General features: G+C 32.8%; 1 protein-coding gene across 1 annotated transcript; it reads left to right on the top strand.

The window, feature by feature from the left end:
- Positions 1 to 32461: 32461 nt before the first annotated feature.
- Positions 32462 to 71432, top strand: LOC129234892 (transcription initiation factor TFIID subunit 3-like). The gene is made up of 9 exons (XM_054868751.1): positions 32462 to 32742; positions 42201 to 42443; positions 50494 to 50650; positions 52759 to 54484; positions 55738 to 55944; positions 63065 to 63132; positions 65520 to 65847; positions 67718 to 67818; positions 70945 to 71432. Exons 1-9 carry the CDS (start codon positions 32577 to 32579, stop codon positions 71066 to 71068), a joined length of 3120 nt encoding a protein of 1039 aa, XP_054724726.1. The 5' UTR covers positions 32462 to 32576; the 3' UTR covers positions 71069 to 71432.
- Positions 71433 to 72089: the final 657 nt, after the last annotated feature.

Genomic DNA, 72089 nt, shown 5'->3' with positions numbered 1-72089 from the left:
AAAGATTCTACGGGGCGACAAATGTTTTATATTATCAACATTCATGATGTTTATATATTCAATAGAACATCAAAGGAGCGGTTCAGGCTACCTTTTTTATAGACGGTTTTCAAGAGAATATTGCAAAGCAACGCTTGCCGGCTGAACTGTCTTTGCTAATATTGAGTATAAAGGGAAAATTTTCATATTGCTGGAAGAAATAACAAATATCGAGATGATTGTTCAGTGCAATTTTGAACAGAGATACTAATATGTACATCGAGCTTGGTACACGAAACTAGACAAGAGAAGGATAGAAACAAAGATTTCCATGGAGAATGTATTTGATGAATATGAATATGAATATAGTTTCATACACACATGAAACTTTTGCTTTTTATCTCAGTTTGTTTGTTTTTGTATTATTTTTTTTTACACCAGACTTTATTAGTATTTCACTAAAACAAGACGAGAGAAAGAGGAAAATACAGGATGTACTTTCTTAAGATAATGAATTTATGAATACGGACTTCACTCATTAGTTTTGTCACTTTGTTACATTATTTTTTTATAGTCATAAACCAGTTCCCAACCCAAATTTGTTTCATTTGATTTACATTTTCATCACTCTAAACTAGTCTTTCAGGATATTTACTGCAGAAAGGGCATAAGTCACAAATTTAAAAAAAAAATTAATTTCAGTGACGAAATAAACGTAATTTAAGGTGAGGTAATGATCCTACTTGTGGCTAGATTAGGCATAAAAATTTTAGTGGAATTAAGTTCATTTTTGAATGAAATAATCACTTTTTATCGATTCCTGAAAAGTTGCATTAGTTGAACTTATGCTCTTTATGAAATAATCGATTCACTTTTAAATTTTGTTTTCATAAAGTTTAATAACTGCCAGCACTTAATCATACGTTTTTATACATTGATTCTACATTTAACTGTGTATAATCAAGTATCAGTTATTTGTAAATAAGTGATTGATAGAAATTATTGAAATCTATATAAATAAAACCGAGAATTTGTATCGCACACCTAATACAACACCGCCAGCAGTCAAAAATTTTGTCGATTTTGAGTTATGTACATGTCCTGATGCATTTTTAATTGTTCTATTAAAATGCAAGACAGCCACAAACGAAAAAAAAATGCAACCTTATTTTTAAGATGTGTCAGTGTGTTACTGTAAGAATTTAAGCTATATTTAAATTGATTTTTCTCGAAAAGTAGTTTTTTCAGATGAGGCAGTCATTGTACTAGGTGTGTGATATATATGTGTGTTCATATATGTATGTATGTTCTCTATAGAAATCCACAGCTTAGGTCGGATCTCGACCAAATTTGGCAGGGCGGTACTTGGGCACCCGGTGAAGGAACGTAGGGGCGGGAAGGGGTTCAAATGTCAAAAAAGAATCGAACCGTTCGAAATTTAATTTTAGCCCCCAAAAATGCTTGCAAAAATTAGAGTAAAATATCCACGGAAACTCTGATTTTTCTGCTTCAGATAAAATTTGTTCCAAGGTAATTAGAACATGAATTATAACTATTTTTAGTAATGTCACGCAAAAATGAAGGTAAGCCATCAATTAGAAATTAGATATGATTTTGACACTGTACATTTTGTGAAAGCTTTGTTTCATCTGCCCCCCCCCCTCCACAGATTTTAAATTAACATTTTGCTCCTGAAGATGTGATATAATGTGTCTATTGAGTAAGCATCGATTTAAGAAATTTTTAAGAGTCTCTTTTTCTTATTTCTTTTGACGAACTCTTGTTACATGAAATTACCAACTCTTATTTTAATTCAAGAGCTGAATTTTTAAAAATCCTATTTTGTATCGCTTTTAACGATGTATATTTGACAAAATCTTAAATTTATGATATTAAAAAGAAAAAAAGCAGTATATTTGTAAAACGTTTTAATGATCAATAAAAAAATGTTTTGGAGTCACATAACAGTTTTTTTCTCTAATTCCAGTATATATATAAAAATATTTTTCATTTCATAAATGCAAGATACAATGCTCATAACATTTACATAAAATTTTTCTAAAACATTATTAAAAAAAAAAGATTTTACACTTCATTAAAAACGATAAATTCTCCTTATGAAAAGTACATGGTTCATTTCAAACATCTTTGATCTTTGAGACAGATGAGCTGTAATCTGTGCTGCCATCTATTGCAAGTGGTGAACTGTATTCGTTTATTTATTTTGTTCAGCTTTGGGACTGAATTTTAATAATGCACTCAAAAGGGCAAAACAACTTTTCTGGGTCAGAAAGGACAATTAAGGAATTCCTATAGTTTTCGAAAATTCAAGAAAATGACACCACAAACGAAAAAAATTGCGGCTCTAGTCATGATGAGAATTTTTATCATTATATCTAGCTTTCAATCATAACTTTGAGTGTTGAAACATGCATACTTTTCTTGTCGGGAAAGTTTGGTTTGAAATGACTAGAACCCCACTTTTCTTCGTTTGTGATGTCATTTTCTTGGAATTTTCGAAAACTGCAAGAATTCTTAAATTGTTCTTTCTGACCCAAAAAAGTTATTTTGTCCTTTTGAGTGCATTATGAAAAGTGCTTGGTATTTTTTTAAAAAGTCTGTTATTTTATTCTTTATAGTATAAATGTATTTCGGTAATAGAAAAATTTTACCCTCACGAAACTTTACCTTATTTTTAACCCCCGACACACAAAAAGGAAGTGGGTTATAATTTTTGCGTGTCTGTGTATCTTTGTGTCTTGTCTGTGGCACTCTAGCGCCTAAACATACGGACCGATTTTGAAAAAAAAATTGTTCGAAAGAAGAGTTTATCGAGAGTGTTCTTAGCTAGGTTGCATCTTTGGATGAAATTAATTAACGAAGATATTAATTTAAAACCTGTAAAAGGTTTTTCGCGATTTTTGCAGTAAAAACATAGTCAAAAATTTCAAAATTTAATACCAAAATAAAGAGATGTTCTTTCCGTGTCTGATAGAATGTGTTTGGAACTTCCATGCTTCATGGAATTCAAAATATAACGTTTTTTTAAAGCAGATTTTAATAGCGGCAAAGCCTTTATTCACGCGATTGATTACCGAATTCATTGTTAGCCGACAAGGAAATAAAATGCAATGCTTAAAGTTTTTTTATCTCATGTCTTGCCAGTTTCTATTTAATAGTAAATACAAGCAACGATAAAATTAAAAATTTTAAAAACCTCCAACTGTGTCGCAACTGTACAATCAAGAGAGAAAATTGAAAATAATTTTAAAAGCTTTATATTATTCAAAATCAATCAAGTATTTTATTCCTATTAAATAGAAACTGGCAACAAATAAAAATTTTAAATCGTTTGGTTTTATTTTCTTGTCGCTAACAATGAATTCGGAACTCCAGCGCTCGAATACGCTACCTTGCGGTGATTTATAAAACTGCGAATGCAACTAAAACATTGCCACGTTGCGCTCTACGTGTATCTGATGACGTAAACGCGGTCAGTTTGTTCTGAGTAACGCATTCACGCATGTCTAAGAACGCCTTCAACAACAGAAATTAATTCGTCCCTTAGTAGTATTCTCGAGCTTCTCAAAATAATGTTAGTTTTCCTTATTTCTTTCAAAAAAGTATTAAATGGTGGAAGCGTAAACAAGAAAACTCTGGATTAACAAAATTGGATAACGTTATACCAGGTAAAATTTTTTATTGTTTTGTATGAATTTGTAAGAATATGAGTTTTTTTTAATCTTAAATTAATTTAACTAATCATATTTTACAGCAGCACTTAGTTGGAATGGACAGTATGCAAAATACTTTCTTGAATTTATTATCGTAGAACAAAATGAAAAATGTTTAACCGAGAAAGAATTTACTTTATTCCTTTTATTCTCAGCTGAAAGGTTTCGCCAAATTTGTTTAGGGTTATAGTTTTGGAATTGTGCGAGCAAAGTAGCCTTGGCGAGATTTCGCGTTTTTAGTTAAACCATTTTTAATTTTTATCATGAGTGGAATAAAATGATAGTAAGATTACAGAATTCGATAAGTAAAAAGAAATAATGGTCAATCAACTGAAAAGAAAACTACCACCATATATAAACTGTGAGTACACATTTTATTTATTTTGTTCTGAGTGAATTTGAATAAATATCAGTTTTTCAGTTCGATGAAGAAAAAAAAACGAACTTAACAACATTGACTGGACACTTTTCCTTAACCTAATTCCACATAAATGATTTAAATAACCTTTGTTACTACAGTATCCTACTGAAATAGACAGTATGCAAATAAATTTTCTTGAAAATATTTATCGCAGAACAGATTGAAAAATCCAGAAAGAACGTTAAGAATTTGAACAATAAAAAATAAAAGTTCGCCAAAAATCTGTTTATAAGGTTATGGTTTTAAAATTGTGTGAAAGAATAATGTATCTTGACAAGATTTCGCATATCAGGTAAATCATTTCCATGACGAATGAATTAAATGCATGATTTCTTTAGATATCCAATCATATAGTCATAGAAATAAATTATCTAGTGTTAAACGTTACTCTTGACAGTCTGCCACGTATGTGCACAATGTGACAAAAATGTCAACAAATGCCGGAAATGTCACGAAACAACTTAATATGTACTAATGTATAGAAAAAATGGTACAAAATGAAAATGCCGTTCGAAGCGAACCAAAAATTTATGAATTCCGAATTCAACATCGTGAAAATGGCTGCTTCAGAACAACTTACTGTGTGTTCTGCATTAATTGTTTACTTTCGTAATACTTTTTGGTTTCTAATCTCTTTCTATATGGGTCAGAATAACCAAAAGAGTTTGAAAAATCTTTTTAAATGAATAAAGCGAAAAAATCATACATAACAACAAAAATCAAAACACTTTTAGCATTTTCTTCGTTACCACATGCGTTTGTTTTAGTTTTTAATTCCGCCATTAGACAGTGACTGCAGTGCCCCCTATAGTTCGTTGGAGTTGCGAATTCGGAACTCCAGAGCTCGAATACGCTATCTTGCGGATATTTACAAAACTGTCGAAAAAACTAAAACATTGCATTCCACGTGTTCATTTTGGGCAAAACAAACAGTTTGCTATGTGGTTTTTTTTTTTTTTTTTTTTTTTTTTTTTGCGTAATTCATCATTTGGAATCGTCAGCCACAACGTCGTAACATCAAAAATATCTGATATAAACTGTGAGTACACATTTAATTTATCTTGTTCTGAGTGAATTTGAATAAATATCAGTTTTTCAATTCGATGAAAAAAAAGCGGACTTAACAACATTGACTGGACACTAGGGCCATGCTGAAAAATTACTCTTTTCCTTAACCTAATTCCACATAAATGATTTAAATAACTTTTTTTACTACAGCATCCAACTGAAATGGACAGTATGCAAATAAATTTTCTTGAAAATATTTATCGCAGAACAAATTGAAAAATCCAGAAAGAACGTTAAGAATTTGAACAATAAAAAATAAAAGTTCGCCAAAAATCTGTTTATAAGGTTATGGTTTTAAAATTGTGTGAAAGAATAATATACCTTGACAAGATTTCGCATATCAGTTAAATCATTTCCAATGCAAATGAATTAAATGCATGATGATTTCTTTTGATATTCTATCATATAGTCATAGAAATAAATTATCTAGTGTTAAATGTTACTCTTGACAGTCTGTCACGTATTTGCACTATGTGACAAAAATGTCAACAAATGCCGGAAATGTCACGAAACTGAACATAAGATGTACTAATGTATAGAAAAAACGGTACAAAATGAAAATGCTTTCGAAGCGAACCAAAAATTTATGAATTCCGAATTCAACAACGTGAAAATGGCTGCTTCAGAACAACTTACTGTGTGTTTTGCATTAATTTTTTACTTTCGTAATACTTTTTGATTTCTAATCTCTTTCTACATGGGTCAGAATAACCAAAAGACTTTTAAAAATCTTTTCAAATGGATGAAGAACAAAAAATCATGCATGCGAACAAAAATTTCTCTCATTTACTAAGTTTAGAAGAAATTTATACGTTACAGCGTGCGTTTGTTTTAGTTTTTTCATCCGCCATTAGACAGTGACTGCAGCGCCCCCTATAGTTTGTTGGAGTTGCGAATTCAGTTATCAATCGCGTGAACAAAGGCTTAGTCGTTATTAAAATTTGCTTTAAAAAATCGTTATAATTCGAATTCTATGAAACATGGATGTTCCAAACACATTCTATCAGACGCGGAAAAAAAATCTCTTCATTTTGGTATTAAATTTAAAAATTGTTAACTATGTTTACAATGCCGAAATCGCAAAAAAAACGTTTTAGAGGTTTTTATTTAAGATCTTCGTTAATTAATGTCATCCAAAAATGCAACCTAGCTAAGAACACTCTTGATCAACTCTCCTTTCGAACATTTTTTTTTTTTCATAATCGGTCCATCTGTTTAGGCGCTAGAGTGCCACAGACAGACACACAGATACACAGACATGTCAAACTTATAACCCCCTTCCTTTGTGTGTCGGGGGTTAAAAATACTTGGCATTGATTTTTAATAATATAAGGTTTTTAAAAGGATCTTTAATTTTCTTCTCTTGATTCTACATTAAGTCGAGGGTTTTTAAACTTTTAAATTTTATTAACCCCCGACACACAAAGGAAGGTGGTTATAAGTTTGACGTGTCTGTATATTTGTGTATCTGTGTGTCTGTGGCACTCTAGCGCCTAAGCGGTGGACCGATTTTGAAAAAAAAAAAAAAAGTTCGAAAGAAGAGTTGATCAAGAGTTTTCTTAGCTAGGTTGCATCTTTGGATGACATTAATTAACGAAGATATTAATTAAAAACCTCTAAAAGGTTTTTCGCGATTTTTGCAGTGAAAACGTAGTCAAAAATCTTAAAATTTAATATCAAAATAAAGAGATGTTTTTTCCGCGTCTGATAGAATGTGTTTGGAACTTCCATGTTTCATAGAATTCGAATTATAATGTTTTTTTAAAGCAGGATTTCAAAAACGACTAAGCCTTTATTCACGCGATTGATAACTGAATTCATTGTTGGCCAACAAGGAAATTAAAAACAATGATTTAAAATATTTATGTTTCCAATTTCTATTTGTTAACAAATAAAATACTTGTAATTGATTTTTAATAGTATGAGACTTTTAAAAGGATTTTCAATTTTCCCTCTTGATTCTACAGTTGCGACTCAGTCGGGGTTTTTTAAAAGTTTTGATTTTATCGTTGTTTGTTCCATATAAATGCTCAGTACTAAAAGGGAGAAAAACCTATATACGTGTCTAAAACTTTAAGCAGTTGGCACTAAAATTTAGTCCTTGTTTCTCTCTAGGATTTATGTATGCTTGCTAATTTCATGCGTGCTTCATAGAAGCCTTGATTCAAAATTTTCATTATGATTGCTTTTAACATTACTGTTGCAAGGCAACAAAATTCGTAACAATGGGTTTTATATTGAAACATTTAATAAGAAAATTACGGAGCAACCAACATCACCTCTTCCATAAATGCCCTACTCGAAGACTTGCACGGCAATGGAAAATCCTGCATGCTGCAATGGATACCGGCACACATGAATATTGAAGGGAATGAGTGTGCGGATTCCCTAGCAAAAGAAGGCAGAAACATTGGCAAACCTTGTACCACCATCACGCTAGCAGACTCAAATGCTGTCGCAAAACATAGACTTCTGCCACATACCTTTAAGAAGCCCCTCATCACCGACTTTGATTGCCCCAGAATCCTAACATCTACATTTGCAAGATTAAGAACAAACCACTATAAAGGGATGAAAATTCTTTTCGACAAAACGAGAACTTATATTCCCTGCAAGAACTGCACCGATGCCCAACTGACTCCGGATCACATTCTTGAGTGCCCGGCCCTTATCCCACATGTTCTGCAATTGGGTATGGTGCCACTGGCTTCAGAACTTCGAGAGGTTCTCTACAGCACAGATGCGTTGCAGCTAGTGGACGCAGTCTTGAAGACACACGGAGCCATTTAATTGTCCATGGACACGACGAAAAAAAATAAATAAAAAATAAGAGAATTACATGAAATTTGCTGTTTTCCATCCTAACTGAAATAATAATTTTATTTTAGAGTTTTTCAGCGCTAAGTTGTACCTTAAAATTAAGCAAATCATTTAGTAAAATCCCGAAGTCTCTAAGTACTCCAGTTGCAGCGATATAAGATAAACCAGGCCTCAGATTTCTCCGTGACAATCAGGTCAAGTATAAAAGTGCTTAATAAAAAAGTAAATCATTAGCTATGTCAAGACGACACAAAACTACAAGTAAAAATTCTGATGTCTTAGTACAGTGTATATACACACCGTATTATAATGTAATACACACCTCGATTGGAAGTCACGAGAGGTCATAGTGACCCTGTAAAAATTTCCTTATTCGGCTAATGTTACTGACAATTCAGGAGAATTCGGAGATAGATTGCAACATTGCCACTGTCATTTCTGTTTTTTATTTTATTTTCTTACAATTTTTAATGATGACTATTATCCCTTCTCATTAAAGGTGGGTAAAGTATGTCTTCATGCTCGTATTTTATCATTCGAAAAAAATCGGAATTTCATTCGGCAAATTGAGTACTCCCCCCTCCTAAAGTGTAGGTTCAGGGCATCCCTGGTTCAACCTTTAATTATACAAGGGCCAATCAGATTTAATACAGAAATCTAAGAGCCAGTGTCATTCTAGAAGAAGAAAAAATTACAAATTTGATTCGAAATCTTTTATTAAAGGTTTTATTAAAAGAAGTTTGATCTATAAGTTTAAAATGCAACTTATTTTTTCAGTTGAGAAATCAAGGACATGATAAGCACTGTTTTCGTAATGCAAGTTTATCAGTATCCTCTATAAATTCATGAATTTGCATTATAAGTTCAAGTAAAGATTTTTAGGTGTTACTTCCGTAAAATTTAAAGGAGAATTTAAATACATAAAGCAGTAGAACACTAAAAGATTTTTTTCCAAGCGTTATTTTTTTCAGGAAGAAGAGCAATGAATAATGACGCTGAATAAATGTACAGCTCGGGACGTGGGATGGGTCGCAGTGCCTTGGTACAAAATGGTATCATTCATGTTTGTGTTGCCTTCACGCATCGCATTTCGGTGGGTTAGTGAGTAGCATTCTGCCGTGGACAGGTAAACGGCAGTATCTGCAGAAATGAGTTTTTGAGATTTTTGAAGAAACGAAGATTTTGGATTCCATACTAACAATAGGGAATGGGGTCGTTTCCGAAATTTTAAAAGTATGTTTTTCTGAAAGAACATGCTGAAAAACATAGAATCGGACCATTTTTTAAATAATTTCTGTAAGTTTAATATTTTTAAAAAAATTACTTAAATCATTGCTTTTTCATCGTTTAACGTTTCTGCCGATGATATCACAAATGATGAAATGCGATTCAGTGTTGCCATTCACGGTCCAAAATATTTAATTCGCATCTTTACTCACGTGTATTGGCAACGATGTGGTTGATAGCAATCGTAGAGCGCAATTTTAATTCGCTGCTCTTGATTATCATAACGTGGAAACGTGGTATAAAGATGCGCTATAGTGCATTATTTGTGACGTCATAAATATCACGCCTTGTTTAAAGAATCGGACATTTTAAAAAATTAATTAAAAAATAACTGTTGGGAAAAATTAAAGTTTTTTTTTTTGGCTTATTCTATTAATTTCAGTGACAAAAAGTACTACTTTTGACTGAAGGAAACAACCCCATTGTTGGAATTTGACGTTTTTTATTTATTTATTTTTAATTTCATTTTATTTTTTTCGCACATTTTTTTTTCAGTGGAAACCAAATGAACAAGTTTGCACAAAAAGCTGAAGCACAACATATTTAAAAAATGCATAAACAAATGAAAAATGAAAATTTTGGAGTTTCTATCCTTTATCTGCACACGTCTGCATTTCCCTCCGAGAGTTGAATCCGCACGCATCTCCCTCTCTATGTACATCGAGTTTCTTTGCAAGGACGCTCTTCTTGTGGTAAAAACAGCTTTACAGCGTTCCAAACAGGATTGTCCTAGGCGAGAGTTTCTCGACATTTTTCACTTGTGGCGACTTATGAACACCAAACTGTTTCGTGGCCTCCCTTGTTGTATGATATAAATATGTACATCGATTTCTTTCTTTACATGCATGAATGTTGTTAAGGGGATCCGAGACGAAAAAAAAAGTCAAATTTTGCATTTTTTTTTTTTTTTTTTTTTTGTTATTTAAAAAAACTTTTCCGTTTTTTTCTGCTTAAAATGACGTTTGAATTGTGTTTCTATCTTAAATAGAACGATAGGTATAATTGTTTTTGTTGCATGCATTTAATTAATATTATTTTAACTTTAAAACTTTAAACGCATTTTAACCTATGATGCAAATTTTCCCGATTGATTGCGTTCAAACTCTTATAAGACAAGAACTGATAAAGATAAAGTAAAGAAACTTGGAGCATATCTTTTTCAAACAGTTTACTTTAATTTTTATTTGGCAAATTTAAAAACAAAAACGTTTTCTGCTTCTTCTTCTTCTTCTTTTTTTTTTCTTTTCTTTCTTTTCTTTTTACTTTCTTCTATATCTAATATATAGAAAAAAGTATTGGATTCGTGCGAATTTTCGAATTTCGAATTTTGACGGATTCGAACGTTTTGAGGTGTGCTGAGTCCATTTCGACTATTTTTACTTTCTTCTATATCTAATATATAGAAGAAAGTATTGGATTCGTGCAAATTTTCGAATTTCGAATTTTGACGGATTCGAACGTTTTGAGGTGTGCTGAGTCCATTTCGACTATTTTTGGAAAATGTCTGTCTGTCTGTGCGTATGTGTGTGTATGTGTGTGTGTGTGTGTGTGTGTGTATGTGTGTGTGTATGTGTGTCACGTCTGTGTGTGACCAGTTTTTTGTGGCCGCTCTACAGCAAAAACTACCGCATGAAATCGAACGAAACTTGGTACACATATGTGCCCCTATGTGAACTTGTGCCCATTGGTTTTTGGCGCGAATTCCTTGAAGGGGGGTGAAGCAATGGGACGTTTTTCGAGTTACGCGTGATTGCTATTCCTCAGGAAGTAACTGGCGGAATCAAACAAAATTTGGTCCATATGTTGCCAGTAACAGGAACAGGTGGTGATTCAATTATGGTGTCAATAACTCAAACGGGGGTTGAGCTATAGAACGTTTTTTGTCGTCAATTGTGACTGCTGTATCTCAAGAAATAATGAACGGAATGAAAGAAAAATTTATCGGCAAGTAGCCCTTAGTGGGTATAAAAGCTGATTTTATTTTGGTGTCAACAGCTAAAAAGGGGGTAGCGCAATCGCCCGTTCTTTTTTTCCATTGTGAGTGCCCTATCTCAAAAAGTAATGCTACGTTCTGGTTGAAATTTGGAATATATGTGAATCCATATGTAAACAGGCTTTGGTTCAATTTTGGCGCCAATCGCGCCAAGAGGTGCTGATTTATTTTTATTATCATTATTTTTTAGCGAATAAAAATACTGCCGTGCTAAGCACAGATGTGGTATCTGCAGTAGAGCTCAAAATGAGAAATTGATGATTAAAGTTTTACAACTCGTTTCTTTGATTTATGACTTAATTAAATGCTCACCTTGCGGTAGTTGTTTCGTAAATATTTTATCTAAAACCCGTAAGAGAGTATTTTTTGTAAAAATCTTAACTTAAAATTAATAAATGTAGTTACGACAAATTTTCTTTTCAAAACCTTTCCATATATTAAGCTATTTGCACAGTAAGTGACAATTACTAGGCATTTTTTGGGGTATCTGCACAGATAAGACAAAAGTAGCTCAGAAAAACGTGCTCAATGTATCATTAAATAATACTGAAAACATCTGCTTTCTTTGGACTTGGCTGTTTCGCTTTATTTGGTAATACAAATCTAGCAGTATCTATCTTCTGAAAGATCCATTTTCAAAACTCCGGACAGTTAAAACTGTAATATATAACAATTTTCTGTTTTTTATATTCAAAGAATGTGTTTTTTTAATAATGTTTTATTTTCTAGATTCATTTTTACCGAACATGAAGATAATTTTGACAGCAGACGATACTTTTAAAAAAATATTATTGGGCGTAGAATGAAATGCGGTTTTTTTTTTTTTTTTTTTTTTTTTTTTTTTTTTTTTTTTTTTGCATGAAGGAATTAATGAATATTTTACATGCATTTCATCTTTAAAATTTGCATTTTAAATAACCATTTAAATAGAAAAAGGTGAATATTTACTTTAACAATTATGCAAAGTTGTATTAGTTTTTATTATCAACCTGTATCAATTATTCAACGGTAAACTAATTTTAATATTCTATGTTACAATAAACTGCTACATTATTAAATTTGCTGCTTTACTAAGGTGTAAAAGTCGTATCTACAAATTACTAAGGAAAAAAGTGGTAACTGCGCAGATACCACATTAAAGGCTTAGTATTTGTCACTTACGTTCAAATTGCCTTAGCAAACTGAACAAATTTGCAGTTACGACTTTTTTCTTAAAGCTTTTTTTAATATTTCGCGTTTACAAATTGCCAAAAAACTTGAGATTTGGGTAAATTAAATTACTAACGACCACCTGGTGACAATAACTCAATTTTGATAATATGTGCAGATACCACATCTGTGCTTAGCACGGCAGAATAGCTTTATTAATGCAACAATAAGAGAGATAAATCGTAATAGATTATCGTCTGCTTATTTCTCGTGATTTTAATTGTATGGAAATGATCGGAAATATTATTTCAATGATTTAAAATTTTTAACTGTTGCCATTTTATGTTTGTTAACAAATAAAATATTTGTAATTAATTCAAGCAAGGCTTTTAAAATAACTTTCAATTTTCGCTCTTTGCTTTGCTTTTGCAATAATGCAGACATTGGGATGGTCGTCAAGTTTTTTCATGTGTAATTTTGTTTTTGTTGGGAATATTGCTTCCTCGTCAAGCATGGGGAGGGATCAGAAAAAAAAAGAAAAATATAGAAGAAAGTTTCGTGATGGCCACAACATACTAGTTGGAAAATGTCTGTGTGTGTGTGTGTGTGTGTGTGTGTGTCACGTCTGTGTGTGACCAGTTTTTTGTGGCCGCTCTACAAGAAAAACTACAGCATGAAATCGAACGAAATTTGGTACACATATGTGCCCTTATGTGAACTTGTGCTCATTGGTTTTTGGCGCGGATTCCTCCAAGGGGGGTGGAGCAATGGGACGTTTTGTGAGTTACGCGTGCTTGCTATTCCTCAGGAAGTAACTGGCGGAATCAAACAAAATTCGGTCCATATGTTGTCATTAACAGGAACAGGTGGTGATTCAGTTTTGGTGTCAATAACTCAAACGGGGGTTGAGCTATAGAACGTTTTTTGTCTTCAATTGTGACTGCTGTATCTCAAGAAATAATGAACGGAATGAAAGAAAAATTTATCGGCAAGTAGACCTTAGTGGGTATAAGAGCTGATTTTATTTTGGTGTCAACAGCTAAAAAGGGGGTAGCGCAATCTCCCGTTCTTTTTTTTCATTGTGAGTGCCTTATCTCAAGAAGTAATGCTACGTTCTGGTTGAAATTTGGAATATATGTGAATCCATATGTAAACAGGCTTTAGTTCAATTTTGACACCAATCGCTCCAAGAGGTGTTGATTTTTTTTGAGCAATCACGATTGCTTATTGCTTTCATTTGACTGTTTTTGGCGTGCTATCATTTTTCCCACCGGCGCGCCGCCACCCTCTGCCAGCACCACCCGTCGCGTCTGCCGGCCTCACGATGCTGCTCCTCTAGCGAAAACCGTCTCCAGGTTGCGTCCATATCCTACACACACGCGCATACATACACGCATCAACACACACGCACACACAAACACATACATACACATACACAAACACCACCATACACACACATACACAAACACCACCATACACACACATACACAAATACATACACGCATGTATACAGACACCTACACATACACACAAATACACACAACTGCCCACACATTCATGCCTGCACACAGACATAAACACATATGCTTACACAACACACACACATACACATACCCCGCCCCCACGCACACAAACACTCATACACACAACTACACACACACCCATGACTGCACACAGACACAAACACACATGCCTACACACATACACATACCCCCCCCCCACACACACACACATACAAACACACACTCGTGATTGCGAAAAACATAATTTGAATTCAAGATGACAAAATTCAATTTTTTTTTTTTTTTTTTTTCTTGCGAATAAAAATAGCTTTATTAATGCAACAATAAGAAAGATAAATCGTAATAGATTGTCGTCTGCGTATTTCTCGGGATTTTAATTGTATGGAAATGATCGGAAATATTATCTCAATGATTTAAAATTTTTAACAGTTGACAATCTTATGTTTGTTACAAATAAAATATTTGTAATTAATTCTAGCAAGGCTTTTAAAATAACTTTCAATTTTCGCTCTTTGCTTTGCTTTTGCAATAATTCAGACATTGGGATGGTCGTCTAATTTTTGCATGTGTAATTTTGTTTTTGTTGGGAATATTGCTTCCTCGTCAAGCATGGGGAGGGATCAGAAAAAAAAAGAAATATATAGAAGAAAGTTCCGTGATGGCCACAACATACTAGTTTTAAGTATCTTAGAAATTTTCAACATTTTCCTTCTAATATTCTCTAATTTTTATTGAGGTAATATTTTTTGAATTACCGTGTAAAAATTAAAAGTTAGATATTTGTTAATAATTTTTTGAAAAAATTTTGAAAATTCGCTAAGAATATTTTGAATTTTAGCGACTTAAAGCAACCCTATTTTCGAAATAAATTTAAATAAATTTTTTTTTTAATATTTATGTTAGGATTTTGCATATTAAGTATATGGTGAATTAGTGCAAAACATATCAAAACTCTAAACTGTTGATTTTTTTTTCAAAACGTGTCCCAGACCTCCTTAATTCAAGATAATTTTAAGTGCTTGTTTCATTAACTATGCATCCACACTGGCAATTAATCTTGTAAATGTTGAGGCAGATGAACTGTAATATATCAGAACTATGCATAGTCGGCTAGTACGGCGGACAAAAGTGGCAATTGCCCCCTCAATTTCAAAAGTAAAGAGCGCGTTGCCCCGCCACTTTTTTAAATTCAGCTTTTTATTTAACTTTAAGCACGAGCAGCGTGTGTACAACTAGTAACTTCATAAAAATAAAAATAGAGCTTTGAATTGGAAGGAAAGGATATTATTGCTGCCAGCTGTAAGTTTTGAAGTCTCTCTTTTGACTTTTCTCAAATTGCCGATTTGGTTAATGTATAATCTTTCTGTTTCGTATGTTTCTAATTTCTGAATTATGATTTAATCCTGTCATGCTAAGCGAATCATCAACAAAATTCTCACGTATATATGGAGGTAGTTTTCTTTTTAATTGATCTATGTACCATTATTTCTTTTAACTTATCGAATTCTGTGATCCTTCCACCATTTTTTTCTACTCATGATAAAAAAAAATAATAATAATGGTTTAACTGACATGCAAAATCTCGCCAAGGGTTCTTTGCTTACACAATACTAAAACTGTAGCTCTAAACAAATTTTGGTGTAACTCTTCAACTGAGAATGAAAGCTATAAAGTAAAGTTGGTACATTATTTTGGCGATGAAAATTCTCGGTTACTGTTTTTGCTTCAATTTTTTTTCCCGGTTAAACATTTTTTCATTTCGTTCTACGGTAATTCATTCAAGGAAATATTTTGCATACTGTCAATTTTAACTAAATGCTGCAGTAAAATAAGGTTAGTTAAATTAATTATTTTTAAACTGGGCGGAAATGAAAGCCCGAATTCTTCTGTTAATATTATTAAATTCTTATTTCTAGTTTAAGAAAAAGAAAATAAAACATATTCTTACAAATTCGCACAAAACATTAAAAAAGTTTTAACTGGTATAACGTCATCCTCTTTCAAAAAAAAAAGCTTCGAACAAACAAGCATATTATTTGTTCTTATTCATGCTAAGGTCCCTATAGGGGGCCCTTATAGGGGTTTTAGTTCATGCAAATGCGAAATTTGTTAATCCAGAGTTTTCTTGTGTTGACAATTTCGCCATTTCCGGCAGTCAGCTCACTTTTTAGAGGAAAATAATGAAAACTAACATTATTTTGAGAAGCTCGAGAATACCATTACAAGAGGAAACAATTTCCGTTGCTGAAAGCAATCTAAGATACATCGAGTGCGTTAATAAATACTCAAAACAAACTGCCTATGTTTACCAACAGACACACGTGGAAAGCAATGTTTTACCTTATTCTATAATTTCATAAATCACTGCAAGGTAGCATATTCGAGCGCTGGAGTTGCGAATACAGCACCTACAGCCTTGAAATTTTGTACAAAAGTACTTTGAGCCCCGGGGTTGTGCACCTGGGTTTTTATTTTTTAAAATTCGAATTAGGTTTTTTTTTTTTTTTGTAATTAATTTTTTAAGCTCAAATTTTGCTTAAATTACCTATTATTGCCTATTAAAGGGGTGAATTACTTGCATATATTAATATTATATATCGTTGGAAAGGGTAGAATTTTCTGCGTTTTACACAATTTGTTTCAATGCTATAACTTAATTGCGGCGGGATTTATTCGTGTTTTTAGCTCGAATATTTTTAGGTTTAGCTGAAATTTAGGTACTACTTTCTTCATTAAATATATCAATAAAAAGTGAAGGAATTGTTCCTCAGTTTTCTTTAAACACCATTGTAGAAAGCGACGTTTTTTACTCCAGATCTATCTCGATCTTGGTAGAAAAACTAACCTTCTATCTCCAAAGGAAAGAGTTACAAGCCTTTTTAAACCAAGTTCGAATAATCTCATCTGCATTAAAATTATTGATGTTTAATTTGGCGTTGCCATAGTTACGTCTTTTCGATTCGCATGTTTCTTCTTTCTTATTCTCAACTCCAACAAACAATAGGGGGCACTGCAGCCACCGTCTAACGGCGGACGAAAAAGGTAAAACAAACGCACGCCGTAGGGTAGAAAATGATAATGAGCCTAGTAATTTTTCTTTGTATGCATGACTTTTTTTGTTTTATTCTTTTTAAATTAATTTTTAAAGTCTTGTGGACATTCTAGTCCACGTAGAAAGAAATGAAAATTCAAAAATCATTCCTAAATGTTAGAAATTAATGCAAATTTCGGAGTTCGTAGTTGTAAGCAGCCATTTCTCCGATGTTGAATTCGATATTTATCAATTCTTGATGGAACTACATTTTTATTGTGGCCATAAGAACACTATAAATATTTCATGTAACAAAACCTTTGTTTACCAGTGTTATCAAAAGAGGAAAATGATACTTTTTTGTCTTGTTTGGCTAGCGCTAATTGTTTTACGTTTGTTGTTGAGTTATTTCTCAAATTTGCCGAATCGGTTAATTTTCATTTTTTCTGTTTCGAATGTTTCTAATTTCTGAATTATGATTTTATTCTGTCATGCATCATCAATAAAGTTATCATGGATACATGGTGGTAGTTTTATTTTTAATTGATCTTCCATTATTTCTTTAAACTTATCGAGTTTTGTAATCTTTCTACCATTTTAATCCTCACATGATAAAAAAATAAAAACCTTTTACAACTGACATGCGAAATCTAGCCAAGGGTTCTTTGCTATCACAATACTAAAACTATAACCCTAAACTATAATCGTACTATTTTGGCGATGAAAATTCTTAGCGTTAAACATTTTTCATTTCGTTCTACGATAATAGATTCAAGAAAATATTTTACATACTGTCCATTCCAACTAAATGCTGCAGTAAAATAAGGTTAGTTAAATTAATTATTTTTAAACTAGGCGGAGATGAAAGCCCTATTTCTTCTGTTAATGTCATTAAATCCTTCTTTCGAGCTTAAGATGATTAAAAAAAAAAAAAAAACACCATATTCTTACAAATACACACAAAACAATAAAAAAAATTTACCTGGTATAATGTTATCCTCTTTAAAAAAAAATGCATCGAATACATAGCATATTCGTTGCTAATTGCATGCAATGCGTTAATAAATACTCATAACAAACTGCCTATGTTTACCAACAGACAGACGTGGAACGCAATGTTTTACTTTTTTCTTTAATTTTGTAAATCACCGCAAGGTAGCATATTCGAGCGCTGGAGTTGCGAATTCAAACTTTAAGGGTTTCGATTTTAACGGAAAATCTTAGGCTCAACTCAATTCAAGCCCCGAGCTAAAAAAGAAAAATATATTACTAGGGACTACGAATATGAAAGCGACTTTTCAAACGTACAAAATCATAGACTAATAACTTAGACATAAGCTTACGGCAGTCAACTTCCGTAGACAGCAAATTTTTGAAATTCTAAATTCCTTCGGCATTCATTAGAAACGTAGTATCCCCAAATTTCTTTAATTTTTACAAGAAATATAGCATAGGTAGTAATTGTTTCAGCATAATCTAGACGGCAATTTGTTTCAAATAGTTTGTGGCGAATACTTTTAGTCAACACATAACATCACACTTAAAATGATTAATTCCAAATGAAATAAAATTTACTGAAAACTGTGATCAAGCACTAATTACTGATGTCAAAATAAGGAAAACAGTTCAATCTCTGCATCTGGGAAGAATATTATAATGAAAATACAATACATCTTAAAATACATGTCGAGTGCCAAACTATAGATAATGTTGCCATCTAGCAACCATGCTGCCAAAGTTTTCGCCAAGCCTCACACCAGTCACATGATGTATCTCTGAACCCATTTCTTCATCAGCAAGTCTGGGAAAGCTCGGTCTGCTCTTATTATTAGTCTAATAGCTTTTACCCGCGGCTTCGCTCACGTTAATATAGATTATTTTAATCGATTCAGGTTAATAGTCAACACAGGCAGATGTCAAATCGTTACGAAAAAAATGGTTTGTCCCCAGTTTCACCGACATTTAAAACTCCCTCCCCCCTTTAATATATCAAAGGATGATTAAAACTGAAAAACGGAGGGGGGGGGGAATGAAATGTCGGCGAAACTGGAGAGACACCCAAAAAATCACGTAAATCAGGAAAACATTTAAGAGTATAGTGAGGAAGTTTGTACGAGTAATTCTTAAAAATTCCAATTCGAGTGAGGTTGAATAGTTAAGGCACGAAAGAATTACAAACAAACAAAGTCACTTTTCGCATTTATAATATATTTAAGAATTATTTTTTTCTTTTCTTTAAACATAGTCTAAAACCTTCTCTATATGGCTATTGAAGTACAAATTGATTTTTAAAAAATATAGCCGCCAGTAATCCTTCTATAATTGCTTTAGTTATTTTGGGAAATTATTGTGGGTTCTTCCTGTGATTTAAAACATTATCAAATTTCACCAAATTAACCCAAAAATAATTTTAAGATACCTTGTATACGGCTCCCTCTCTCTACTTTTAAACTGTGTTACTAATTTTCGTTGAAGAAATATTGTCGCCAAATATTGAGATACTTCTACTGACTATAAAACAATGCTACATATTTTCAGCCGAAATCTTTCCAAAATAAGTAGTAAAATTTAGCAATTGTTTGAAATGACGCAAAAAGACAAATTAATGGAAGTTTTTGTGCTGTTTATGGATTTGCTTAATTTAATTGACGGATTATTGTACATGTTAATAAAGTATTTAAAGATTCTTTTAACGGTGATATTTTGGTTACATGGTGAAAACCGAGAAAGTATTGCGTTGTTTTTAGCTTCAAAAACAGTGACGGTTGAAAAAATTGTCAGATGCCTTAGCTATTGAAGTCTTTCCCAAAAAATGTTTAGCGAGATTCCTGCTGGTCAATTGGATAATGAGTAAATGTCCAGAAAACCACAAATTAATTTTTTTAAAAAAGCATTTATTGCATCAAAGTTGCATTAAAATGAAAAATTATCAGCCAAATCATTTTATTTTTTGCCAATCTTGTGCAAAAATTCTAGTTGAGATTTGCCTTGAACAGTCAGATGAAAAGTAAAAATAGTCAACAATACAACAATTGTAGCTATAGCCACGGAGTTGAGATGATGAAATAAATATTGTATTGGGTTGAGGACAGGGGCGGATCTAGAGGGGGGCCATGGGGGCCATGGCCCCTCCCAAAAGCCTTGTGATTGTAGGAATTTTTTTAAGGGGAAAAAAAGAAAAAAATATTATGAGAAGATAACAAAATTTAACACATGTATTTTACTGAAAAAGAAGTATAGGTCTTAATTTCAAGATGAATTATATCCCTGTCCTCAAAACAAAACTTTTATTTCCAAAATTTTTCTCCCTCTTTTACATCATTTCTTGATTCCAACTACAGACACTTGAACGATCTCTAAATGCTGCGGTTCTCAGAGTATACCTATTGTTCACAAGACCAAAGAGAGCCTGCATTTTATTTTTTATGGCTTTAATTTCGAAACTAGGAGGGGAACCCCCTTTTCCCACGCCTTTTCACAAATGATTTGATATGTAGCAAAAAATTGCATTTTAAGTCTTTTTTTTGGAAAAAATGTCAACGGAAACTAGTTTATCCAGTCCTTATCACTTAACTTGCTTAAAAGAAACTTAAATGAATTTTTTTGGGACTTCAATTACAAACGAGTTTTGATAGGAGCCCCTCCCTCCCTAGTTTATATCGTGATGAGGAAGGAGGTTTTTTGGATTAGCTCACGAATCTTACATCCCTTTCTAAAATATGTATAAATGTAGTTAAAAATCGAATTTTTAGAGCCTCAAAGGCAAAATATTTCCAGGAAAGAAGGATTCTAAGCACCTGCACACTTAATTGAATGTATGCAAACATTCCCTAAATGTGCATTTTTAGGCTGGGCAGCTGAAGAGCTAGAAGAGCACCCCTCCTCTTCTAACTTCTCAATGTATAATGACAGAATATTTTGGTTTCTAAGCTTTATTTTCAAAAAGTATTTTGGGGCCAGCGCCCGAAACCTGACCTTTCTCCGTACATCATCAAAAATGGACAAAATGCGTTTTTAGTTTCCTAATTTTCAAAAAATTCTTTGAAATTCAAATCTTGAAATATTTTTGAGGGATATTCCTAAATCCACCCCCTCACCTAATGTCTCGATACCCCGAAAATTGAGTTTTTAAAACTTCATTTTAATAAAATTTCTGGTAAATATCAGGGCCCAATTTCCCAATAGGCAGAGTAGGCAGCTGCCAAGGGCGGCAAACTTTTCAGGGGCTGTAAATTTGCTATTATAAAACACATTTTTTGAATTAAATTGTTATTCTTGAAAGTAAAATATTAGCATTCTTTCATTTCTACAGAGACAATTTTTCTTGTAATTTAATAATGATTACTTTCACACATCTTATGCACGTCAAATGTTTTTCAGTCATTGTATTTGCCGAATCGTCAGCAAAATTGGCCGAATAAATTTTTTTTCCCTGATGATTTCATCAGGGCGCATCAGAATGTGAAACACCATCATTTCTTCATAAGTTTGACAGTTTGAATCTGGGGAACATTTTATTAAATTTTTTTGAGTCAAGGATATTTTGCTTCTTTTAGGGGGGGGAGGGGTGGCAGATTTCAAATTTGCCTAGGGGTGGCATGGAGCTAAATTCGGCCCTGGGAAGTTTGTTCAAAAATTTCGGATGGCCCCTCCCAAAACAATCGGCTGGATCCGCCACTGGTTGAGGATAGCCTTCGAACATGGAACTAAAAAGCTTATAACTCGTTTTTTATTCTGCAAAGAAATTTCGAACCGGTGCCATCTTCAGCAGAAAAATCAAAGTTTTCGATGGACATATAATGTTAACATGTGCAAGGATTTTTTCACCCCTATATTAGAGAATTTGTATGAAAATTGTGCATTATTGCCCCTATGGGAGGTTTTGCCCCCCATAGCAGGACGAAACATACCCTATGTGTTATTCTGATGCATAAGCTATATTATTGTAAAGTTTCATCAAAATTCATTAAGTAGTTTTTGCGTGAAAGAGTAACAAACATCCATACAGACAAACTTTCGCATATATAATAGTAGTAAGATGTACAAAACTGCAATTTTGCAATGCTCAGGAGCCCCTTAGCCCTTATGGCATTGCAAGTTGGTACAAGTTATTTTGAAACTCGGGGAACGGGTGCTTTTTGATCCATAATGCGTTCTTAATGTTTCTTTCTGACGATTTAAATCTTTCCGAATCAAATAAGATTGCGAAGCAATTTTCTGGGGTTGGTGAGCGTTAACGAGCAGGGGGCAGAGCCCCCTAGTAGTTGAAAAGATAATTATATCCTCTACAGCAGTGGTGCACAAACATTTTTTACCCAAAAGCCGAGTTTTAAGATGCATCTAGCTGAATCGCACACGTAAAATTTTTTTAACACGTTAAATATTTTTCTACATGCATAGCATGGGAAACACGAAAAAAGAGATTTAACTACAAACCAAGAATCGTTGCTGACATCACTACATGCTTATTTTAAAAATGCAAAGTTTCCATCTGTATTTTAGGAACTAATTCATGAATCTTTGACTTTAAATTTGCAGTAGTTTCACGGAGAAATCGCGATTATAAAGCGCTGCATTCGAACGAATCAGCTTTCGGCATTTTAAAGCTTTGGATGAGGCATCTTATTGTTGTGCAATTCTAAAAGACGCCAGAGGTGCCGGGGGGTCGTGGGTCGTGGCACAGACTACGCCATATAAATTTTTAGAGGTGGGGGTTGAGGGGAATTTTTCCCTTTTTTTTTTTTTTTTTTTTTTTGAGGCGTGTTCGTTCTATTTAGGGGGGGGGGGGGTGCGCCCTTGCTCACAGGGATGGGAACCCCTGAAGACGCCCTCCTTCTCAAAGACAGTTATGATTGATCTTAAAACATCTTCAAAATAATTTCTTAGAAAACAAATTGCCAACAGCTACTTATGAAATAGTGGAAATTGCTGTGGTTTACTCAATTTGTATAGAACCATAACTTGGTCGCACAATCGGATGCGGATTAAATTTCGATTAAAACAAAACCTTTACCTGCTTTTTTTTTTCTCTCTTTCAAAAAAAGGAGACGATAGGAATTACTATGGTTATTAGGTCTTAGTTTATCTGTCATTAATTAGGCAGTTACTAGTTATCTATTTTCTGATATTCAAGTTTATTTCATTGACTTAAAAAATTCCTAAGAAAAGAGATCTACTCTAGTATGACAGTCAAGTTAGAAATTTTATTACTTTTTATTCTCTATACATTTAATGAAGAAACATATATAAGAACTGTGTGTTATGTGCTTATCAATTCTTTATTATTAAAGTAAGACATACAATATTTTCGCTAGTGAGTTATTGCTATAAGATCAAATAATATGATAGGAGAAAAAAGATTGTGAGACAAATGTAAGCTAAACTTTTCAACTGAGCATTAATGTAACAAGTGACTAAGTGAGGACGATCACAGAAGTCTCTTTAGTCCAAGAATCCATAATAATGCCATGATCTAACACGTCCCATCCGTCTTCTCGCAGTGAAATGAGACTGTTAGTGTTAGATCGTAATACAGCCCCACTTTAGAATGTAAAAGTTGTCATTACAATAAATCAGTTTTCCTTCAATGTCAAACGTTTCTGAACAAAAACATCATTCCTCACCAAAAATCCCATTAATATATCCAAAAAATTGTTTTTCAAAATTCGATGACAAAAAAGAAAAAAAAAATGCTAAGAGCAGCTACCAATCTCCGATCTTCCGAGATTGTTAGGATTTCCCCAAATGGGGTTGTTTCCTCCAGTAAAAAGTACTACTTTTAGTCACTGAAGTTGATAAAATGAGCAAGAAAAATAACATATGGACCCAGAAATTACTTTCATTTTCCCAACACTTAATTTTTAATAAATTTCTTTAAATGCCCCATTTTTCAAACAAGGCGTGGTCTTTATGACGTCACAAGTGATGTATTTTGGCACGCAATCGACTGGCGTGCTGAATGTTTACGCTTGCTGTCTACCGCGTTTCCAGGTTATGATAACTCAGAAGCGAATTATATATTGCGCTCTGCGCTAATGGTATCAGTGAATGGCATTTCATCACTTCTGATGTCATATGCAAAAGCGTAAAAAATGAAATTGAATCGATTAAAACAATTGTTACAAAAACACTACTTGTTTACACACTTGTCAAATTATTTTAAAAATTCAAATTTTATGTTTTTAAGCATGTTCTTTCAGAAAAAAATACTTTAAAAATTTCGAAAAGGACCCCATTGCCCGAAGTTTTCAATTTCAAAAATTTTCCGAGAGAATTCCTCTTTAAAAGGTAGCCATGATTGCGATTTTAAAATTCTCATTTCGCTAGTTTTCAGTGGGGAGACAACGAACCTTTCACCTCTTTGCCTAACTTCAGCTTGAAATTTAGCTTTTATAAAATTTCGCGGGACAGCTCCCTCTTCCTTCCTAAAGATAGACTAAAATTGACGTCAGTTTCGAAAATTTTTCAAGAGGGAATTATTTCTTCTTTCCTCTGTCGTTAACAAAAATAGCCAAAATTCAGGTTTTTAACTCCAATGTCAAAAAATTTCAGGAGGGTCATCGCGGATCTCCTGACGTCATTAAAGTTAGCTTGATTGAATTTGACTTCAATTTTGAAAACATTTCAGTGGAGAACTCCTACCCCTTTCCCGGAAATTTGCATTTTGTTTGGAAATTTCTTCCGCAAGAAGCCTTTGTACCCTCCTCCCAAGAACAGGTGTATTACTGCCGAATAGTAGGATTTTTTTTTTTTTTTAACAATCACGATTGCTTATTGTTTTTACTTGACAAGTAGTTGATATTCTTTTGGTTTTATCTCTCTATGATTACAATGCAAACTCCTCTGGTGCACGAGCCTCTCCGAGCATGTCCTTCCTCCTCAGTGTAGGTGTCCATGTCTTCTGATCTACGGGTCTCCGCGAGCATGCTCCTTCCCCTAGCCGATGGTGTCCATGTGCCTCGGAATCGAATTACCAACCTCGACTTTATACTATCCCTTTTACGGGGATATTTCGATAATTGGGAATCTGGCACGTTCGTCTCATTTTTGGCGTAAATAATTTTATTTTGGTAACCCTGCTGATTTATTGTAACCCTATGAGAATTATGTTTCCGATCCCTTTGTTTAGATTTGCAAAGAAAAATACCTCTCGTGCAGGGGCTGGAGCTAAAAATTGACGCCAATGAAGAAAGATCGCCAGATTCCCAATTATCGAAATATCCCCCCTTTTACTCGAAAACAGTATCCAGCTCACAATATCTGGCATACAGCACATATAACATCTTGCATCTAGCCCCTGGGATTCATTTGAATTTTGAAGTCATGAATTCAAATTAAGATTGCGATAAAAGCCTTTTATTGAAACACTAGTGGTACCCGCACGGCTTTGCCCGTAGTAGAAAATGAAAAGGTTTTTGGTTCGCCTGTATATTTACAAATAATGTATGGTGAATTTCTCGCCAAATGGCTGTGTTCATTCGCTCTTCCATGTTACGGTTCCACGTTGTGATAATTTCGTAATTTACTCGTTCATCTTATGATAATTTGCTCCGGAAAATGATCTAAAATTGAAAGGAAAAGAAAAGAATCAAATTTTCGAAAAATAGCTTCGAGGTGCACATCTCTATGCTACAAACTAACTTTGTGCCAAATTTTATGAAAATCGGCCGAACGGTCTTAGGCGCTATGAGCGTCACAGACATCCGGACAGATATCCGGACAGAGAAACTTTCAACTTTATTAGTAACTAGTGATACCCGCACGGCTTTGCCCGTAATAGAAAAATCAAAAGGTCTTTCGGTTCGCCTGTATATTTACAAATAATGTATGGTGAATTTTCTCGCCAGTTGGCTTGTACCCATCTTACGGTTCCACGTTATGATAATTTCGTAATTTACTCGTCCATCTTATGATATTTTTTTTTCTTAAAATTGGAATAGAAAAAGAATCACATCGAATTTTCGAAAAATCGCTTCGAGGTGCACACCCCCATGCTACATACTAACTTTGTGCGAAATTTCATGAAAATCGGCCGAACGGTTTAGGCGCTATGCGCGTCACAGACATCCAGACATCCTCCGGACAGAGAGACTTTCAGCTTTATTATTAGTAACTAGTGGCACCCGCACGGCTTCGCCCGTAATAGAAAAATTAAAGGTCTTTTGGTTCGCTTGTATATATTTACAAATAATGTATGGTGAATTTTCTCGACAATTGGTTTGTACCGACGTTACGGTTCCACGTTATGATAATTTCGTATCTCACCCATTGGCTTGCGCCCATGGTACGATTCCACGTTATGATAATTTCGTAATTTATGATAGTTTTTTTTTCTTAAAATTTGAATATAAAAAAAACCACATCGAATTTTTGAAAAATCGCTTCGAGGTGCACATCCCCATGCTACATACTAACTTTGTGCCAAATTTCATGAAAATCGGCCGAACGGTTTAGGCGCTATGCGCGTCACAGACATCCTACAGATATCCTACAGACATCCTACAGACATCCTCCGGACAGAGAGACTTTCTGCTTTATTATTAGTAAAGAAGATAAAGATAAAGAAGAAGAATGATACTACTATATAGTGAGATTATTACGAATTATCAATGCCTTGCTCTCGTCTTCATTGATGAGTCAGGGGTGCCCACAAGGGGAGATTATGGCGCAAGTTGCGCCATCAAAATTTGGGGGGGGGGGTTCCAGAAGGTTTTTTTTTTCTTTAGAACATGAAATTTTTGAATTTTGGAAAGAAAAAATACTTAAACTCATTCAACAAGAAATAGATGCATTAATAATACTTTTCCCACGTACTCTTCAGGGCCATCGCCATAGCAATCCCCCCCCCCCCCGTTTTTCAGATGTGCGGCCGACAATTTCATTTTAGCGATGCAACTAACGAAGAAAAAGGAAAACTCTTCGTTGTTTTAAAAGAAATAAAATTGTAATTATAAATGAACAAGTGAAATAATAGTGACAAAAGGTATTTTTTCTGTAAAATTTGAACAGAAAATGTAATTTTAAAATACAATTTAGGAACATCCATCATTCTCTTTAATCAAGAGTATCTAAGTAAGAGCCACGGAAAAGTACACTTCAAACATTTCTATTAACGCAAGAAAAAGTATTTAGTACAGTGCACTCTTCACTTGGGCCGCAGAGTGCGTATGTCTGCTTAGTCGGAAACTATGGGTTCCGGTTCGAATTAAAGTATTGTGCATAGAATAAAATTTGAATAATGGGAGGGAGGAAAGGCGACCAAACATGTTGCACGCCTTGTTTCTCGGCAGCCCTGGATATACAAAATCATGCTTCATGGTTCTGCAGTAAAAAAAAAAAAAAAAAATACATAAATAAATAGGATAGGGGTCGCCCATAGGATAGGGATCTCCGAAATATTCCCATATGTTTTTTTTTTTTTTTTTTGATGAAAAATGTTGTCCTGAAAATCATTGCTAAGTGGAGAACAATGTATGGGTCGTCGAAATAAATTTGAAATAGCGAGATAAAGGGCGAAAATACAGTTAAATACGAAGAGAGATTCAAAGTATTATATAATGAATACTCACACCAAAAGGTCTAAATGTTTGAATGTAAAAATCATAAGTAAATCAAAGCTTGATCAAGAGATGCAGGTGGCATATTTAAAATAAAATGAAGTGGTGTAGAGACCTAAGGTATCGCAGAAAATTACCACATCCGTTCAAAATGTCAAAAGTCCTTTTTCTAAGGCCGCAAACGCTTGTATTGCAAGAAAACAAAAATATTATGCTGGAAATTGAAAACTTGATTATGGAAAATCCAAGCAAATAATCTTGTTTGGCAAAGGAAAATTGGAAAAAAATATTGTCACAATATGTTTATCAATTATTGAAATTTACAATGAATATAGGAGGGACGTAACCAAACTGAAAAGAAGAGTGTTGAACTCCAAACCCTTCTTTTTACGTTCCCAAAGCTGGCCTGGAAGTGAGTTTTTAAAACTTAGATTTTGAAAAATCCCGGGAAAACATTCTCAAATCCCTTCCTTACCCTAACGTCATTAAAGATGGCCTACACCTAATTATTTAGGACTGCAATTTCGAAAAGCCGTGAGAGTGCTCCCAACGTAACCTCCGAGAAACGCTCTCTCAATTAATCATTCATCATCATTCAAGGTCGAATAAATTTCGTCTTTTGGACTTTAATTTAACAAAAAACTCCCTCCCTCCGAAACTGTCGTTCTCCAAATATTACCGAAGATCCTGAAAATTTCATTGTTAAGGCTTCAATTCAGAAAATTTTTCGGGGGAGATCTCCAATACCTTCTACTCCTCTAATAGTATTTAAAATCGTCTACGATTGCATTAATTGAATTTCAATTTTTGGAAAATTTTCCAGGGGAGGACTCTGAATCTCTCCACCCATTAACATTACCAAAAATCTTCTAAAACTGCGGTTTCAACAGATCGGAATTTTTTCGAGAAAATGCCTTTGTCTCGCCGACATCAACGAAAAATGTCTTAAATCTTGCTTTTAGTGCTTCAGTTACGAAACATTTCTGGTCTCGAACCCCTACAAAACTCCCCCTTCCCCCTTTCATCGAAGGTTGGCTTAGATTACGTTTTCGGAGCTTTAATTTCAAGAAACTGGCAGTGCACTAAATTTTAAGAAAAAAAGTCTACAATCGCATTTTTAAGGCTTCAAAATTTCAAAAAACTTCGGGGGGGGGGCATCTCTCTTCCCTTTAATATCACCATCAGTGGCGTAGCTAGGGTGGGGCGGTTTTAAAAAAAAAAACTATTTTTTGAGGAAAGTTACAACAAGAGCAAGAAAAGTAAGAAGAGAGAAGTCTGAAATGGTGGGCAATTAGTTGCTCATCGGGGGGTAGCATAGCATATTCGGGGTGGCATTATATGTTGCAAAAATTGCTTTAAATTGGTTACTTATTACAAAACTTTTATTCAGATCAGAATGATTTTTATGTTTATTTTATAAATTACTTACTCATAACTAAATAATAACTGCGACTAATCTTACTGCTTTATATCAGCAAAATTCCTATAAACAGTGAGTTTCAAACTGAGACATTCATTTAAGCGGAAGGTCTTTAATTAGTGAATTGATGTCTAAGTAAACCTTTCACATTCACATGGAAAGTAATGATTTTTGATGCACAACTTTTCCTTCTCATGAATCAGTATGGTTAATCGAACGTATGAGGCTTATTAATCTTATCACCCTGTATCAGTGAAAAAGAAACACTTCCAAATTCTGTAATATAGCAGTATCGGATCTAGGAAAGCGGCAACTTCCGAGTTTTTCAACATTAAGGGAGGCACCCAAGCACGGATCCAAAAGGAATTCGTTACCCCTTTTGACAAGACCAAAGAAACCATAAAATTGCTAAAATTGCATTTCTAGATCTTTAAATTAGGAAAATTTTCTGTGCAGAGCGCCGGCCTCTAAGCTCCTGCCTGGTGTCACCAAAGTTTAAAATGCATTTTTAGGACTAATTTTGAAAAATTTTCTGAATAGAGCATATTCTTTATTTTTCTTCGTAATTAAGTTCTTATTTTTCCATTAAATACTTTTGACTGTTTCTCAACCAAAGGGCGGAAAATTAAGGAATCGCCCCGGGGGCAGAAAGTGTAGCTACGCCGATCACCATAGATCATCTAAAACTGCATTTTTCGAACTACAATTTTCGGATTTTTCCCGGGAGAGAGCCCACAGACCCCCTTTTACGTGTCACAATCACAAATAATTCACAAATGGGAATGCGTACTTGAAGTTTGCATTTTTAAACATTATAGAACGATAAGCCTAAGTCTCTTCTTCCCTTATCACCATAGGTCGTCTAAAACTGTGTTTTTCAACTAAAAATCTTTAAAATTCCCGGGGGGTGAGCCCCGGACCCCCTCTTTTGAACATAATTAAATATAACGTACGATTGCGTTGAGAACTTGAATTTGGAAGAATTATCGGGAGAGGCTTTTCTGGACCTCCCCCGACCCTTCCTCCCAAACTTAAAATATAATCTAAAACTGCGTTTTTATGTCTTCAATTTCAAAGTAATGCAAGAAAGTAACCCTCCGACACCCCCTAATTCTGATTGAATATTATCCTTACGATTAAATTTATATTGCCAGTACTAAGGTCTAGTAATATGAATATCCCTTCTAAAACAGAAGCCAAATCTTCTCTCTCTCTCTGCATATTGTAACATGCGTTTGAAACAATTAATAGGCCGCCAAAAGCGTTCCCCTCCCTCCCCAGTTTTTTGACCTAGCGACGGCCCTGGTGCTCCTTTCCAAAATTTAATGACTGACTCTTTTTCAATGAAGGGACTCTTTTTCAATGAAGGGAACATCACAGACGGCATGGAGTTGGTGTCCGTTTTAAAGCTGGATCAGACGATTTTTCTTATCAATTTTTTTATATATTTTCTGGAAGTAGCACAACTTTACATGATGAATGCGTGTGTCAAAAATGATGGGAGGGAGAGAGGTCAAAAATGTTTTATTCTTTGTAATAATTCTGACCAGCATGCTGTAGTCTTCCATTGATTCATTTGCATTCGACAATCGTTAAGAACTAGTTTTGAAGTTTGCGAATAACATATTTTTATCCCTCCAATTGACAATTAATATATTTTCTTCATTAACGAGCTTAAGCTTGTGAAGAATTTTTCATTTCACTTTACTCCCATCTTCTCTACCATTTTTAAACTGATTCTTTTAATTTGTCATTAGATGATTTTTATTAAAACTTTCAGTATATTGGTTTTCGCTGATGGAGGTAGAACAGTCTGTTGTTAAGGTATTTAAATTATTTTTCGTAAATCATATTTACTTTCTTCTATAGCTAATATGTATAGAAGGATATTTGATTCATGAAAATTCTCAAGTTCTGATTTTCGATGTGTGCTGAATAGCTGAATCAATTTTTGAGAATTTCCGAAACATATCTGCCACGATGCGTCTGATCCATCTTTTTTAGATATGCAACTTCAATTTTGGAAAACTTCCAGAGAGCGCTTCCCACTGTAGCGCCAGAACAACATCCTCTTTATCATCAAGAGTCATCTAAAACTGCGTTTGTAGTACTGCAATTTTGAAAATTTTATAGGAGAGAGCCCCTGATGATTTCCCCCTCTTTCCTTAACACGATCAAAGACAAGCCTATAATTGAGTTCTTGGAGTATCAGTTTCAAACAATTGCCGGGGGAATGGTCCCGAAATTCAATTTCCACTAACATTATCAAGATCTTACAAAACTGCGTTTTTAAAGCTACAAGTTCGAAAATTTAAGTGAAGTGCCCCTCTCCCTCCCCCATTCTCGTCAACATCATTAAAAAAATCGTGTTAAATTTGGTTTTCAGGGCTTCAATTTCGAGAAAATTCCGGGAGAGCTTCCGAAAACTCTTTTTCTTAACGTCACAAAGGTCGGCTACAATTGCGATTTTAGAGCTTCAATTTCAGAAAGGTGCTTTTCTCCCAACCATAGATAGCGTTTTTAATACTTAAATTTTGAAAAATTTCCTAGGGTGAGCCCTAGGATCTATTCTTTCCCTAACATTATCACAGATAGTCTAAAACTGCGTTGTTAGAACTACAATTTTGAAAACAAAGGAAAGCCCTTTTTCACCCAACGTTAGACTTATCTACAATTGCGCTTTTAAAGTTTCAATATTGAAAAATTACCGGGAAGGGCACACCAAACCTTTTATTCCCCTTACATCACCAGAGATCGTCTAAAACTGGTTTTAAAACTACAATTTCGAAAATTTTCCGAGGGAGAAACACCCGGACCCCCTATCTAAGGGATATTAAAATAAGATTCGTATTGCATAGATTCATATTGTGTACATTTAGAAATGACTCCATCCCAAGCCAGAAAGATGAATCCACTCTTCCTGTAAATGTTCATGCGTTTGAAAAAAAAAAAAAAAAGTTGGTGTAGCAAAATTCAGGGGTACCAAAAACTTGTTTACTCAAGGTGCGCGTTGTAAAATTTTGGAAGGCAAGGCGAGTCAACAATCCAACAATATTTCAGTTCAAAATACTATTTGATAGCGCTATCCCCTCCCCAATGAATTTGACTGGAAATTAGACACTCTATAAAATGTTATATTTAACCCGATTCGAAAGCGAGCATATAGGGACTCTAGGTTAAGCCACATCCAGTATGGCGGGAAAGTTTCTGACATTTTCGAGCTTCCATGGAGCTTGTCAAGCCGGTGCGCTTATTTAAAAAAAAGTTATAGTTCTGCTTCAGCTTCGGGGGAAGTTTAAACAAGTTGATCTTGGTTAAAACCTTGGTCTTGCCACTTTAGCTTCATTTTCCATTGTTTAAATGGCTTTCTTTTGTAGTCCTTTAATGGGAAACGAGGAAAAAACACTCCAATCATTTCAAGCATATTTAAACTTAAGAATTTTGTAATGTTTGTTTGGCAACACATGAAGTAACGCAGGATATGTACAATGCTATTTTCACTTGATTATTTACAAACTAAATGTTTTTTCGTATTTTCTGTGTACATTCAAGTGAATATAATGTAAACATCTCTCACACAGGAGTAATGTGAATAATGGCAAGTTCGTTCGCGAAAGAAGCCTTGAAAATATGTGTAGGTCAAATATGTCAAAACATTGGCTGGCATGCCGTTCAATCTTCTCCTATGGATATACTTGTTGATGTTCTACAAAGATATGTTTTTGAGATCTCCAAATCGGTTCATCAATATAGTATTCAGTGTAAGTATGTTTAAAAATGTCAAGCTTTCATTCTACATTCGTATTGTATTTAAACAGATAGTTTAAACTTGTCTTTTGATTGCATCTAGTACCTTTAAATGTTGGGAGTGTTTGGTGATCAAGGAGATGCATGCTGTACTTTTTATGTGTTTTAAAGGGTTTTCAGTTATAACAAACAAGTTTCATTTTCTGTGTTAATCGATCTTCATTGTAATAGTTCAAAAAATCGTTTAAAAGTTTGTATTTTACTGTGATTATAGGTAAAAGATTCATCGAATGTATAGTGCAATGTGAAAAAGGAGAAAGTTTGTTTTCAATTGATTTGATTTGATTTTTTTTTTTTTATTAGTAAATCTTATTTATAATTGTTTACATCATTCGACAATGCCAATTGAAGTTCTTGTGCCGTTGAGTGGCAAAAATACCTTGTCTATCAAGATATACGCTAGGAATGATTGCTCTTTGGTGGATTTGTCACAACAATCTGGGTGTGAAAGGGTCAGGTCCGGTTCGTTGTACCTGCACTGTCCTTGTACAGGGAGCCCACTGTACCAAAGCGGCCCATAACTCTCAGTAGCGTATAAATCCAGTAGACAGCAAGGCTTGAAAAATGTTTGAAAATTTTCATGCCCTGCCAGGCATGTTTGTCTAACAGATACATGCCCAGTTTTCCTTATTGTATATCAATAAAAGCATTTGAATTTGTCATACAGCATTAATCAGACGAATTATTTTTATAAAAATTGTAAAAAAAAAAAAATAGTTTGAATAAATAGTCCATAATAAGCCGTCGTTAAATTCAACAAAATTTAAATTACATAATGGGAAGGATCGCTTCCACGCAAACCGGAAACAGCAAAATATCTTAGCAATAGAGCTTGCAATAAATTTTGAGCTCCAAATAAGGCAGGGTTGACCAGATTGGACCCAATCGGGTTTTGCAGCCAATGGTTTTTTTTTTTTTTTTTTTGAAAAAACCCATTATTTAGCCCACTATTGGTTTTTTTTTAAATTTTCTGAGAAGTTTTTTAAAAAATTAATTAATTTAAATACTTTCACAATTTAAACTTCTTTTTTATTTGTTCTTCACCACAGACAATGGACATAAAAAATGAATTTTGAACTTTAATAGTATTTCTTAACTCATAATGGCATTAAAAAAGTACTTCAAAGATTTTAAATAAATTAACTTTTTTCTTTAACTGGTCAATAAATAACTCAAATTATCTTGACTAAGTCCTGTCACGTCTGAATTTCTCAATATTTGTTGATTGTACAGAGGAAACTACTCTAGCTAAAAGGCTTTCATGTGAATTATTTTCTGCAAACCAACATGTCACAAATCTCGAATAAACAAGGTATACATGAAATACGCCGCCAGCTCAGTCATTTCCAGCTGAGGACTGCAGTTTCGTTTAGCACTCTTCAGCCCGGCATAGGAAAGTGACTGAGCTGGAGATGGAAAACCTCTTATGGAAGCTAAGAGGGCCAAACAAAATGGTAGCTAATGTAAAATTAGCACAGACCAGCCGAGTGACCGAAGCAATGGTTCGGTTCAACTCGAAAATTGATGGTAGGCATGGTATATTCAGTAAATTACCGCCAATTAGCCAGGGCTAAAGCAGAAATACATGAAATACACCGCCAGCTCAGTCATTTCCAGCCGAGGACTGCAGTTTCATGCTTATTAGCACTCTTCAGCCCTGCATAGGAAAGTGACTGAACTGGAGATGGAAAACCTCTTATGGAAGCCAAGAGGGCCAAACAAAATGGTAGCTAATGTAAAATTAGCACAGACCAGCCGAGTGACCGAAGCAATGGTTCGGTTCAACTCGAAAATTGATGGTAGGCATGGTATATTCAGTAAATTACCGCCAATTAGCCAGGGCTAAAGCAGAAATACATGAAATACACCGCCAACTCAGTCATTTCCAGCCGAGGACTGCAGTTTCATGCTTATTAGCACTCATCAGCCCGGCATAGGAAAGTGACTGAGCTGTTGATGGAAAACCTCTCATGGAAGCCAAAAGGGCCAAACAAACTGGTAGCCAATGTAAAATTAGCACAGACCAGCCGAGTGACCGAAGCAATAGTTCGCTGGTTCAAATTTCTGAACCCCCCCTTACAATTTTGTATATTGGTGCCCATGGCTCGTCCGCAAAAAGAATTTTTTGGGAAGGAAGTATCGGTTTCGTTATTGGAACCTAAATATTGATTTTGTGAATATATTTTATTCCCATAGCGTCACTGATAGCGGAAGTTCCCTTCATCATACTAGTCGACGCATCGCTTTGTTAGTGCACATCAAGTAACCACTCTTTGTCTTTCTTTCTTTTTTTTCTTTCTAAATATTAAAGTTGATGAAATAAAATGGCACCTTAGTGCACTGTTTCATCTGAAGTTTGTAAAGATGGGAAGAAACAAAAAATTTCTGGCATAAAAAAAGTTTAAGATATTTGATATGCTTGAACAACTAAAAAGTACGTCGATGATAGCACTGCAATAAGTATATAAGTGATGTGCATACCATGTAGTTTTATTTTATGTCTTTCCCTATAATTGATCATTTATTTTGTGCATCTTAACAGTTTTTTATGTTGAAAGAAGCAGCTTTTTTATTTTTAAGTACAGTAAAAGTACAGTTCTTAATTATAAGAAACTTTAATGTATGGTTGATGAATGCTTTAAAGCAGTTTGAGGGGTGTTAATAAGTGAATTTGGTACTTTTCAATAAAAATTGTGTACATATTCTTTTCTACAACGCAAAATTTCGACTTACGCAAGGAGTCTTGGAATGCATCCCTCCCGTAAGTCGGGGCTCGACTGCAGGTATAAGCAGAATTTTATGCCTACTCTTAGTGTTCTTGGACTTCTTTAGCTATTTTTTTCCGCTTGTCATTTAAATATTCTATCGTTAAAATTTATATATACAATGGATCGTTTCAATGGTACGTAATCTATCTTAGTAAACAGGGGTCTGTTCAGGATTTTTCACAGGGTCCGTTTCTTGTGAAAAATAAAATAATTTTGTGAAAAATCAATTTTTTTTTTGTGAAAAATCAAATAATTAAAAAAAAAAATTTCTTTTCTTGTAAAAACGAAAGTTTAGACTCTTAAGATGGTGGAAACTGCATTATTGACACTTAAAGTTGAGTGTTTTCTCTCTTTTCTGTTGAGAATATCATTCTTGAGTGTTTTTCTAATATTTGGGGAGAGGGGGAGGCATCGCTCCCTGGGAGATGGGCACCCCTCAAGTATCAATATTTATCTACCATTCTACATCATGTTAAATTATAATAGAAATGTTTTTTGTATAGTAATTAAAATAACTGTAAGAAAAAAAAATTAGGCAGGGGTTCAGCATTTAACTTTTTAACCCAAGACACTCTTTAAGAGCACAGAGTTTCGTTCAAACCTTATAAACTCTGTGATTTTCACAAAAATAAAAAAATATTTTATTTGTTTACCTCTTAACTAAGAGTACTAAACATGGAAAATTCGAAAAATCAGATTTCCACAGCGGATGCAAAGAGATTGCAATCCTCAAAGTGAAGGAATCAAAAGTATAAAAACGGCTTGTAAAATAAATATTTTTGATAAAATTACTTTTGAATTGCATTTTAGAGTCCTATGATAAACATATCATTAATATCTGGACACAGTTGAAGCAAAAATAAATAAATAAAATAAAAAATAAACCATCGATTCATCATTTTAATTATTGACTCATAACAGAAAATGGAATTCCCGTTTAAAAACTTGAAATAAGCTTTGTTACAGAAATAAAGAGACTTTTCATTTATTTGCATACTAATAAAGCGAAGTTAGCTTGAAAAAAAGAATAAAATATGATTCTCATATCGGATGTAAAAAGATTGCGTTTTTCAAAATGTAGGCATCTATAGAAAAAAAATAACGGTAAATAAAAGTTTATTTAAAGTTAATTATCCTTTTTAGTATCGAAAAACCAAACCCATATAACTTTCTCCCAAAATAACAGTTTAACATTGCACCACCAGACACTAAGTGGCGATAAGTTTACATTTTGTAACCCTATCTGAAACGATCACATCCGCCCCACCCATACTATCCTTTGCAGTTCTAAATTCATTTCCCTGTATATTATTGATGATTAAATCATGAGTTGGGAGAAAAGTGCTTACTATGCCTATTGAGACTTTTCCAAAGAAGTTTACAACAACACCGCTGCATGAAACAAACAAGCAAAATTATAAACCAAACTGACTTTCAGCTGTTAATTTCTTTCAAAGAAACCAACAACAGGCATTATATTTATTTGGCGGTAGTAACTATTTATGGCTTGCAGGAGCATCACAAGTGTGCCAATTTTTTTTTTCCTTTTGCAAAATTAGCTGATTTTGTATAAGTTGATTCCTCTAATTTAATTTTAATTTGAGATTTGCTCTTTCAATAAACAATTTGTGAAAGATCCGTTTTTGTTTACCAGAATTTTGTGAAGGATCCGTTTTGGTTGATCGGATTTTTGTGAAAGGTCCGTTTTGATTGATCCGATTTTTGTGAAGGGTCCGTTAACGGACCCAAATTTGCTCTGGCCAGACCTCTGGTAAATCTTAAGTAATTAAACAACTTAGGTAGTAAATGAAGTTTTGGTTGAAATATGCTTTTCGGATTATTTTAAAATGTGTAAGACTAGAAAAAAATAATTGAATAAATAAAAAAAGTGCTACTTGGATTTTTTCTCTATGTAATTTTAGAAAAACTTGGTTAGTCTCACTTGCATATTTATGTGCCTAATAGGAAAGCTGCATTGATTTTGAAAAAAAAGAAAAACTATTTAGCAAACTTGCATTACCTTAAAAAGTATAAGTTTCTAAATTTATTAAATCTATGATTTATCTACAGGGCCCAATACAGGCTGATTTTGCTACCGTTTTTCGGTACCTTCACAAAAATCTTATTTTGAAATCGGTACTTTCACAAAAATCAAGTAATAAAATCAGTAGCTTCACAAAAACATCAAAAATTTCACAAAAATTCACATTTTAAAATATGAAATTTGTTTCTCTGTTTGAAACAAAATATACTCATAAAATAGAATTATAAGCAGGTTTATATGAACAATAGCTTAAATAGAAACCTTTTTGTAGTATTTTAACTAATTTTTAGCTGTTTCACACCAAAGTGTATTTATGCAATATTATCGCAATCTTTAAACATCTGTTTTGAGGAACCGTTTTTCTCAAAATTTCCTATATTGTACACAGTACATAGACCATTAAGCTGAAATTACGATGGTATTTTTCCTACTTCTTAGGTTTTCAGCTCCCCCCCACCCCAAAAAAAAAAAAAAAAAAAACGAAACCTGTTAAAAATACTAGATGACATTTAAAATTTTCGAACTAAAATTTCACTTGTTCCACTACTTCTTTTACAAAAATTAGGATGTGTCTAAAATTTCACAAAAACAATGCTGATAAAAAAAAAACTTTCACAAAAATAGGTAGCAAGAAAAAAATCCTGGATTGGCCCCTGATCTATAAAGCTTTGCTAGAGTTACTTTGTATCAATGAGATTTTACTCTTTGCAATAATATGTAATATTCATGAAAACATTTGGGGGGAAAACTATGAAGGTTTTCAATAAAAACTATTTTTGAAAAAAACCACATGATTTATAAGAAACCACTCGGTTTAAACCTAACAACCCTGCCTCTATTTAACTAATTTTACGATTTAACGACTTTTTCTTTTTCCCTGACTAAAATGAAGGCAAATACCCCTATTTACCGAATAATAAACCCAGAATTAACGAATTATTTTAACAGTCCAAAAAAAATTTTCTTTGTTAATTTAAGTTAGAAAATATTCATTTGTTTTCCAAATGTTATATCCATATTGTCCGAAGCAGAAAAACTTTTCTTGGAATCGGCAATTTTTGACGGGCAAGGGAGCAACAAACAAATCTTGATTCTGATGAAGAAAGCGTGAATGTAATTCCAATTAAAACATTTTCAAGCGCTTTACATGGCCTGGAAACTAAAAATGTATCTCATGCAGCAGACTGCAAGTGACACAGTATTTTCTTTTATCCATAACGTCGAAAGAGAACTATTTCGAGTCAAGTATCAAGGAAATTGTCAAACATTTATTACTCAGTGGTTTAAAATTTCACATTAACTAGTATGTAATTTAAGTAATGGAATGCTGAATAAAAAGTATATGCTTTCTAATTATGGATATGTTTGCGCAGTTGCTTATTAGGGATTTTAGATAAGGTAAGTACAGTATTTTAAATTTTTTGCCACACCCCGATATTACAAGATATTACAAATAACCCCGATTTAACGTATAAATAACGTTTTGTTCCGTTGAATTCGTTAAATCAAGGGTCGACTGTATTTTTAAAAATATTTATCAGATAAAGAATTTGTACACTAATTGTAAAATTTATATTGTAGGTATTGTATACAGGGTTCGTCGATATATATCACGATATGTATCATATATTTATTTTGAAAATATCACGATATTTTGATATTTATTTTTTCAACTACGCTATTTTCAGTATAAAAAGTACATTAATTATAGTAAAGTTGTTCATTTAGTATTAAAAATAATCAAAAGGTTATGTTTTACGTTTTTATGATGTATTAATACATCATTAATATAATAAAGTAATTTCATACTCCTATTTTACTTGTATTTTATATTCATAAAATTATTATGTAATGCTACAATTTTAATTCATATTAAAATGCCTAGTTAAATGTTGAACATTGCTCAGAAAAAAGAAAATGTCTTATGACTGTGCACCGACTAATGTAATATTTTATTTCTGAATGATGTAATTGTAAAAGTAGCTAACAGAAAAAAAATGTATAAAACAGCTAATGCTAAATAATAACTACATTAAAATTGATAGAAATTTAAAATGAAATATTAGATATAAGTAATGAAAGAAGCCTTAATTTTAAGTAAACATTTTGTAATTATAATATAAGAAAATAAAGAGTGATTTGAGGATACATTTACTATTTGGAAGACTTTAGTTTGTGCTAATTGAAAATATTGAATATTATCAAAATATCGAATATTTTCGAAAATATAATGATATTTTCGAACCCTGATTGTATATACAGTGGTGGGCAAAAAAAAAAAAACTGCAATACTTGCAAGAACGAATTGTAAGGAATTTCTCAAGAAATAAGGGAACAATTGTTCTGTAACTTTTGTCATATCAAGTTGTGCTTCAGCTGACATGTTTCCAATAAAAATTAAAAATCTACCATGCATTTAAGGGATCAGCAACAAATTCAAGAAACCAAACACATATATTTTGATCATCCTTCATCTCGTAAAAAGCTGGAAATAAGTTGTAAATTTCAGTGATTCTAGCATTTGTGCAATAATTTTATAGTTTTTTCCTTCAAACTTTACCAAACTTTCAGAAAGCTTAGCCATATAAAAGAGATCATTACATTAAAATTTGAAATCAAAATATTGAGCGTTTAATCAAAGATGAACATTTAAAGCAATATATTTTTCACTGTGCATGCACAAATTTGCAAACAGGTGCCAAGTTTCATAAAAATTCCAGTTGAATATCTTTAAAGTTTAGAAAAGTCCATTTAATGAGCTGTATTTTAATGATTTTCAGATGTGCAAAAAATTGTAAGGGATCATTTACAAATTGGCACTGTTTAGTGTGATTCCTAATTAAAACAGATTATTAATGAACAACTTTTTATGCTTCATCGCACTTCCAAGAATCTTTAAAATATGGATCATCAGATTGCTCACTCATTAGATTGCTGGTATTTTTCTGAATTTTAAAAGTATCCAATTAGATTTTTTTTTATCTCGGAGACGTTTTATTCAGAGAATTTCCTTTAAATAATTTTTAGAGGAACATTTTCCTTCCTCTCATAACCATCTGCTTAAAACCCATTTTGTTTTTAAATTTTTATAAAAATATTTAAAATATTTTGCTTATTTATTTGATTTTTTTTTTAATTTTATTTTTCAAGATTCAACTTTTTTTTTTTTTTAACAAGAGAGGTATTTGCATGATTTTTAGAAGAAAAAAATTTTTGAGGAAAAAAAACTCCCAGACTTATATGATATTTTGCAAAATTTGAGCTGAAGAGGGAGTGGTCTCACAGCAAGAGTTCTAAACTGGTGATAGATACCTAGTCTTTATTTACAGCCAAAAATTTCTATTTGATAAGCAATGGGCTTACCTTCATATCGTCACTTCAGACAGGGGTACCCACCTTGGTGGGGTCGTGGCGCAGGCTGCAGCATTGAAATTTTGGTGGGGGAGGAGGGGTGTTTAGATGGGTATTTTTCTTATTTTTGGGGGGATGATATTTAGGACGGTTGCGCCTCTGCTCTTAGGAGGGGGTGGCACCCTTGCCTCGGAACAAATATAGAATATCTTATGTATGTTTAAAATGGGAGGACAAAAAATTTTTTAAAGAGATTGACAGCTTTTAATTAATTAAATGAAATTCATCTCTCTTACATGCTGCACATTTAAAGCCAATAACAGAACTGTCCAATGAGACCGTGACTCATCAGTCCAAAAATGTCCGTGTTGTGCCTAAACTATCTTCACGGTGGAAAGGTCAATAGGTAGCTTGCGAAGGAAGAATCATTATTTTGCAAATTGCAGAGCATTGTCTTATTTTCTTTTCTTTTTTTATTTCTGAAATTCTGAAAGCAATTTGAATAATTGAAATTTCAACTGAAGATTGGTTGATTTATTTTGTAAAAGAATTTATCCAATGTTATGTTTTTTTTTTCTTTTTTTGATTAAAAAATTCCAACTACTTCAAAACATTTTACAACTTATTCAACATTGTTTATACCAAAAAAATTTTCCACGAAATTCTACTAATCAAGCTTCTCAGTTCCCATGCTTTCTCTTTTTTTTAGACAAGAAACACAGGCATGAAAATATCAATCGCACATATTACATGAATAGTGGTTTGTTAATTAGGATTTGTAAAATATTATGTATTCTGAAATTTAGATTTTATTCAAGGATATTGTTTGAAACCAGTTAGTATTTTGTACTGTTGCTTATAAAAATTGCACACCAATTTAAAATATATCTTTTTTGAGCATGACTCAAGAGTCGTTTTTGAAGAAAACAGAGAGTGCCCTTTTCAGAATTTCCCCTATACTCGCCATTTTATTCTAGAGTCAGCACTAAGTTGTTTATCAGTGTGACTACTTTTACTAAAAGGGTGGAGCTTAGTGCAATTTGTTCTGCAAAAACATAAAAAAAAATATTGCTTTAAGTTCAAGTTAGCTATGGTTTAGGATTTTTTATTCTTCTGTTTATCATTTGACCACCTTCTGAAACCAATCCTCCAATCACATATTAAAATTTCTGGCACATTTGCCATCAAAACTTGCTCAAGGAGCGACGTATGTTCTTCCCCACTAACCTATTGTCTTTGGTCTCTCTAGATAACCGAACGGAACCCAATCTTGACGACCTGGCCCTCACGTTTAAGGACTTTGGCATCTCGCTTCAGGAGATCGAAGAGTATGTCAACAATGTGGAGCCTGTGCCATTCCCTCAAAAAATCTCGGCCTTCCCCGTACGGATTCCTGCCAACCTGCAGCACCCGAAGCATGACAGCCGCGAGCTCTCAGTGAGGCCAGAGCATGTCCCAGAGTACCTGCCACTCATGAGACCCGACCTTGAAGGTATTTTGGCTCATTTCCGCGCTCTGCAGATTTTCTTCATTGTTTGTCGAAAGACTTCTCTTGTCGTTATCTGCCAATTTAATTTCTGAAGGTGTGCAATCCTTTGCCCTATAAAAGCATGGCTCAGTTTTGTTGCAACTCATTTTGCTGACTAAGGAATCTGACTCAAACGCCCAACTTCATTTGATTGGAAAATACTGCGACTTAGCCGTTTTTAAGGCAACCTCTAATGAACCGCGCCCTCTTTTTTAATGCATTCTCTTTGTCCTTTCGAAATTTATCAACAATTGATCACAAAAAGCTAATCTTTCTGGAAAAATTCATATTCACTCCAACTTAGCCTGGAAGTATAACTCTCTTGTTCCTCAGTTTACCTTGTCCACTAGAGCAGTGGTTTTCAACCTTTTCACTACTGAAAACCACTTGATTCCCTAGTGAATTCTAAGCAGACCATATACGAAAAATAATAATATTTTCAATTTAAACAATTATTTTAGGAGGAAGAACATGTGCCAAATAGTGCATGTGCATAAATTTTCACCCCCAGTTCCTTGATTAATTTTCATTAACTGTTTGCGGAGTGCACCGGAATTGCTTGTGGACCACAGATTAAAAATCACTGCCCTACAGTTGCGTGAGAAAATTACATTTTTAATACTTTTGAAAAGGCACTGTATTAATTGAGTTCAAGTGCCTTTTTATCAGAAAACACTCTGCCCCTTTTTTAATCTATGGAGCAGATGTAGGTCGCGATTGAAGCAGAAAGATTTAAGTCCAGCTTAAGAGATTTTTCTTTTGGTGTTCAGAAAAAATGGGATCAGGAAATGGCAACTTCTGACTAAAATAAAAAATTAAAATGTGCATGTTGCAGTCACCCTGTATGTAAAAGATGTAACAAATGTAAAAAGTAGGGTTGCATTTAGTTTTAATATGCAGATACAATACATTAAACATACTTTAGGTCAAGGTTAAACTTATATGCATAAAATTAAAAGCGTAAATAGATCATTTAAAAGTTTATTTAATTTATTGTTTCTTGAAATAATGCAGCTAACTCATGCTGCATCTTTTTTCATGCTGCTTCCTTTTTCCGAATAGGGCTGTGTAGTGCCTCCGAACTTAGTTTTTTTAGCTATCTTTATTGTATCCATCATCTTATGTAATCAAAAATTTCATCATGTGTTTTGCATAGTATTTTGATTTTCATTTTCCATTCCCTTTACCATCCACTATACATCTTTTCCTTCACATAAAATATATTTTATAGTGACTTTCTTTTGATTCAAAAAAAATATTTACAGAAAATAGCCTATATATTCTATATCAATAAAATTTTATAAACTCTGATTTTTGCTTCTGCGTTCTCGATGGCAATTAACTAAGTTTTGATTTTTTTTTTTTTTTTTGTAATTAGGTATTGATATTGACAGTATAGCAATAACATTTATTGCTTAGACATTTTAAAAATATATATGACCCAGAGTGACGACAGATCAGGGAAAAGTCAGGGAACTTTATCACACAGTGAAATATCAGGGAATTTTGAAAAAATAACAAAAATTCAGGGAAAATTGATGAAATGATGAAAAAAAAAATTTTCCTTGCAAAATGAAGTACTTTGATTCGCTACGAATTTTCCGCCAATTATTTGCTTTAAAAAAGTAAAATTAAAGAGGTGCGACTATACAGTACCGCATATTCGTACATCTTTTTTCCTCAAGGTCAAAGTATTCAATCTTAGGATGGCTTCCTAAGATTGCTTCTGTGTCTGTAAAGTTGTTTATTTTACCTTGCTTGAATTTTCCTTCCAAGCACTCCAAGCTACGTAAAATAAACAACCCTACATTTATAGAATAAACCATCATTGATGACTTTGCTCCCTTGTCTTTATTTATTGTCTTAAAGTAATTAGCATACTGTTATCACGATTTCAAGAAAAAAAATCTTCGTTTTTTAAATTAATACTGAAAAAATCTTAAAAGTTATCACTTGGTGTTCTCAATTTAATTACTAAAATTGAATTTTGACTGAAAATCTTTTTTTTTTTTTTGCCTTGGTATTATTTGCTGTCACTTCAGATTACACGAAGGATTTTTACTTTTTCTATGTCCAATATATAGAAGAAAGTATTGGATTCGTGCAAATTTTCAAATTTTGAATTTTGACGGATTTGAACTTTTTGAGATGTGCTGAGTCCATTTTGACCATTTTTGCAAAATGTCTGTCTGTGTGTCAAAACCAGTTTTTTGTGGCCGCTCTACAGCAAAAACTACCGCATGAAATCGAACGAAATTTGGTACACATATGTGCCCCTATGTGAACTTGTGCCCATTGGTTTTTGGCACAAATTCCTCCAAAAGGGGTGGAGCAATGGGATGTTTTTTGAGTTATGCGTGCCTGCTATTCCAAAGGAAGTAACTGGGGGAATCAAACAAAATTTGGTCCATACATTACCCCTAACAGGTACAGGTGCTGATTCAATTTTGGTGTCAATAGCTCAGACGGATGTTGAGCTACATAACGTTTTTTTGTTGTCAATTGTGATTGCTGTATCTCGAGAAATAATGAGCGGAATCAAACAAAAATTTATCGATAAGTAGCCCTTAGAGGGTATAAGAGCTGATTCTATTTTGGTGTCAACAGCTGAAAAGGGGGTGGCGCGATCCAACGTTCTTTTTTCCATTGTAAGTGCATATCTCAAGAGGTAATGTTACCTTTTGGATGAAATTTGGAATAAATGTGAATCCATATGTAAACAGGCGTTGATTTGTTTTTGGCACCAATCGCTCCAAGAGGTGCTGATTTTCTTTTTTCTTTTTGCGAATGAAAATAGCTTTATTAATGCAACAATAAGGAAGATAAATCGTTATAGTCTGTTGTCTGCGTATTTCGCGATTTTAATTGAATGGAAATGATCGGAAATATTATCTCAATGATTTAAAAATTTTAACTGTTGCTATCTTATGTTTGTTGACAAAAAAAATATTTGTGATTAATTCATGCAAAGCTTTTAAAATAACTAATTTTCGCTCTTTGCTTTGATTTTGCGATAATTTAGACATTGGGATGGTCGTCAAGTTTTTGCATGTGTAATTTTGTTTTTGTTTGGAATATTGCGTCCTTGTCAAGCATGGGGAGGAATCAGAATTATAAAAAAGATATAGAAGAAAGTTTCGTGATGGCCACAACATACTAGTTCAGCGGTGGTGTTGTAAACTTCTCTGAAAAAGCGTGGTGTGCACTTTGCTTCGTAAGCACTTTTCTCCCTGCTCATGATTTAAAAAACAATAATAATATATACCAGCAAAATGAGCTTAAAACTGCAAACACATAGTAGGAGTGGGGAAAAAATGTGATATTGTTCAGATAGGGTTACCAACTTCAAAATTATCGCCACTTAGTGCCTGGCGTTAAACCATTATAGTGATTTGATTAGAAAATATATTCTCATCATTTTACCAGCTTGGCAATATTTGCGTTTCTACCATGCTGCGATGTGTAACTGTTATTTTGAGAGAAAATGATATGGGTTTGATTTTTCGATGCTAACAAGGATGATTAACTTGAAATTATCTCTTTTATTTACTGTTTTTTTCTTAAAATGCCTCATTTTGAAAAGTGCAATCTTTTTACATCTGATATGAGAATCATATTTTATTCTTTTTTCAAGCTAACTTCGCTTTATTAGGACACAACTAAGTGAAAAGTCTCTTTATTTTTGTTACAATGCTTATTTCAAGTTTTGAAAGCTAAATTCCATTTTCTAGTAGGAGTCAAAAATTAAAATGCTGAATCGATGGTTTAATTTTATTTTTGCTTCAACTGTATCGATAGATATTGATGATAATACTTATTTTAGGCCTCTAAAATGCAATTATAAAATAATTTTATCGAAAATATTTTTTTTTACAACAGGGTTGGTACACTCTTTACAAACTCCTTATCAACTCCTGCTTTTTAAGAAAAAAAATAAGGCCCTTAAAACTCCTGAATTTTGCTATTATCTCCTTACAAACTCCTTATTTTTTATTCTGCATGGCCTTAAAGATTTTCTTCGATCGCTAATCCAATGCAAGTGAATATGTAAGACCAAATTTTACTAGAATTCTTGTATTATTTCGTCTGATAATACCAGATATCCAATTTTTTCATTAAACTATTTTGTTCCCCACATCCGAAATTTGTTTCCTTACTCTAAATTTCTGATAATTATGTCGATATTTATTAATAATATAATTCTTGTAGACTTGTTAAAGTACCATTCTAATAATTTTTTGCTTTAATAAATTCTTTAATTTGCCGTTTTTAGGCTTTTGATGCTTTCATTTTGATTAAAGCAATCTCTTTGCATCTGATATGAGAATCGAATTGTTCTGAATTTTGATGCTTATTATGCTTTTTTAGAGGGCAAATAAATGAAATTTCTTTTTATTCCTATAGGAATCAAAAAGTTAAAATTTTCAAACGAAATTCTGTGTCCTTTATGAGAGTCAATAGGTTAAAATCTAAAGTGCTGGTTTAATTCTACTTTTGCTTCAAATATGTCGATTGTAATTAATAATATGTCTATTGTAGAGCTTTAAAATGCAATTCTAAAATAATTTACTTAAATTAATTCTTTTATGTGCCACTCTTTTACTTTTAATGCATTCACTTCAAAAATCGCAATCTCTTTGCATCCGCCATGGGAATAAGATTTTTTGCATTTATGACAGTTGCTATGCCTTGTGAAGATGCAAAAAAATTAAATTATGTTTGTATTTTTATTAAAACCATCAAATTGAAAAGTTTTTAATAAAATTCATGCCCTTTAAAAGTGTTGAATATCAGAAAGTTAAGTACGGAATCGATGGCTGAAATTAATTTTTCTTTCAACTATTTTAAGTGTTTTTATTCATACGTAGTGTGTGTAGTCGGCAGAGTTTGTGATTTTTTTAAAGTTTTTTTCATTTTTTTAAAAAAAATCTTTCATTTTTTTTTTAAATTTAAATTTTTTTTTTTCCATTTTAAATCATTTTTTTTTTTAATTTTAAAAATTTGTAGATATTAATTACTAACAATAAATGCATGTGAAAGGGCTGTTTTGATTAAAATCCCTCTTCAGAAGTTATTTTCGATCAAAAAAAATCCCACCAGAAGGTATTTTTGACCAAATAAAACCTCTCCAGAAGGTATTTTTCATCAAAAAACCCCCTCCAGAAGGTATTTCTGACTGCACTAGTGGTTGAGTTTGAAGTTTGTCCTTTTGTATCCTGTAAATATTTCAATTATTTTGATAGTTGAAAGTTATTTTGACCTCTACCACTTTCAATCCGCTTATTATAGTTCTTATTTTAACAACCAGAAAGTCGCTCGTCAAGGTATGACGGGTAAAAATTGCTTCTATTCTTTTACATTTGAACGAAGCAATTGCCCGTTTGGTGATATTTTGATATTTGAAATTTTAACCCTAACTCCAGTGAATTAACCCTAAACTCCTGTAGATAGCGTTCACAGTTGACCACGTTTTTGTTTCTTCATTCCCCTGAAATGACAGTTTTACCAGAAGAACAGTTAAGTTGCCCAATGGAGTTCAGTCTTGTGACAATAAAGCCTTTCCCTGCATGTTAATCATTACCAAAACATATTATCAAATTATCATGCCGTGGCATGAGTTTCATTGTTGAAAAACGCACGTTACTCCATTTTCTCCTATTTATATGAGAATTATTTTATTTTTTAAAGTCTTTGTTTTTTGGTTAGGAATTTCAGTACATGTTTTGTTTTTGAGAAAATTTTAATTTTTAATCAATTTCACGTATTTTCTATTCAATTTCAATATAAAATATATTTCAATGATTAACCCCCCTTCCCCCTCCTCACAATCGAATTTGATTCGGAATCGGCTCAAAGTCTAAGAAGCAGTAAATGCATATTTTACTATAAATTTCTTATGTTTGTGCATTTAATTTATTGTATGAAAGCAAATTAAATAATAAAAAAGTTGTGCATAATTTTTCTGAAATACATTTTGAAACATTTTTAAACAAGAAACTAGTCCTTAAAAAGTTAAATGAACTCCTGCAAGACTAATTACTTTTAATTTTCAAAGTTGAGTATGAACCCTGTACAAGCCGTTTTTATACATTTGATGCCTTCACCTTGAAGATTGCAATCTCTCTGCATCCGCTATGGGAATCGGATTTTTTGAGTCTTTGATGTTTAGTATGCTTTGTTAAGAGGAATACAAATAAAATCTCTTTTTATTTTTGTTAAAATTATGGAATTTATGAGTTTTAAACTAAATTATGTGCTTTTTAGGAGTGACTTGGGCCAAAAAGGTAAATGCAGACCACCTCCCCCCCCCCCCCGCCTGAATTTTACTTCTTTGTTAGAATTATTTTAAATACTATACATAAAATATTTCTAGTACAATTTAACACAATGTAGAGTAGTAAATGAATATTGATACTTGAAGGGTGCCCATCTCCCAGAGAGCAATGCCCCCCCCCCTGCCCCAAATACTAGAAAAACACTTAATAATGATATTCTCAGCAGAAAAGAGGAAAACATTCAACTTTCAATTTCAATTATGCAGTATTTGGGGCATAAAAATTCTAAAATTTCATTTTTACAACCAAAAAAAAAAAAAAAAAACACTACATCAAAACTATTTGATTTTTCACAAAAAATGGACCCTGTGAAAAATCCTGGACAGACCTCTGATATATATATATATATATATATATATAAACAAACATCAGTAAAACAACAAGCAGACAAGGTTACAACATAGATAAATGATAAAGATGAAGCCAGAATTCTTCAACAGTGAAAACTTCATTCTATGGTCAATGGACCAAAAAATTATACTAAAACTAAATGTAGGATATCCTGTTCCGAAAAAGCTAGCATTCATGACTACATTGGGCTAAATGCAGCACATGTGAAAAATGAATGCAGATTTTGGAACTAAGACCTAAAACTAAGCACTGAGGTTTTGTCTCGTATCCGAAGCCAAGTCCCTCCACCGTACCGCCAGAGAAAAATCAAAAGTCTTACCTATGTGTCCGGATGCAAATTCAAATCTGTGATCATCAAGCAGTTTTTGTGCCAGTCGATAAAAATGAAATTAAAACAAAACCATTCAAATGAATAAAAAATAAATAAAAAGATCATCCATTAAAATCAGGTCCAAAAAACATTCCACATTGACGAATAAACAAATTTCAAAAGACATCATCAACTGAAGTCTAAATACATGATTTCCTCCAGAAAATTCATAATGATGAACAGTTAAATGGTTACAGTGAAGCGAAGTGTTGATTTAAGGCTATGCTAGAGAAAATATTATTTACAAGATTATTTGGGAAATTGTGTTCAAGTAGTTTACTTTTAAGTAGATTTACTTCTTGGTTGAACGCTGTAATAGTGTTGCAAATTCTTTTGATTCTCATGGCTTGCAAAACAACAATGCCAATAAAAGCCTTTTTACTGAGGCATGAAATCTCAGTAAGTTTAAGAAGAAGGTAGAGCAGGAGAGGACTAGTCTTTTGAGAAAAATATTAGACAAAAAAATAAAAAATAATACCAATAATAATAAATTGAATCAAGAGAGCTTCAATTAGAAGTTGGAGTTATGGTGGTTTGCATCCTTAATCTTCTTTTTTGTTATTTCATCATGTCACACATGATTCTGTGTGTGAAAAATGCATAGTTGCTCCAAATTGATGCAAAATTTTAATTTTTGCTGCTACAAGCTGCTCCAAATTCACCATGTTACTGCTCCAAGCTGCTCCAAACTCACCATTTTCCTGCTTCCAAGATTGCTCCAAAAGCGAGTTTGGGTCGGCACATCCCTGCCCGTTATTTTTTCCAACGATTTCTAACGCTTTATATTCAATGGGAAACTTAAAATATACTTACCTGTTTGAGATAATGTAAATTATTGAAGTCATGAAGAAGTCGAACTGCCCCCTACGTGCATGTACAATAAAATTTTTATTTGTTTCTCGTCTTATCTTATTATTTATTTTTGTGACATTTTATCAATGAGGGTTAATTTTTGCAGAAGAAGATGCCCTGTTTGGTCAGTCGGTGATTGATGGCATAAAGAAGAACAGCTTGGAATCGAATGCTGGTGGTGATTCTCCTTCCCCATTCAGCAGCCCCAGACACGGAACAAAGCGCACAGCAGAGTGGTCTGATTCTCCTAACAAAAAACCCAAGTGAGGATTGTTTATTCATTGTCTTCAGGGCTAGAAAAATCTTTAAAATTTTACATGCCTTGCCGGATATGTTTGTCTAAAAAATGCATGCCAGAATCACATTTTTACATGCCCTGTTTTTTTATTGTATAAATGATTAAAATATTTGAATCTGTTGTATAGCATAATCAGACAAAAAATTAGTTTAACATCTTTATATCTGAATAAAAAATTATTTCAATTTTAAACATTAAAAAAAATTAAATAAATAGTACATAATAAGTTGTCACTAAATTATCATTACTTGATTTTAAAAATAAAATATCTTAATTTTTTCATGTCCTGGGCATATTGGGTAACATAATTTTTGAGCCCTGATTGTCTTGCTTTAAAAACTTTTGAGAGAAATTAAATACTCTTTTTTTTTTCCCTAAATCTATCCTGCATTTGGAGCGTTGTTGGTAAAAAGTTTCCAAAAATCATAATTCAAAAAAATGAACCCTTTACAAAAGTTGAAACTACAAGAAGTAACTTTTGTACAAAAGCATAAATACTGCATGTTTCGGATCACAAATGTGTTCTATATTTGTGTATTCATTTTATTTTCTCTCTTTTGACATTTTCCAATCTCATTCAATTTCAAATGCAGTCTTTACATCAATATGTGTTTTCTTTTCTTTCTTTTTACTTCCTTATACAAAAAAGGAAGTATGGTTTTCGCGGAAAAGTTTTTACTAAAAAAGCGGCTTTAATTTTCATTTTGCTCGCCCTAAATGAATATTGAGTTTTTTTTCAACCCAACCACATGTGGATGTATGTCTAATGACATATAGGCACCCGAAGTATCCATTTTGTCGATTTCTGAGTTAAGTACGACTAGTTTTCTCATGACGTCCGTATATATCTCGCATAACTCAAAAAAGGTATGTCCTAGAAAGTTGAAAATTGGTACGTAGACTCTTAGTAGGGTCTAGTTGTGCACCCCCCTTTTTGATTGCATTCGGATGTTCCAATGGGGTCTTTTACACCTTTTTTGGGGTAAAAAACATTGTTAATTTCAATGTAAACTCAAGTGATGCTATAATTTGACAAATATTTGCCAATATATCGCCAAGTTTTTGGTTGCCAAGTTTTGTCATCAACTTGGCAACAAACTTGGCTTTTTTTTTTTTTTTTTTAATACATAAATCTGGTTTTAATTTCTTCGTATTTAGAGAGTTAACCATTGAATCACATTAAAACTGCCAATAATGGGAAAATTTTTCTGTATGAAATATTTTCTTTGTTTGGTTCGCAATAAACTTGGGGTGAAAATTTTAAAGTGTTTCTTTTCTTACTGCAAGGCACTATTATCATTCAATTGGAGTAAAAGGAAGTCATGTGATGCACACATAAGCTCTTTTTTTTTTTTTAAACATTCCAGAAAAAAAAATGTAAAATTTGAGACATTATCTACTCCTAACCTTTTTCAAGCTTTATTCAAGTATTATTTAAAATTATTTTTGGTATCAAATTAATTATAATGAAAACCAAATTAATGTTTTTATATAAATCTAAATTAATATTGTGTACAATATCATATTGTTCTTGTGTAAAAAATTTAATGGCAATTTTCCTCATTTTTGCCAGTTTTTGCCACTGTCCGAGCAAAAATACTATTTTGCCAGCAAAGAAGATTGCTTATCAACCCTTGTTTAAAGTAAATTTTAACCAAGATATAGTTGTAAGACAAAGGGTGCTACTAAATCATTGAATGTTTTAGTTCGACACTGTAGAAAAGAATTAAGGGCCTTAATTCCATCATAATGTATTTATGCATACCAGAGTAACATGTTTTTTTAAAATAAATATTGTCATTTTCTGTAATTTATTTAGCATTTTTTCTTTTTAACAATAGAAATAGTATACTTCATAGTATTACTATCTTATTTACAAAAATAATTTTAAGTATAACAAAATTGGAATCTTAGCAAAATCGCTCTGCCAACCAGTGTTGAGTAACTCTCCAAGTTGTTTTCTAAAAACAAAGATATTAATGATTAACTTTTGCATTATAGTTCAGAATAAATGCATTTGTGAAATGAAATAATGTAAACAGAAATTAAGTGTTTACTTTCCATCCTTTCTAGATACTACAGTGAAGAGGAAGGTAGGCCAATGAGAGAGGTGACAAGTGTGTTTATGACTCCAGCTGGCTTCATTTCACCTATTCATGAAGGCAAATCTGCAGATCCAACCTTACCATGTCTGGTTGATTCTCCGCCACCAACACCAGAACTTCCATCTCACTCACACTCATCTGTTTCAATAAAAAAGGAAAGCAAATCAAAAGACATCAAAAAAGAAAAATCCTCCAAATCAAAAAAAGATAAAGACAGTAGTAGCAAGAAAGACATAAAGAAACTCAAATCATCCAAGAAAGAGAAGGAAAATAAGGAGAACTCTGTGAGCAAACATGACAAGGGGATGACATCATCATCTTCCTCCAAGAAGGAGCACGGCAGCAGTACTCACAAGTCATCCAAATCCGAAAAAAGCTCCAGACCGGATGATGTTTCTCATCAAAAGAGTAAGAGTGACAAAGCCAAGCTAAAAGCTCGAAAAGAAGAGCTCCATCGGATGAAAGAAAATTTCAAATTGGGGAAGATGAAGGCAAAGATGAAGCATACTGGATCAGCCTCATCCATGAGCTCTAAATCATCTAAAATTTCCAGCTCAAAAAAATTAAAGTCCAATAAACTTGCCAAAACTCTGAAAAGTTTCAAGAATGAGAAGTCAAAGGTTGTCCTCCCTCCTCCGAGTCCTCCTTCGCCACCTTCTGTACCTCCTTCTCCTCCTCCAGCTCCCATCCCTGTCCAGATAAAGGAGGAACCTAAGGTTCCATACATTGAGCCAAAACTGGAAGTGAAAGAAGAACTTATAGAACCAGAAGAGGAGGTAATGTTTAGGGAAGAATCACCTGAACCCCGGCTGGTCATTGATGATTCTATAGAGACTCAAGCTCGACAAGAGCGCGAATCCAGGCTAGAAGTCATTGATAATTGCATTGATGCTGTGATTCGACGTGGGGAAGAAGAATCTGAGATGGAGAGTGCAAAGAGCACCAGGGCCATGGACGATACAATCAGTTCTGTCGTACGCGGGCCACCTATGGTTAAAAAATTAGAGCCAAAAGACATCTATGACTTTACTGACACTTCTGATAGTTCCTCATTGTCCTCCAGTGACTTGCAACCCCATTCACCCATCCATGTGCCTCCTAAAAAGGAGAAGAAGTCTCCTGAGACAAGCAAAAAGTTGGTTGGAAGTCCCAAGAGGAACAAAAACAAAGAAAAGCAAAAGAAGAAAAACACAAAAGTTAAATCCCCCACTTCCTTTTCCAGCCATAAATCACAATTTATGCTAAAAGTTGAAGAACGGACGCCATCTCCAGTTGATTTAAAAGATGATTTGCTGAGCAGTGACGATTCCACTCCGTCTGCATCACCTCAGCACAGCAGTTTCTTTGATCAGTCACAGTCCTTGTCGGGACATGTGCCAGCTCCACCTTTGCTATCCCACGTACCTGCCATGCCACCGCCCTTTGTCCCAGCCGTGGGCTACTCCACCAGTCCATTTGCCGGGATGCGTCCATTGCCATGCCACATGCAAACAAATCCTCACTTCCCCACACCTCCTCTGTTTGTAACACCCGCAAAATCTGAATCCAAGTCTTCTCTCCAGACCATGCAGCCTCTCAATCTGGCAAAATCAGGCCCATCTTCACAGAAGAGCTCGCCTGAAAAACCTGAAACCACACCACCGAAAACTGAACCTTCAGATTTAATCAAGAAAGCAGCAAGCATATTAGATAAGGTAACATTTGGTAATTGATTAAAAAAAATTTCACTTGCCATTTATGTTTAAATTTTTTTAAATGCAGATAAAATTTTACAAAATAATCCCACAATCTGTTTTACATTAAAATGTATTCTTCTAATTCTTTACATTAATATTACTTCATTGAGCATTCTTCAATGATATTGCGGTTGAAATTCGGTTTGCCATGTTTTCAGAGTTGAAATCAAATAAATGTTTATTTTTGCATCTTAATAATCGGAACATTGATTTGGGTGACCTAAAAAATCTCTTAATATCTTCTTTTTCTCTTTAAAAAATCTTTTTTTTTTTTTTTAAATGCTGGAAACAGCAAATAAATCTGTCCATAAATTTGAAAGAAGATAAACTGTACTGGTAAAGTTTAATTGTTACAGTAGATTTCCCCATTAATGTTTGAAATTAAATGCTAAAATTTAAAAATAAGTAAATAAGATGGAAAAAACCCTTTTTTAAAATGCTTTAGTGTTTTTTTTTCCATACAAATTTTAATATTTGTACTTCAAATCTTCTAATTCAAAGTTAAAAGAGGTCATAATTGCATTAAATTATAAAAAATTTTTTGATATGTTCAAATGTGAAAGACCTTGTTTAACGGAAGATTTTTATATCTGAAGAAGCTTTTTTCAATACAAATCTGATAGATGCGATTGGCACTAAAAAAAAAAAAAAATAGTTCACTAGCTGACCATTCTTTGGTTTCAAAAGTCATTGCTTCAGCTATCAATATCTGGGACAAATGTTTCTTAGGATTTGAATTATCATGCCAGGGGTCCCGCTGACCCGCTATAGAGCATAAAAGATGCAGGATGCCTGAAAAGAATCCAATTTTTCAAACACAACATGTCCCAAAAGACAAGTTATTTCCTCGCTATTTTTTTTTTTTTTTTCAAAGCCAAAGCAGAATGGAAGTAAAAATTATAACCAGAGGTCTTTAAAAGTAGATCTATTAGCAATTGCTTTGCATTTTTCTTTCTTTTGTACTGAGGCCTTTTTTTTAAGTGAAAATAATCCCATCAATTGAGTATTTTTCAAGAAATGCATGCACACTGGTTTCTAAGTTGCGAAAAACTTATTTACTGTTTGCGGTTGCCTAGATCTTAAAAATTACCGGTGAGAAACATAAACTAACATGAAATGGTTTCCAGTATTTGTCATTTTAAACACTTTATTTCCTGTAATATTATTACCAACAACAAAAAAAAGCAGTGATTTTCTTCTTTATTTTCAAGGCTAAGACAAAAGATCACAAGAAGGAAAAGCTGAAGAAAAAGGGGAAAAAAGAGGTTGAAAAGTTTAAGGAGAAGAAAGAAAAAGAAGAAATCAAAGAGAAAGTGAAGCCCAAAGACAAACCAAAAATGAAAGTTGAAAAAAATATTAAGATGGAGAAAAGGAAATCAAAAATGGAAAAGAAAAAGACTAAGGACAAAGAAGAAAAGGTAATTACAAATTTTGTTTTTCATCAATTTTTAAAGTCTTACTTTATTAATTTAGCACTTAACTGTAAAAAATATGATTTATAAGCAAAGTAAAATATTTTTAAAAAAATAGGTACCGTGAAACTTCGATAAATCGAACTTCGATGTGCCGAAAACTTCGACAAGCCGAAGTGAATAGGGTCACCTGGGATGAAATGGGTATAAAAAAACTTTTTTAATTTCAGTGACCCATAGCAGAAATATCATGGGATTTAATCATGTTTTTGTTCGATATTCTATACATTGTGTATCTTAGGTCTAATTTGGACATAGTTTGTGTTAACTTTTTGCTTTAAATTTAGTGTAAAAGTGTATACCTATTTTACCCCTATGTATACCCATTTTACCCCGTGCTTCGGGGTAAAATGGGTATACACTGGGGTAAAATGGGTATATGCTGTTTAAATTTGAACTACACTGTAACTAATGGAGAAAATTTTTAAAAAACGAGTTTAATTGCATTGGAGGACAAAAACTTTAATCCAAAACAACTACAAAAAATGTTCACTGAACCAAATTTATGAGCAAAAAGTGTATTGGCAAAGACTTGCAGTTTGGGCTGAGGTAGTATTTTTACAACTTGTGATGCCTGCACAACATCAATGTCATCTTTCTTGGGGAGCACGTAGGAGAATTCAGCAGATGATTTTGTGGCAAACTTCTCAGTATATTCACCTTCAGCTGAGATTTCAGTGATTAAACCTATGAATTTGTGAATAGACTTCTTCCACAAATTTAACAACGGCCCAGTCGCAAATGGCTGGGTTAAACAACTAGGAGAACCCCTATTTTCACTTCTACTTTCTTAGTTATTTTATCAATTATTGTTAATGTTCTTTTTTAAAATTTATTTAATGTATAATTTGTTTATTTTTGCTGCTTTTGTTTGTGTCTCTTGCCTGTTTGTGTACCATCTTGCAGCCACCTGCCTTGTAATTAAAACTTCTCCTACCTTTGTCCTCCCCTTTTTTTTTTAAATTTTTTGCAGCCTTACCAGTGTTAAAAACGGCTGTGAACCAATAGGTATAGCAGGAGAATTTAGTTATTCAGTACAACTTTGCTCTGAGGCATGAGGATTCTGGTAATTGTGTGTGAGGTTGTACTTAGATTACGTTTTGGGTAGAGAGAGAGAGAGAGTTGGTTTTAAAGGGAAATTAAAAAGACAGCATATTAGCTATCAATACCTACTATGTTTTATAATGTGTAGCAATGAACCATATACATAATAAACCTACAATAATCATGAACTATATCGATAATTATCAAAAAATATAACACCTTTAAGTACTAATTGGAGTAAGTTATAGTAATTAAAAACATAAATAAAACAAATAAAGGCAGAGTACTAATTTATAAAACTTTAAAAAAAAATTTAGTTTAAAACATAAAAAATATCTAACAGCTGTCTCGCAAAGATTATTTAAGTTTTTTAATCTTCATACATTCAATCAATGTCTTAAACTTGAAAATGTTGGCTATTCACATTTTAGCCCGTGCAACTAAAAGTACTATAAATTTTTTGTAAATATTAAAATTTACTTATTTTTTGAGTTTTCTGTTAGAAAATATTCTTTTTCTATCAAATCCAAATAAAAAACTTCCAAAACTCTTCCTGTAAATTTTTCTAGAGTGAAATTTATCACTCAGTATAAATGCATTGTTCTATGTTCTAAAAAATAAAACTATTGCTAAGCCTGGTAAATGAGTTGTTAGATCCCCCCCCCTCCCAAGTCAAAATGTTGCCAAATATGTACACATTTTCATCATAATTTTTTATTTTCCAAAAGTGTTGTCCAGTAGAAAAAAAATCAAGAAAAATGTAACTATACCCATTTTACTCCGGGTCCCCCTATTTATTCCCGTCTAACTGTATGGAGAACTAATGTTATTTATTTTCGCTAAGACGAAATTCGATGAGTCAAAATATTCGATGAGTCAAAATATTCCATAAGTCGAATTTTATTTCATGACTGTCGCCTAAGTTTCCTTGTTGACGTAACTTTATGAGTTGAATTCTTTTCTTTTTTATTTCTTCTCCCCCAAAAAGTGTGAACAGAAAGAAAGAAATTGACGCCATTGCATTGCATCAAAAGGCGTCTAGACAAAGTGGATCAAAAGAATCTCTAATGCCAATTGATTATTAGGGCATAAATTGGCAAGGTTTTTTTTTTTTTTTTCGTTTTAAATTATTGTTTATTTCATTTCCTTCCATAGAAAAGAAAAACCTGTTCATTAGGGAAACCAAGGCTCTGATGTAGGACAGCTCAAAAAAGGGACTTAATAAATGATCAAGAGGGGTGCATATATTTGGGATTGTGGAATAATTCCACATTTAGTGGAAACGGGGAAGGGAGGGTTATGAACTATTTTTGAAGATTTTGCGGTATTCTACAAAGCAGCTGATTTTTTCAAGACTGGCTTTTTCCTTATGTTGTTATAAAAAGTTAATGTTTTTTGCGCTGTATCATTGATCGATTGGCAGTGCTCCCTGTTTGATGCTTTTCCTCCCTGATGCTTTAAAAGTATCCAAGGACTATTTAACGAAAGAACTTTCTGCTTGAAGCAATGTTTGATAGCAGATTTTATTTTAATATTTTTTTCCCCTGGTAAGTAAAAATTGTGATATCCAACATAGAGTTATAAATTTGTTTTTGAACCTATTCAAACTCTTAAATTCATATTTTACATTAATTATGTCAAGTATGTATTGTAGCCTCAGAACAACAGTAAGACATCTAATCCCAGGAATAACAGTAAAATATCCTATACGGTTGCTTTGAGGTGACGATTTTTTATCTTTGATACATTATTCTATCACTATTTTGCTCATACAAGTGTCAGTGGTAGTATTTTATATTATTCTATGGTTTTGTTTTCACATTCAATAAGACAAATTTTTGGTAGCTCGAATTCTTTTCGCATTCCCTGCAACTTCGACTTATCAAAGTTTCACTGTATATAATTTAAAATAAGTTTCCATATTTGGCGGTTCACAAAGTTATTATTTTCCCTCCAACTTTAATTGTATCAGTAAGAGATATATTAGTCATGTTATTGAAAGTAGCATTGAGCTAAAATATTTTTAGTTGGTAATGAAAATTTTACATGATAAAACAAATATGGGAACCAACGAGCATTGGTATATATTTTCATAGGCATGCGCAGGGCTTCAGAAATGGGGGTACCATCGTACCAGGCGGTTGAAATTATGCTTGGAAAGACTCCCATTACTTGCTCGCTATAGGAAATTTTTCAAATATTGTGAGTAAAAAAGCATTTTTAAAGCGTATGAGGTAAGAAATTAATGAACCTAAAATGTAAAATTTTAGCCCCTTTCGTATTAAATTTATTTTTTGTGCTAGTGGGGTTACCCCCCCCCCCTGGTTGACCCCCATGCGCACGTCTATGTACATTTTATCTTGCTGTTTTTCTCTTTTTTTTATCAGCTCTTATTCTCTTTTGCATTCCAACTAATTCAATCTGTAGACTTTCCTCAATCTCTTTTTTGGCAGGGTTTTCAGATAAAGATACACAATCCCAGAAGGAATTGAAACTCAGTTGAAATCAAAGATTTTGTATAGAATCAATCTCTTCAAAGTTAGCAATCATGAAAAAACTCGTACACTTCAGTTGAATTTCAAAAATAGTATTCTGTTGTTCAGTTTGTGAATTAATACAGTTTTGTTTTTGGTAATTTTTCTTATTTTGACATCAGCTTGAAGATATTTTAAGCAGAATTACAACAACTTAGTTGCGGTGAGTTTTCAAAAATCTGGGAGGCAAAATTATCCTGAAAAGTTCATTAAAATGTAAAAACTTTCTTAAATAAATAAATTAGTATATAGAAATATTAAAAGCTATGTAAAAATTTTAAACTAAATTTTAAAAATCCCTTAAATTTCATTAAAATGTAAAATAATCAAGCAATTCTATTATTTATCACCAATCCCACCAAAATCCCATGTTACCTCAACCCAGCTAGGTTTGGGCTTTTTTTTTCCCAAGCATATCTGTTTCCTTTCCAACCTACATACTTTGAATAAACTCACCAAATAGTTAGGTACTGCAGAAGTTGATGTGAACAAACATATGGATGATGGCAAAACAAACACATTTTTCCATCTAGAAAAAGTGAAAGTAAGTTCTACATTTTTACCAGGTCTTAAGAGGTTTTGTTTCAGGGGTCTGTCGGGGATTTCGCACAAGGTCCGTTTTTGTGAAAAATCAAATAATTTTGTTAAAAAGCAATTAATTTTGTAAAGTATCAAATAATTCTGCAAAAAAAAAAAAAAAAAAATATTGTAAAAACAATATTTCGGAATTTTGAGATGGTGCCAACTGCATCATTGATGACACAGTTGAGTGTTTTCCCTCTTTTCTGTTGAGAATATCATTCTTGAGTGTTTTTCGAATATTCTGGGGGGGGGGGGAGACGGCATCACTCTCTGGGAGATGGGCACCTTGTAACAAAGAAATTCAGGCAGGGGTTCAGCATTTAACTTTTTGACTCAAGACACTGTTAAAGTACACTGAATTTCGGTTAAAATTTATTAACTCCGTGATTTTTACAAAAATAAAAAATATTTTATTTGTTTACCTCTAAACAAAGCGTACTAATCATCGAAAATTCGAAAAATCAGATTCCTATAGCGGATGCAAAGAGATCGCAATCCTCAAAAGTGAAGGCATCAAAAGTATAAAAACGGCTTGTAAAGTAAATATTTTCAATAAAATTTCTTTAGAATTGCATTTTAGAGCCCTATGTTAAAAGTTATATTAATATCTGGACACAGTTGAAGCAAAATAAATAAATAAAAAATAAACCATCGATTCAGCATTTTTAATTTGACTCATAAAAGAAAATGGAATTCTGCTTTAAAAACTTAAAATAAGCGCTGTTACAGAAATAAAGAGACTTTTTATTGGCATCCTAATAAAGCGAAGTTAACTTGAAAAAAGAACAAAATATGATTCTCATATTGGATGTAAAAAAATTGCCTATTTCAAAATGTAGGCATCTGAAGGAAAAAAGGGTAAATCAGTCGAGTCCCGACTTACGTGAGGGATGCGTTCCAAGACACCTCGCGTAAGTCGGAATTTCGCGTTGTGGAACAAGGTATGTTTAGTAATTTTTTATTAGTAAACCCAATTTTTTCTTACGTTTGTAAACACCCCTCATATGGTTTCAAACCATTTATTAACTATATATTGCAGTATCTTTTACAAAGAACGGAACACCCCTCTTTCTAGCCCCTTTAATCAACAATGCAAGAGCAGCTTTTATTTTCATGATGTTAGTATTTTGCTTCAACACTACTCTGCGAGCTTCAGTATTAAAACTTAATTTATAACTTTACGAATTTCCTTTTCTTGATTTTTAATTATCCGAATTGAAGATTCACTCATACCTAATTTTCGCGCAACTTTTGATGCACTTTTTTCTAGCATGTCCAGAATTTTGACCTTTTCTTTAATTGTCAAAAAACTTTCTCTTTCTCTTCCCATCTTTGGAAACTTTAGTTGAAAGAAAACGTTTGGGTGCCATTCAATTTTATAAACGTTCATATGTAGAATGAAAAAAACTGAATGAAGAATACCGAGTGGATATTTGTATAATCGAAAGCTAACCAGACACTAAGTGTGGATAAGTTTAAAGTTGGTAACCATATCTGAAGTGATCACATTTCCCTCCTCCCCCCCCCTACTACCCTTTGCAGTTTTAAGTTCACTTTGCTGTATATTATTATTGTTTATTAAATCATGAGAGGGGAGAAAAGTGCTTACCACGCCTATTCAGAGAAGGTTGACGCTTTTACAGAGAAGTTTACAACAACACCACAACACTGCTGCATAAAACAAACAAGCAAAATTATAAACCAAACTGACTTTCAGCTGTTAATTTCTTTCAAAGAAATCAACAACAAGTATTATATTTATTTGGTCGTAGTAGTAGTTATGTAGTAATTATTTATCGCTTGCAGAGGCATCACAAGAGTGGCATTTTTTTTTCTTTTTTTTTGAAAAATTAGTGATTTTGTATAAGTTGATCCCTCTAACTTAACTTTAAAAAAGGTTCCAAACGTTATCGTATTATACACAAATATATACCGCGTAATTTTAATTTGAGATTTGCTCCTTCAATAAACAATTTGAAACATCTGTTTTTATTTATCAGAATTTTGAAAAGGGTCCGTTTTGATTGATCAGATTTTTGTGAAGGGTCCGTTAACGGACCCAAATTTCCTCTGGCCAGACTCCTGTGTTTATAGAAATTTTCATGTGTACTGGCATGGGTTTCCTAGATATTTCCTTGTTTCTACATTATTCACTTCAAGCTGTTTCCAAACAAGGAAAATGAAGCGCAGCCCTAATATTCTGCAACACAACATTTCAACAACTTCATTTAATTTTATAATATAATTGAAAATCATGTGTGTGGTTTAATATTTATTTGGTTGAAAATGTTTTTAAAAAAAATCCTCATTCATAGTAAATTAGTACATTTTTTTTCTTAAAAGCAGGGTAATTGGTTTTAAGGAAAACTAAATACATTTTTAAAGTTCTTGTGAGAGCTTTGTTATGAAAATGCTTTCAAAGATAGGAGAACCAGTTGTTTTTATGCCCTAGTGGTTTTAAGTCTTCAGAGGTTGTTTCTGAATCTGTCCCAGATTGTTTTGTAAGACAATAGTACACTTATGAGAATAATGGTAAGGTCTTTAGTTGTTAGTAAGAAAACTACATTATAAATGTCAAAAACTTCTTTTATCTTCAGTTGAAGAGACAAATCAGGTTTAATAATTGTTTTGGAATTAGAATGGATCCAATGTTTATATACTTAATTTGAAAATTGACTTAATTCAATAGTCACAAAAATACAACTTTCCAATTGCCCTGTGTACCCAATTACTTCACTTTATTATCTTGAAAATCAAGGGCAAAATATGAATTAAAGAATGCAAAAATTTGTCGTGATTATTATAAGTGAAGATAGATAAGTGAATCACAGTAGAATGTTATCTAGAGTTAAAATAAGCTGAATGTCATCATAAGCTTATGTCAATCATTTGTTTCATTTTTTCAGGTCAAAGAAGATAGTGGTGTGCCAAAGATGACCCTAAAATTCACTGGTGGGCCAGGCCCAACAAAAATGTATGTTTTATATTTTTTTGGTGAACTCTGCCAGGTATTTTTAATGTATTTATTTGGATCCACAGAGCATGCAGAATGTATATTCGCATTCCCCCTCCCCTCACTATGTAGATACTACACATCTGCCAATCTATATCAGATTAAAACCCTAAAATTCCTCAAATTTATCGTAATCTATTGCCTATCACATGAGTGAGCTTTTGAGGCAACTTTTCACTTAGAAAACTTCTTTGATTCCTCTTACATACATCCCTTTATTTGTGTAAGTATACACTCCTAATAAGTTTTTTTTACGTGGATGAAGTGTGCTTAGCTGGAATCTGGCCTTTTTTTCAGTATATTTATATGCTATGTGTCCAAAAGCATCTGAAAGCTTTCTATGATAGTTTTTTTTTTTTTTTTTTTCAAAATCGCTTGACTAATTGTCCTGTAACTTTTTTTTTTCATGTAGAGTGCTTGAGCTCCTCACAATTTCTGAAAAAAATTCATATTGTTGCTAAAATTTATATCGTATACTGCTTCTCAAAGGTCTATCCAGAAATTTTTTAGTGTCTGTTTTGTATGAAATTTTAATTATTTTTGTGATAGTGTAATGATTTTTGTGAAACCTACATTTTATTTTAAAAAAATTTAGAAAAAGTAACTCAAAATCTGTAATATTATAGACAAAATTCTAAGTTAATATGAAGTTCGCGATATGAAGTTGATTAAAGCAAGGAATGTATACAGCTAAAAATCATTATTTTTGTTCAATTGAATGAATGCTATTAATTTTGAGGAAGTTTGGAAGTTTTGCAGCTAACCACCCTGATAACTTATCATAGGTAACTAAGATTAGGTATTATGGTGGTTAACTTATTAATTGGTATAGTAAAAATGTTGGTACTGTTGAATTTTGAAAATTATTTCAGCTCATGTATTTATAAATCTTTCTAAATAAGTGTTAGACACTTTCAACCTTTATAATATAATGTTTTTAAAAAAATCAAAAATAAGCAAATGAATGAAAACGAAAAAATCTATATGATTGGCAGATATCATTTTTTCCCCAATTTTAATTTGCTCTTAGTACTATTTTTGTTAGTTCTAGATTGTTAGAAAAATTCATGTTGGTAAATAGTTAAAAGATATTGCTTTTTCCAATACGTAAGTGATAGTTATTTGCTTTGATATTTAAAAACTTTACACATAATCATTTTGAATTGGTAGAAAGAATTAAAAGTTAAGAAAAATAATGAGGAAAAAACTTTGTACCAATGTGCTGAAAAAAGTTTTTGAATTAATAAAAACCAATGAGATTGCAAAAGAACACTGACAGAAAATGAGATTTAGTTTAATTTACTAAACAAGAATGCATCACAGAGCTTTAGAAAAACTTTAATTTAGAGAGCATGAGATTAGTTATAATTTTTTTTTTTTTTTTTTTTTTTTTTTTTTTTTTTTTTTTGCTGCTTTTGCCTTTTTTACCTTATGAAGTCTAAGTAATGAGTAAAAATGGAGAAATCTCTTTTTTTTTTTTTTTGCATTTAAATATCAATATTTAGGGGCATATACTATTTTTCATAATGAATTCTTGTTTATCTCACCTTATTTTATTTATTTCTGTGATGAAATCTATCAGGATATTCATGTTCTAATACACTTGTTGCTTGTAATACTACATATTCATACGGGAAAAATACAAAGATTTTTTTCCCTAGAATTTAGGGGCAACCCTGAAAAACCAAAGCCTTGATAATCTATAAAAGTAAATTAAAAAATAATCACAAATTTGTACTGTTAAAAATAATGAAACATTACAAAGATAGCTTGTTCAGTGGAATAATAAATGTTATGTATATCTGCATTTATTTGTAATATTTTTCTCCAAGTTTCTCCTGTGAGAAAATATTTTCAACTCTAAATATTATTTTAAATCTTTTATTTTTTAAGTTAGCCCTTCACTGAATTGTTGGAAATGCAATATCCTTCCATTAATTCTATATTTTACTTTTATCTGAATTGCATTCAGCCTCCCTTCCCCCTTCCTTATTTGTTGAATTTTGATATAGTCAATTTATATGTGTTTTTGAACGTTAAATGTTTGGTATGTAAACCTGTTAAAGCAATTTCTAGTACTTCTTGATATGATTATTATTATTAATTCTCTTCTACATTACATTTTGCTGTGAAAAAAAAAGTAAGATTTTTTATATCTTTCATTTCTTGAATGGAAAATACTCTACCATTATTTATCAATTTTTTTCTTACTGAGTGCATGTTTCATGGTATGTTTCTCTCAAATCTGTGTCCATAGTGATGGTTCATTTTGTCCTGTCCTTGCATGAATCGTCCGTGGATCTCTGCATGCCGTTAACTATTTTTATTTTTTTGTTCTCTCCTTCTAGCTATGTTAAACCTAATACAAAAAATTCCACACCATTATCTAGCAGCCCTTCACCATCCGAAGAGGAGGAACCAGTCCCTTCACCGCCAGCCTCCCCCTTGCCACCCCCAAGGGAGCCAACGCCTCCCCCGCCCCCCAGGGAACCCACCCCACCCCCCAGGGTTCCCACCCCTCCTCCAAAAGAAGAAACTCCCCCGCCTGTATACATGCCGCCTCCTACGCTGTCAGCAACAAAGAGCAGCAGGGGTAGAGGTCGTGGCAGGAAAGCCGCTGCACAGCCTGTGCCTCCAGCAAGGACTGTGATTACGGAGACACTGGGAACCATTGTTGTAAGTATTATTTCATTGGTGGTATTTTTCATTTGCCAGGAGAAAGCACTTGGCTCCGCCATCGTCGCATGATAGCTGTCGATTGCATTTCACTGTTTTTTGGAAGGAGACTTGTAATCATTGCATTTTGCCATAACTGCGTCAGTTTTTAAAATTTAAGAATAACGAAAGTAACAGCAGACCATTGAAGCATACGCCATAAGGTCTTCTAAGACATTTTACTCATTTAAATGCGTGTCTAAGTATAGGTTGTCTCATTTACAAGCACTTTGTTCGCCGATCACACTTACGCTAAAATAAATGCTGCGCTTGAGAAGGTGAGGCAAAGTGCTATTTCATAGTAAATGCACATACTGGTGATGAGAAATTCGTTGTGCTCTTTCAGTGAAAAACATTGATTTTGCACAAGTAACAAAACTACATGTTGATTCACCATTTAAAGTTACTTTCATCCAGAAGAGAGTTGTTTTTGTTTTTGTTTTTTTTTGTGCTGTCATGTATCTAGGAGCAGATAAGCACTTGCTGAATAAAATAAAAGGCTATTATGACAGATTTAGTATTTTTCTGTTGCAAAATGGATGTTAATCTACCATTTTATTATTTTTTTTTATATCTGTTACTAATTCACTAATCGTAAAAATCATGGAGCCATTTGTTATCATTTTTTTAGCCTGGTATTTATTCACTAGCTACTTTTAGAATCTGTGTAACTCTTAAAAGTGCATAAGCTGTGAGATAATTATCTAAAATTTCACTATCTAGAACAAAAATAGAATAGAAAATCTCAGCATAATATAAAACAACAAAAATTTTTGTTGAACTGCAATGAAAATGAAAGTCAATAAGGTTGATGCGGTAATTAAAATTGTAAGTACTTAATTGCTTAGTGCTAAAAATAGGATATAGAGCAATTAAGAAGTGCTGCTGTGTGTATTAGTGCAACATGACTTCATTAAACGTAATCTTAAAGTGAACATGTTTTATATTAAGTATGTTCTGACATTGGATTTAAAATTTGCCCAGGTTTCCTGAATTCAGCTATCAATGTCTTCAAATTGGTTACTTTAAAAAAAAAAAGTTTGCTATTATCAGTAGACTTTGAATTTTGTCAGAAATAATGCCATACATTTATTATTATTATTGTCTTGATCTTGGGGTGTTTGCCGTCAGTTGATAGATAGGAATGATCGCCCATTTCTCTATTGGCCCTGAAACTAGGTTTGGTCCTTTGAACTGGCAATCCATGATGAATTTCGGTGCTATACAAATTCTAGAGTGTTCCTGGGTTCTCAGAAACAGTATAAAGTATGAAACTATGACATCTGGGACCAAATTATTTTGGTGCAAATGGTGTACCACCCTGCGCACAAAAGGCTATATGTTCTAATTCGCACAGTATGCTAATGTTTTTGATCATATGATACTTAAAAAGAAAAGGAAGACGTGGTCAGGGCCGGATTTAGGGGAGGGCAGGCAGGGCTACTGCCCCGGGGCCTCCACAACAAAGGGCCCCCACAATGAAATTTTTACAAAATATCCTAACTTTGACTGGTCAGCAAATTTTATGTTTTTTCACCCCTATAAATTAGAATTATAATAATATAAAAAAATAAATAGCAGTAACTTCAGAATGTATTTACTATTGAAGTGCTGATCAAAAATATCGGATATATATTGAAGTATCGATATTTTTGAAAATATGATGATCTTTTTGAACCCTGATTAGGGGCCTCCACTCCTTCGTTGCCCCGGGGCCTCCACATTTCCGAATCCGGCCCTGGATGTGGTAGAAATTGTAATATATACATGACATATAATTATGCAAAAATAATGAGAAAGAAGCAAATTTATATGCTTATTTACTCATTAGGATGAGAGCGGAAATAAGATTTGGATCTGCCCTGCATGCTCCAGAGCCGACGATGGCAGCCCCATGATTGGATGTGATGAATGCGATGACTGGTATCACTGGTGAGTAACACTGAATTAAATAATTAATATTAGCATAATGAGTATACAAATAAAATGTATTGCAGCTTTTATAGAAAGTCATTTATTTCTGCAAGATTTATGCTGTTCCTGATTTGTTGAGAAATAATTTTAGGTTATGACAAGTTTTAACATTTTTCTTAATTAATTTATACATTTTTCTGTGGAGATTCAAATTTGCCCTTATATTCCGGCAAAAGTAACAGGTCTTGAATCTTTTTTTAAAATTGATTCTATCATAGAAGCTAGTTTGTGCACAAAAGAGGTACAATAGGCTGTGGGACGAAGGCATAAAAGATGTTTAGAAACATGGTTTCGTTGGCAAAAAGGAATATTTTGTGAGTCCTGACTGTCTACAGATGAAAAAAAAAACCATGTTCCCAAAAAAATATTGTCTCATAATTTTTCTGCAGACCATTAGAAATACATAAAAAGGAGTGAACATGACAAGCAAAGGGCAGACAAATTTCAAATACATCAAAAATATTATTCACGTACATTTGAAATATTATGCATGTATGTTAAAAAAAATATATATGCCTGTGCATCAAAAATACTTTTTTTTTTCAAGAAGCAAACATGTTATTCTGAAGTATCATCATCAGAATCACTGAATTCATCCATCCAGTTTTCATGAATAGAGTTTTTTTTTTCCTGAGGGTTTATACAACTACTGCCACTAGAGCAAAATTATGTGCATGAACAATTTTACATCTTGCATGCACATCTCTTTGAAAAACACTGAGTTTTCTGGCATGCACAAGAGACTAGTTTTTATACATTATCTGTTGCAATAAGAATAGTGCTCCATTGTATTTCAATACTGTCTGCATCTATAATCCATGATGAACTGGGAGCATTGATTAAATCAGGTGATGGTCAGCTACAGCCCGTGGACCAAATACGGCCCTTGAAGCTGACCCATGTGACCCTTGTTGTGTTCAGTTTTATAAAACGAGAAATATATTCTAAAACTTTCCAAAAGTACTAATCATCTTTTTCCGGTGTTACGAATTTTGAAGCCAAGTATTCATAAATTAATTTCTAAAATTCAAATGCAATAAAAAAAAAGCATATAGTAATGATGACAGCAATTTTTGTTTGTAATTGTCTTTCCTTTCCCTTGTTTTCCCATGCTATCTAGAAAAATTTAAATCATATAAATAAATTTTAAATTCATTCTGGCCCACGAGATTCCTATTAGTGTGAGTTGTGGCCCGCGGGTAAATAAAATGGTTATACATTTTCTAGATTAAATTATTCAAGCATCGGCATTCAATATTTGCTTGATAGTTAGTGCACAAACATGGGGGTAGGATAGGAGCCAGTCAGGAATTGGTCCTTTTTCTCTCCTACTCTGGGGCCCTGGAAAAGAACATTTGCGCTTTAAATTCATTTCATTTTGATTCAGCAATATTTATGTCTGATTTTTGTTCGTGTTAAGTGTATGAGGAGGGGGGGGGGAGAAGATAGACCGACAGACCGACACACATTTTTTACATCTTGAAACCCTACTTTCGAACTGTTAATTTTTCCATATTTATTTAATTAATCTTTATTCCATATTTATTTAATATTATCTTATCTATTTTTAACTTTTTTTTTTTGTACTAAGCAATATTTTTACGATGCATTAACTTTAACCCATTAAACAACCTTCCAAGTTTTTATGCATTATATTTTACTTTAACGGAAAATTAGGCAAAAAATAAACTTAAAATATCGTTTGCGATCAAAAAGCAATATTATTAAAAAAGAAAAAGATAAAACATTGCACATGAGCAGTAAAAATTCATTTGCTTTAAATGTTTATATTTCATCAAATTTTCAATATTTTAGCTTCAAATTTTATTAAGTTTCTCTTGTATGCTGTCAAATATTCTGAAATTTTAGTAACGTTTGACAGGAAACTTCGCATGTTATGAGCCAAAAACCTTTTTTAAAAACCGTATTTTTGGAAGAAATGCTTATATTTCCATGAGTATAAGAGATACTTTCACGAAAATATAAAAATAAATTCCACTTAGTTTGTACAGTGCCGGTAAAAAAATCTTTACATTTCGTTGGTAATTAAAAACTTTCCATAACTTTTTCTTGTCATGATTTTACTTGGCATGCTCCCTTGTGAATTGGATGAATACCGAATGTCCGGCTGCAATCTGGCTGATTATTTGGTATTTGGCCACATGTTCAACAATTTGGCCTAAATTATAAAAAAAAAATACTGTAAAATTTCCCTTCAAAATAATAATTCTTAGATTTTGTTGACATCAAATTTGAAAGTCCCAAACAAATTTAGTGCAACACTCCATTAATTCAACTAAAATCCTTGATTATTATTTGCTGGCAGTCAAAAAAAAAAAAAAAGATAAATGGCCAGAAAATAATCAAAAGGGAAAAGTTTTACTTCAAAGCAAAAAGCAAGAATTTTATTTGTTCACAGTCGAGAAAACAAAATGGCAACAGATCAAAAATGATTGAAACAGGCTAATTTAAATTGTGCTTGTTTTGCAAACAATAAATTTTCAATTTGATTTTGGAGTTCCATTTGGCTTAAAAATGCTTTCAACTTCTTTCCCAATGGTTTTGCTGCCTTTTTTTTTTTTTTTTTTTTTTTTTTTTTTTTAATTCGAAGGAAGAAAATCAATTTCTAGGGTATTTTTGGGGGGCTTTCGAATGGGACTTGAATCAAGAAAATCGATAATTATTTCGGGTAGTTAGAGCCATTTTATGTCATGTTTGGGTGCTAAAATTGAAATTTAAATGCTTCGGTTCTTTTTTGACATTTGAAAAAACCCCTACGTGCTTTCTGGGGTGCCCAAGTACCTCCCTGCCAAATTTGGTCAATATCCGACTTAAACTGCGGATTTGTATAGAGAACACACACACTTATATATATATACATACGCATTCTTTGTTTTATTTATATAGATTTTGTACATGCTGCACTTCAAAAGCTCTTTCCAATAGAACTTGTTTTAGTTTGTATAAATTCCATATAGATGATCAATGTTAAGGTGGTATTTTTTTTTTATTATTGTTCAAAATTAGGTGCTTTTTTTCCCATCTGAAATCTTTGGCCTAATGCTCTGATCAAAACTTTTACAGGGTGTGCGTCAACATTGTCGTTCCTCCTAAAGAAGAGGAGAACTGGTTCTGCAGCCGTTGTATCAGTAAGCGTCAGAGTTCCAATACTAAGCGCCGCAAGAGGAAGCACAAGAAAGAGAAGTAATATCGACGCCATCATGTATGAGAACATTTTATACATCATGCTTTATAAAGATATTACATTATAGCTCCTTTTCATAACATCCGTCGCCAGTTTGGTTTGTGTGATTTTAACAATGAACTAGTGTGGATGGATTGGTTTCCACAAGATGCAAAGGAGGGTGAATGGAAGTGTAGCCTGTCAATTCATTGTAATGCAAATTTGTCATAAATCAAATCATCATGATCTCAACCGATTACTTCCTTCATCAGAGGTTCTAAGCAGTTAAAGCATTTTGGTGCCTTTCATGTGTTCCTTTAAAATATGAATAATATTGAACCATAAAATAAAACTTTCAGATATAAAATTGAAAAATTCCTACTCTTGATTTTACTTGATTTTGTCATCTGGAATAAGGAAAGCACTGGGAAATGTTATGAGCAATAATATTGTGTAAATATACTATTGATCGAGTGGTTACAGTTCTCTAGGCCACTTTACAATCTTCTTTTTTACAGTCTGCCTATTGGAATAAATTTTGTCACAGTAATAACAAAAAATTAGTTAAGTTCTCAGTCTAAACCTTTTGTGTTTCTTTTCTGTAATGTCCTAAGCATTTGCTAAGTTGTTAATTCAATCCTGTGGTTCATCCAGTAAGGTTATAAGATTCGATGAAAAGCAGCATTTTATGGTCATTTGCAGGGGCGGATACAGACTACCATTTTAGAGGGGTCATGCTGATTAATGACTCTCCCACCCCTCCCTGACAAATGAGCCTATGGTTATGGGTGCGAAATATTTCTAAAACTGCTTGGATGTCGATTAAAAGTACCAAATCAGCCAGGAATAATGCACCTGATTGGGCTAAAACATAATAGTAGGGGAGATAGAGACCGAAATTTTATGACACTATACATATAAAGACCAGAATTTTTTTAAATATTACATTAGTTTACTTAAAAGAAAAAATACGAGTCTACTAAAAAGTTATCTTTGCAATAATTAATAAAACATTTTGCAATATGTTGCAAAAAATCATAAAATT

Source organism: Uloborus diversus, chromosome 1 (assembly GCF_026930045.1).
Source record: "Uloborus diversus isolate 005 chromosome 1, Udiv.v.3.1, whole genome shotgun sequence".
In the NCBI taxonomy this organism is placed as follows: domain Eukaryota; kingdom Metazoa; phylum Arthropoda; class Arachnida; order Araneae; family Uloboridae; genus Uloborus; species Uloborus diversus.
This window is presented reverse-complemented; position numbering and strand designations above follow the sequence as displayed.

What these genes read in the sequence shown, in the direction of transcription:
- LOC129234892 (XM_054868751.1), top strand. Translation starts at nt 32,577, where the DNA reads ATGGCAAGTTCGTTCGCGAAAGAAGCCTTGAAAATATGTGTAGGTCAA. An exon ending in CAGCAAGCATATTAGATAAG is followed by an intron (nt 54,485 to 55,737) that starts GTAACATTTGGT and finishes TTTATTTTCAAG; the next exon opens with GCTAAGACAAAAGATCACAA. An exon ending in CTAAGGACAAAGAAGAAAAG is followed by an intron (nt 55,945 to 63,064) that starts GTAATTACAAAT and finishes TCATTTTTTCAG; the next exon opens with GTCAAAGAAGATAGTGGTGT.